The sequence below is a fragment of the Miniopterus natalensis genome, chromosome 4 (assembly GCF_054644295.1).
Source record: "Miniopterus natalensis isolate mMinNat1 chromosome 4, mMinNat1.hap1, whole genome shotgun sequence".
NCBI lineage: Eukaryota > Metazoa > Chordata > Mammalia > Chiroptera > Miniopteridae > Miniopterus > Miniopterus natalensis.
In genome coordinates, this window is record NC_142084.1 from 32,301,095 (window position 1) to 32,373,183 (window position 72,089).

The window sequence follows — 72,089 nt, forward strand, 5'->3', positions numbered from 1 at the left end:
TTACTGCACACTCTTAAAAGTCACAAATAATTTAGAATTAGTTTCCAATAATACAAAGATAAATGTTTGATTGGAAATACCAAATTCTTAACATTCATAGCTATAAAAGTGAAAAAAAAAAATCATTCAATCGTATCAAGAATCTTTATATGTAGTTTAAGTTTTAGAAAATCCAGCTATAATAAATGAAAATATGATTAATTTAAACATTTTATAGACAAATATAAAAGTGGTTGAGTAAATATAGCTAGGACATTGATGGAAAGCAATACATAAGATATATAATAAATACAAGTATATATTACATATTATATATAAAAACATGATATATATTTGTGATACACATATTATGAAATATTTTCATACATGATATGTATTTATATCATACATAATAATAAAAATCTACATTACATAGAGCTTGCTTTATATAACCAAAAAAGTAAGAAGTTATGATATCTCATTCACTTAAAGTGTAACACTGCATAAATAAATTCATATAGCATTTTCGAAGATACCTCACTTAGCTGAGGGACATTAAAATTTGAAACTCAATGGAAACACTTTTTAAGTTATTTCCTGGTTCTTAGGCAGTGGTCGCAGGTGCTTGCTGGACATATGAAAGGTATTTCCAAACACTAATATTGTGCAGGAGTGACAGAAGCTGGGCCAGTTGTGTTAGTTGATGGAGGTTTTGTATAAGCCTTGAACAATACAGATTAAAAGGCTAAGAAGACTTTTTAATTGGCATTAAAACACCAATAAAATGAAGATAGTCATTTCTGTGCAGATGTTTCAGGCCATGAACAGCATGTTAGAAGTAAACAGTATCAAAGTGTTCAAAAGAAAAGGAGATAGAAGTGGAAAATGGACATAGACTTTTCCTTACACAAAGCTGGCTAAAATTTCAATAGTTTACTTTTGCTCCTTAATAGCAGATATATATACTCTTGATCTAATTTATCACATATACATTTATATTAAGTCAACTCTTAACTTTGAGTTATTTTAAAGTTGTAGAAATATCAGTTATATGATCTATCCAAATGCTGAGATATTTTCTATAAAAGTGGAAACTATTAATATGCAAATACCATATTTACCTTCTTTGACATTGCAGTACATTTTAAGAAACCGATTTTAAGAAAATAAACAAACACTTTAGTTCAAAATTGACATTTTTAGTGGAACATTACTTTTTAGAAAAGAAATTAAGTATGTTCCCAAGACAAAGATTTTTTAAAATCACAAGCGAAGAGACAATCTTACATGAAAGCATAAAGAAATATTTACATTACACATAAATATTGAGAGGAGCGGGAATTAATGAAATCTGGAGGATAAGTGTTTTTAGCAAAAAAAACCCAAAAGAACCCAAAAAGCCAAAATGTTGAAGGAACAGAAAATGATACCAAGAGTGAGATGGAAGAAGCCAGAATCCAATTAAAGCAAGGTATTTGAGGGAATGTTTGGAGGAAAAATGGAAGATAGAGGGAAATAGCTCATCAACAACTGGGAATTGTAGAGAACAGATTTGTTTGGAAAGGGGTTGAAAAATGGCCAAGTGTAAGTTCAGATTTGAAAGTGTGCACGGCATCTAAAGAAAATAATGAAGAAACTAATAAAGGAAAACTCTTTATGGGGAGAACCAAACAATCTGGCCACCAGCTCAGCCTGCCAGACCCATTCAAGGGACAGTTGGAAAACAAATGTTCTCTAATTTATTGTGAATTAGATGACAAAGTAATTGCTTGCGCTGCAGATGCAGAGACATTTTTGTAAATGATAATGCAGCTGTGCTTCCAACTTCCCTTTATTTCAAAATTTGAGAAAGAGTAAGCTGTACTTCCATTCTCCATTTATTCTGATTTTCAGCTTATTTATTTGTTAATCTTTTTCTATTTATTTTTTTAAAGTGACAGATGTTCACTTTGCAACAGTTTCCCAGAGTAATGTCTCTAGTTGCCATGATGTACGTATGTAGAGTTATCCAAAGAGCAAAGACTCTCCTGGGGCACACCTGCAGGTCAGTGGCATGTGCTGTCTCGTGGGGACATGTGCCTGCATGAGACATTGCATTTGTGACTCCAAATAAACAGTATGGCAAACACTTATTTTAGAGGGGGAAAAATTAGTTTCTATGAGGAAAACAAAAGAACATTTAAGGAAGAAAATGAAAACGTTTCAGTGGTGTTTCCTTCCCTTTTTAGGAAAAAGGAATTTTGAGGAACAAGTATTTTCTTTCTCATATATTTCCTACTACTGAGTAAAATAATAAGGGTAGGCAGTGCTACTGGTGTGCATCTCCATCTGGGTCTGATTTTTCATTTCAGTTGTCAAGACACACTCGTAATTACTTTCACCATTCAAAGAAATGGATGATCTGCCATAGTGCTTTCTGCAGTTCCATCTCTTGTTTGCGAGTATCACTTCAATTCTGCATCTATCTAATTTTGATCTCTGCTCTATTCATTTTCTTTATTCATAACTTTTCTTTGAACTGAGCTTCTAGTTGTCTCTCTGTCATTCTGAAAGTGTTAACTCCATGTTAGCAAAGGTGCCCCAAACAAGGTAGCATATTCTACTATATTAATGGATCAGCAAAAACAACTTACTCAAATGTGAATCCATTTAGATATGAAATAGTACTTTTTATTCAATGTCATGTAACGACATCCTGATTTTTATAACTGAAGAAATCTAAAATGTATAATATTTTTGCAGGAAAATGTTATTTTCACAAACTCCCAATGACCTTAAATTTTATCACTGAAAACATATGTTTAATGAGGTATAAAATGTTATTCATAAATATCTCTATAAAATTAGGTTGATAAATTTAATCTATATACTATTGAATCTTTGATTTTAGATGTGTACCACTTAATAAGTCCTAATGCTCTAAACAATATAAATGAACTATAATTCGATTCTACTTGTGCTTTATTTTATTTTTGTTTAGAGAGAGAAGAAGAGAGACTAATAGAGAGAAACATCAAAGATGAGAGAGAAACACTCATCAGCTGCCTCCTGCATGCCCTGCACAGGGGATCAAGCACAGCCCGAGCATGTGCCCTGATTGGTAATTGAGCAGGTGACCTCTTGGTTGGGCCAATGTTCAACAACTGAGTCACACTGGTTGGGCTTGTGCTTTTAATTACAAAATTAGAAAACACTGCAGATAGTTTCATAACTTAGAGTAAGAAAGGTAGGTAGGATTTCAGCAATGGCTAAAAATATATTTAACAATAAGACAAAATACACTATTTATATTATCAGGACAAATAAAACCTTAGAAAATATTAGGCAAAACTTTTCATTTTAATAAAATAATGTTGATAACAACTCATCTACTGATGGACACTTGGGCTGTTTCCAGATCTTAGCTGTTGTGAATTGCACTGCTATGAACATAGGGGTGCGTAAGTTCTTTGTGATTGGTGTTTTGGGTTTCTTAGTGTATATTCCTAGAAGTGGGATGACTGGGCCAAAAGGCAGTTCCATTTTTTAATTTTTGAGGAAACTCCATATTGCTTTCCATAGTGGCTGCCCCAGTCTGCATTCCCACCAGCAGTGCACTAGGGTGCCCTTTTCTCCACACTCTCGCCAGCACTTGTCTTTCGTAGATTTGTCGATGGCAGCCATTCTGACAGGTGTGAAGTGATACCTCATTGTGGCTTTAATTTGCATCTCTCTGATGTTTAGTGACTTTGAGCATTTTTTTCATATGTCTCTTGGCCACCTGTATGTACTCTTTGGAGAAGTGTCTATTTAGGTCCTTTGCCCATTTTTAAATTACATTATTTGTCTTCCTTTTGTTCATTTCATTAATTTATGTTTTAGTTATCACACAAAAGCATTACAAAACTACATTGTCTTATTTAATTATTTGTCAATAAAGTTATATTGAATATCATCTTACCAAGGTAACATTATTTTAATATGTACTCTTTCCATACATTTCACCTTACTTATATGGTCTAATATAAAATATATTTAGCTGTCTCCAATAACAAATACTAATACCCCAAAATTCAATTAAAAAAAACAATTCAAAAGTAGAAGGTAGAATTATTTTTATTTCAAAACGAATGACTTAAACTATCTTGATGCTGAACTACTGTGGATATATTTCATCAGTTATTAACATATCCTTTTTAGGTTAATATCATGTCATCAAAAATTTGGAATATTCTTGACCCTTTCCCAATGTGTAAATTAGTAATGTAGTGGCAATATTCAGACAGGCAAATATAGACTAAGTTCCCTTTGATGAAAACAACATGTGGTAAAGCTACCCTACTGAGAATCATCTTAGTTTGTGAAATAGTAATTTGGGATGGCTATATCTGCAAAGTATATTGACAGAAAAAAATCGTGGAACACAATCAGTAACACCTGTGTGTATATCTAGTCATTTTATTTCTTTTTTATTATACAATTTAAAATATACACAAAGGATAGAGTTTCGACAAATTGTCAGAATAATTTATTTTATCCAAAGTATTCTGAGTTTGGTTTGCTTGTCAAATTTAATTTGAAAAGAAAATAGAAAGTATTTTGCATGAAAAAAATGATGATTTCAGAAACAACTAAATGATTTAAACAATGGTACAATATAGAACAAATATTCATAAACATTAAAAATTAATCTAAAATGTGCAGGTTTATTTATTTTCTGTTATTCTTTTTAATTAAATTTATCAGGGTGATGTTGGTTAATATGATTAAATAGGTTTCAAGTGTACATTCTGTGATACATAATCTGTATACTACTTTGTGTGCCCACCACCCAAAGTCAAATCTTCTTTGTCACCGTATATTTGACCCCCTTTACCCTGGTTGTTATTTAATCCTACCCTGACTCTCTCATTTCCCTCTCTTTCATTTTTATCACAAATTGAACTGTTACCCAAACATCTATGAATATCTTTTTTAAAAAAAAATATGTCTTTATTGATTTCAGAGAGAGGAAGGGAGAAGGAGAGAGAGAGATAGAAACATCAATGAGAGAGTCATTGATCGGCTGCCTCCTGCACACCCCCTAGGGAGGATCAAGCCCAAAACCCGGGCATGTGCCTTGACCAAGAATCAAACCTGGATCTCTTGGATCCTAGGTTGATGCTCTGCTGCTGAGCCATGCAGGCTAGGCTTCTTCGTATATCTTTTATATAGCATTTTCCAATAATGTCAAATATACTTTAACTCATAAACCAGTACAAATATTCATTTCCAGGGAAGTCAATATTTTCTGTATGTTTGGAACCAATAGAAATCAAAACTTTAAATTCAAAATTATTTGAAAATAACTCCACAAAGCTTCCTTTTTAAAAAAAGCTTTAGTTTGTAAATTTGTTTAAGGAATTCTGTATCTGTTATATGGCCTATGTATCATCTACAGTATTGTAAGAAAATATTTTTGAAATATTGGATAAATTGTCTAAATATTGTATCTATGGCAAGAGTGCTTAGAATTATTAAAAATCTGAGAATAAGACAAGTATGTTTTAAACTATAGAACTCATATGTCAGCATCCCTACATTAACTTTTATTACAGAATAAGTTATTAAACCTTCATTAACTCTCATCAAATTTTTATAAAAAGCAGCTTGAAAAAACTAATCCCTTGCAGAACACATAAATAATTTCATGGTTTAGCTGGCAGCAGGTTCCTAACAATAGATTTATAAATTGAAATAATCTGTTACACTGAAAAACATTTCAGATAGCTATTAGAATAAATGCAGATTAAATAGCAAATGATAGAGATTATTAATTAAACAATTTTGAGGCTACTACTTTAATTAGGTCATCTGTCTAAAATGTGTCTATATGGACATTTTTCTGTAAATATTTTCTTTATTGATATTGCGTATCAATCATTTTACAGGTCCAGGTAAAAGTTAACTCGAAATGGATTAACTAAAGATGAAAACAAATGGTTTTAAAATTTGCAAGCAGACATTTCTGAAATTATGTATTGCATATACAGGCATGTGCCACTTAACAAGGGGGATACATCCTGAGAAATGCACTGTGAGGCTGTTTGATCATGTAAACATCACAGGGTGCACTTACACACACCTAGCTAGTACAGCTCACTACACACCTAGGCTCCATGGCAGAGCCTTTGTCCCGAGGCTACAAATCTGTACAGAATGTGAAGGTGCTGAGTATTGTAGGCAATGGTAACACAGTGGTATTTGTGTACCCAAACATATCTAATCATCGACAAGGTACAGTAAAATGTGGTATAAGATTAAAAGATGGGATGCCTTACAGGGCACTTGCTTCAGAGAAAGTTTTTAAACTGAAATAAGCAAATTAAAGGGAATTCTTTTTCATGAAAAAGGAAGGCGTGAGAGTCAGCCTGGGGAGATGATGAGGTTTCAGTGAAGTGAACTGTGCAGACGCAACAAATAATGATGAACATGCTAGGCCCCCGCCCTGGGAATGGGCTGTGCCCCGGCCCGCAAGGGCCTCTTGAGGATCAGCGCTGACGGGGCTAAGTAACTGCGAGGCGGTGGCCTCCAGCCTGCACGCCGAGGGGGTACTTGCTGGAATCTTGCCGACTTCTGAACTTAGAACTCCAGGGCGCTCCTGATTGACCTCGATGCACTAACGCTGCCAGTGCTCCAGGAACTGGTCAGAGTTTAATATCCTGTAACATCCGTAGCAGGGAGAGAAGCTCTCCTGACTACCCTGTGTTCTCTCTGCAGGAGGGCGGTGGGCCTGCTGTGTAGCGGCACAGAGGGGAAACCGGGGTCAGTGGGAGCCTGGGAACTGAGAGCCCCCGCTAACTTGGAACCCAGAAATAGTCATATCAGAGTGAATTTTAAGGACATCTATTTATAATAAAATATGAGATAAACTTCTAGTTAGATTCAAAGGCCAACAGAAGCAATTTTGTTTACCACGTTTTAGGAAAAGGAGTTCACCCTCATGTGAAGAATATAGTTCTATGCAGTCCCTACTTACCTGGGGTTTCCTACTACACTTCCAGGTTGGCTGGCCCTTCAGCTTTGTCTCTGGTCTCCTGCCCTTTGGAATATGAAGGAATCTGGCCTCATGCTTATCAGGACCAGAACATGCTCTCAAGGTCAATGTTCGCTTTCTATGTAATTTTTAAAAATTCTTGTCTGCTCATTTAAGCATTAAAGGAATGTTTCTTTTAATGTTTTTCCAGCTTTTAAAAATTGTTTGAGTGGTAGGCCTGGATAGGGTTTCTAGTGTGCAGGAGTGAAAGGCAAATATGACTTTCAAAAATCGGAGTCCATCTTTTGTGTTAAGGATCTGTGAGGCATTATAAATAAAATGGAGATAAAAAGTTAGCATTTGAATTTTATGGTTATTAGCATAAGGAATACTGAAACTTAAATTTCCCCTGGGAGTTGAGTCCATTTCTTTCTGGGTTTTAAATAAATGTGGTAATATATTTTCAATTTTAATATGAAATATTATTAAATCTAATAATCCATTATCAAGCTCAATTATTTAAGACGTTTTGCCTTATGCAACATACAGATCTATTGTAGTTCAATATACATCCCAAACTAAGCACATTTTGTTCAAACATTACATTTTCCAGTATTGCAAATCTGTATTATCTTACTTATCCCATTAAGATTCAAAATTATAGCTAAAGAATTCTCATTAATCTTATGAATACAATAGATCAATATATTACTCCAACATTAATATTGATTTTATAATAAGAAATGTGGGACTTTTATGAAACTGTTTAGGAAAATTTACAGTTTTCTTTAGCTTTTGTATTGTAATATATTCAGAATATATGCCAAAATATAGTTGTAATAAGTGCTCTCATTTAATATTTTTTACATAAAAGGTGTTTTGGATTGTAATAAATCCAAAGACACTTAGTAAATTTCTAAAAGCATGGTTAAGAGTAAACCACATTCAATTATTTCTACACATCACCGGGATAACTCAAAGTTATTGTATATGGTAAAAAAAAAATTACAATGCATACACATATATGATTTGGCTAAGAGTTTATTTATTATCTCAAACTGGTCAAATTAAATGATTTAATACTAAAATATGTAAAAATAAAGTTTGGTCAGTGATATGTTGTCAAATACAGAATATTCTTACTGAAGAAATGTGATTTCCTGTGATAATTTCAGTCTCTTTTATTTGCTCCCTATTATTAACAAGGAACATTTTCTTTATTCCTCACTAATCATTTTTGACAAATAGTTGGCAAGCTTAACAGTGAAGAGCTGTCCCTAGGGTTCTAGGTCAATCTCACCCTCAGGAAGAGGTACACAGGATATCTATGAATAAATGCCCTCCAACAGAGGAAAAGGGCGATGTCTTACACAGTGTTTGTATAACTTCTTTTCAAGTAGAATTAGCTAATCTCTTTGTGGTACAATTTGACTGTTATTTCAGGGCTTTGGCGTGACTCACATTTTTCCTCCAACCAAGGAATACGAGAATTTTGTATTATACTGCTTCCTTACATTATCACTTTTCATTGGAGTTAGCTTTGGTTAAAAAACAAAACCAAAATAATCTTCTAAATTCTATTCCAAATACTAATGAAAATATCTTACTGAAGATAGCAGCAATGGCTTCATTGCGTGTATAAGTGTGTGTGTGATTATTTTCCATCTAAGGAGAGAACTTTTCTCTTTTGGAAGAAAAGAATCTAAATAATTCTAACAAAAGTGATATACATTTTAAATTCCCTAAATGGTTGCAACAGAGTGAACACTTTAAATCTGATTACCTATGTGTAAGTTAAGCCCATTCATTGTTCTGAAACTTTCAACAAATAATAATTGCAGTGAAAATAACTATGATGACAACTCTAAAAGTATATATTTTTCAAATCCAAGTGCAAGTGTTTTCTGGTCATTCATTAAAAATTTTATGCAATATTTATATTATAGGTATGGAGATTATTTTAATCTCAAAATAAATTAAAACAGATACATTTTGTGACCTTCTGGTCTAATAATACCTGTTACAGTGATGAAGTGAACCTTTATTTTGCTTGCTTTTTTTTTTCTCATCGCTAGAGGAAAACATAAGAATTTACTATCAGTCTTTCCACTGATGTAATTATTAAGAAAGTATGTACATCATTATATTTTTATTATTACTTTATTACAATATGAAGTTGAAAGACTTTATGCTGACAGTGTTCTTTTCAAATGTATAATATGTCTTGTACAAATATAAATGAACATGAAATATTAAAGGTACTTTCACTCAAAATATACTGGGAGTAAAATACTCCCTATTTGTACCATCAGCATAGAGTTTATAGTGAGGATAAGTTTTAGTCATTCATTTAAATGAGACAAAACCAAAACAAGTATTAATTAATTAAAAAAAGAGAAAATTAAGGGGAAAGATGAAGTAGTAAGAGCCTAGAGAAAATTGCTTGGTTTGCATATAAATTAGGTAATTAGCCTCTCACCTGCCCAGGTAAAAGTTTATAACCCTAATTAAAATAATTACATAAACTTCCAAGGCTCATTAGGAAAATGTGAAAAAGTAAGTAAAATGAATTATTGCCCTTTATGTAATTTTACTTGAACTTAGTTAATAAATTTCCATAGATTAAGTTGATTTAAACATTTTCATGCAAATATCCTTTTCATAGTTGAAGATTCTGAGAGCTTTACTTAAAAAGAAAATACAAGATAAGAATTTTAATCTACAGAAAATGGGAATAAATAGGGTGATAAAAATTTGAAAGACTTTAGGTATTAATTTCATTGTTTCCTCTAAAATGTATGTGGCTATCCTACAATGTTTCTAGAATCCATAACTTTATAAATAGAAATATTGATTTTTAATGTATCCCCCAAAATGTAATTTTTGTGTGATTAATGTTATGGGACCTTGAGATTGAGAGATGATCCTGGGTTATCAGAGTGGGCTCACATTAATCGCATGAGTCCTGAAAAGCTGAGAACCCTTCTTGGATGCAGTGAGCGTGAGAGAAATGGAAGGGCCGAAGAGGCAGGAGAAATATGAAGTACGAAATGGACCCAACCAGCCACTGCTAACCTTGAAGATGGAGAAAAGGGCCATGAGCAAGGAACGCAGGTGGCCACTAGAAACTGAGAATGGCGAGGAAAACAGTCTTTCTCAGAGCCTCCAGTAGGAACACAGTCCTATCAATACTTTGATTTTAGCCCAGGGAGACCAGTGTCAGATTTCTGAACTACTGAACTGTAAGATAATAAATCTGTGTTTTTAGATGTTAAATTTGTAGTAATTTGTTACAACATCAATAGAAAACTAAGAGGCCTCTCGAGGGAGAGATCAGTGTTGTGAATGCAGTTCTAAGCAAAAAATGTTGCTCAGCTAGTTTTGCCCACACTGAGCATTTTACCTAATCAAAAATGTATTGCATGCATAAAGTTTTTAAAAATATATGCTTAAAGTCATTTTATATAGTCTGTAGTGTAATTAGTGATATTTTTCTTATTAGTGGTGTTAGTAATTTGTATTATATTCTCTCATATTTTATTGATGAGTATGCCTAGAATTTTTTTTTTTCATTTTTTAATAATCTTTGTTTTGATTTCATTGATATTTCATATTGGTCTTGTGTTAACTTTTTATTGTTTTAAAAATCTTATTTTTATTATAACATCCCTCTGTTTACTTTGGTTTTAATTTGCATAGGTTATTAATTTGATTTTTTGTCTGTTTTCTAACTGTTATGGACTTAGTTGTGTCTCCCAAAAATTGATATGGTGATGTCCTAACCTCCAATGTAATTGTGTTTGGAGCTAGGGCCTTTAAGGAGGTCATCAGGTTGAATGAGTTATAAAGATGAGGCCCTAATCCAATAAAGCTTGTGTCCTCACAAGAAGAGAAAGACACACCGGACAGCTCTCCCTCTCTGCACATCTGCACAGAAGAAGGCATATGAGGGTACAGCTGCTGTCTCCAAGCTAGGAAGAGAGTCCTCCCTAGAAACTTAATCATGTGGCACCTCAATATGGGACTCCTTACCTCCAGAACTGAGAAAACACATTTTTGTAATTTAAGACATCCAGTTTGTGGTATTTTTTCTTTTATGGCAGGCAAAGAAGACGGGTATACTAATATAAGTAAATACTGCCATCAAATTTAATCAAACACCCATGAATTTTTAATATGGTGTACATTCATTTTAACTCATCTCAAAATATTCCCTGATATTAGTAATTTTAACTTGAACCTTAGGTTATTTTAAAGTAAACAGGGCAATTTCCAAAACTTTGAATATTTTCCAACTAGCATTTCATTCTTGATTATATTTTTGGTGGAAAGCAAATATTTTTTGCTTATCAAAGATTGGTAACAATTATTTGACTTGTTTTAGGGGCCAAAATGTGGCCCATCATGGTAAAGGTTTTCTGTACTTTTGAAAAAATGCATATTCTATTCTTATTTCTTTAATTACTTTATAAATATCAATTGGTAAAATTGTTCAGTAGTGTTTTTCAAGACTTATTTTCTTTAGTAATTTTCTGGATTTTTTTATTATTGAGAAAGAAATGTTGAATCTCATACTGTATGTTTATATAAAACTTTGGGTTTTAATTCAATAATTTTTGCTTTATGCATTTTGTATGCCTGTATGGGGTAATCACACATTTATGATTGTTTTGTATATTACTTAATTATACAATTATGTATTATATAAATAGCAGTTTCTTGCCCTTTTTTCCCCTTATTTATTTACATATTTAAGAAGAAGAAGGAAGAGCTATTTTTTCCCATGGAATGTCAATCAATAAATGGAGAATGGATGATGATGTACTTAAAAAGTTACTCGTTGACAACAATCATAATAGTATTTAATTGAATCAAGAAACATGTGTGAATGCTAAACCGAGGGAGTGACTGTTGGGTGAGCAATGGGATTTTTTTCATTGTCTCATATTTCCCTACTAAATAATTATAGATTACATAATTATATGTTATGTCACATTATATTATACTTTTTTTTTTAATCCTCACCCAAGGATATTTTTTCCATTGCTTTTCAGAGAGAGTGGAAGGGGGGGAGAGAGAGGAACATCTATGTGAGAGAAACACATCGATTGGTGCCTTTCGCATGCACCCCAACTAGTGCTGGGGATCAAACCTGCAGCCAAGGTATGTGCCCTTGGATGAAATTGAGCCCGGGACCCTTCAGTCCGCAGGCCGACGCTCTAACCACTGAGCCAAACCCGCTAAGGCCCCAATAAATTTAATTTTAAAAATGAAATAAAATAAAAGAATTGATGGGAAAAATGAAGATCCTGAAACCTAATTATGAGAAAACACTAAACAATGAAACGGAAAAAAATTCTGAAGGAAACATTAACCCACCCTTTAATTTTCAAAAATTCTTGGGTAGTGCTGTGAAAGCCTGGGGAGGGGGTGGGAAGGGGTCAGTGGGGGAAAAACAGGGACATCTGTAATATTTTCAATAATGAAGATAAATTTAAAAAAATTAAAATAAAATGTTTGGGATGTTGTGAAGGTCAAAATGTATGGAATTCATCTATATTAAAGGTGCTAAAAATACATGGAACCTGGAACAAAACATTCTCCTGGTGTGAACTGTTTTTCCATAAAAAGTTTTAGGGTAGTTTGTGAACTTGAAAAGATTCTTTGGGTGACATGAAAGTTTTTGTATTGCTTTACCATTTTTTAAGTTGGAAGTGTTTCATGCCAATATTATAACAGAAAAAAAAAGGAATATCAAATAGGCACAAGGTGCCAATCTGATTTCTATTCCAGAGATCATCAGGGAAACTGTTTTCTTACCTCTTTAATATATATATATATATATATATATATATATATATATAAATAAATATATATATATTTTTATATATATATACACACACACATATATATATAATTATTTTTACTGTTGAAAGTATTACAAAAACTACTTAGTTTTTCTAATATAAGGTGTCCCCTTATATTTTCTTTTTTAATGGAATTTATTGGGATGACATTGGTTAACAAAATTATACACGTTATAATTTCCAGTGCACAATTCTACTACACATCATCTGTGCACCTCCACCAGCCAAGTCTCCGTCCATCACCATTTATCCACCCATACCTTCTTCACCTCCCTTCATAAAAAAATGTGCATTTTAATATTTAATATATTACTTTCATCCATGCCATAATTAGTGGAAGTTAGCTCTTGGTTCTATAAACTACTACTTAGTCATTTTCTATTCTTCTTTTGCCCTTTTATTTTTATTTTCTTCCTTTTTTCTGTTTTTAGTAAATTGGAGATTAAGTTAGGGCTGACCAACTAAAGCAAATAGTTTTATATCAAGTTATCAAATATATTTATATGGCTTTGTCTTAGATTTCAGGACAAATGCCTTTTAAAAAAGAATTCTAAGTAGTTTTTCTAAAATAAAATCCACTTGAGTAAAAAAAAAACAAACTTGTTTGATGTGGTTTTTCCTTCCAAAAATGACTACTCCTTGAGTTCTTGGAAATAAGCAATTCCTCTCCATAAAACTGCATTTCAGCAAATCTGCACATTGAGCATCTCAAGTATGGCAAGTTCCTGAAAACAGGCTCAATTTGTGGCTTGTGGTGATGCCTTCATAAGCAGTTTTCAATTAACCTTCTGGAAACTATCTCTGACTATCTAATTTTGCATTATTTTTTAAAATCAGCGATTTAATTTTAAAGTGCAATGAACATAATATGAATCAATTAAGCAAGTACAGAGCTCCTTCAAAAAATTTCTATTCTTTTAATAAAAATGCAGAAATAGCCACTAGTCCTTTCTTTTTTCATGGTTGATTCATCTGAGCTTCATGAGGCTAAAGAAAATGTATTACATGTTATAAAATATCAGTTTTTGATCAATTGAACATATATACACAATTGAAATATTTTTTCCATATTAAATTTTAGGATTTATTAAAATTCATTTTTTTTACACCTGAATACATTCACTAAGTTCATGTCTGTGGGAAACACCATGGTAGTGAGAGTTCAAGTACTTATGACCCTGAAATTACATATATATTCTTAGGGGGTCTCAAAATATCTTTTTAATTTCACTGATAATTCAGATGTCAAAAATGATGAGTAAATACAATTGCCTTTTATATCTATATTTCTATATATTCAGTTGCTTACTATATATTTTTCCTTTGGTATTCTATAGCCAATTCAAACAAAACCATTTCACATGTACAATATATGTTTAAAAATTTTTATTTTATTGTTGAAAGTATTATAGATATCCCCTATTTCCTCCTCTTTATCACCCCCCATCCCCTGCCCCTCCACTTCCTCCCCTGTCTGTGTCTATGGGCTGTGCATATATGCTTATAAGTTCTTTGGTCAATCTCTTCCAATACTTTTATTTCTGACTTTGTCATTAAATAGGAAACCATTCACACCTTGGTCTAAATATGAAATATATCCCCACCAATTCTAATTCATATCTGTCATTTCCTTAGATATTGAAACAAATTTGTATACTTTTCTGAAATAGCTCTGTATGGAATATTCTGAAGGGAATATTCAATTTTATGAGTTATAAATAGGGGTTGAGAGTTATCCAAGAGAGAAAGTCTTGACTCTTGCAGATAAGCATTTGATTCCTTCTCAAAATAATCTATTTAAGGATTACCTTTTCAATACTGTGCTAGGTTTTGGCAATGCAGTGGTAAAACAAAGCACAAGGCCCTTATTGTCATGAAACATATATAGTCGTCATTGGCAAATTTCACAGTCCTTAGCTTTTGAGATGCAAAGACATTGACCTTTGTTGCATTTTACCTCTTTGAATTTAAGTATTAGCACTTTCACCATTCATTTGTATTTCACTGAGACAAGAATTCTTATAGATCTTCACATTGTTCATACTCTCTTGGCTCTGAGTTTTGGACAAAGTTGACAGCACAGAAATAACAGCAACAGAGTCATCAAGAACAACAAAGGAACAATGAAAAAACTTACCAGGCATTTGCTTGCTTGCGTCATTATGGTATTTTATGAACTTATTTTATAAACTCTCCATTTTATATTAATCTTTAAATTTATATTTGCTACTTAGTGTTTACTTTAAAATTCCCTAACCTCTTAACTCCTACTTGTAAAAACAATAGTACTTTTTCCATATAACATTGCCATTTAGAAGAGTCCTATGTTGGGAAAGCCCTAGTAAACCTGCCTTGCTCAGCCATTGACAGTGCATATCCTGGAAGAGCATGTCATCTCCATTAACAGTGTGGTAGCTCTCAAGTAGGGTACCTGGAGGTAGCCCACCAACTACTCTCCTCAGAGGAATTTCTCTTGAATTAATATCTGAGAGGAGTACCTTCTTGCCTGCCAAATACTATTCCAAATTCTGGAGAATAAAAAGTATTTGTTATCTAGCATAATAGTAAGTCAAGAGGTAAAAGAGGCCAAAGACTTTGTGTATTCACTTAATAAATTATATCATCGATTTTCTGATTGCTTCTAACTATTCTCTGCCGTTGTCTGTTTCACCTTCATCCTCAATACTGTGGCAAAAATATCTGCAGAATTTTGGAGGTATCATTTCCAAATACAATAATATCCAGAAGACTAAGAGCATATTTTTTCACATCTCTGAGATTTCCCCTCATTTGTCTTTATACTGAATTGAGTCATATACCTATTTTTGTTTTAATCACTGGCAAAGAGAATCAGGCTACACTTAGGTTAATCACATCAAACCTGAATCTGGGGCTGGGACAGCCAACCTTGAGGAGTAACAATGCATTGGGAGGCTTGGATTCACTGAATCTGTTTTGCATTAGCGAGAAAAAGGAAGAAAATGGATGCTGGCAGCCAACCAATAGCATATACTACTAATGACAAATGGAGAGTTATTTAAGGTCATTTTAAGAACTTTATTACAACCTGCTAGCTGAACACAAAATCATTTCTCTTTTCCTACATAATAAATGTGGACTATATTTGCTAGACTCTTTTACACTTTGCTGTAGAAATTTAGGTTATACACTATGCAATATGTATTGAAGTGATGTAGCCCCTTTCCAGGCCTAATTCATACAAACCTCTAATTCATAATTTTTCATACCTTTTTTTTACCCTTCTGCTTGGCTAGAATCAAAACAATCCCCAGAGTAATCAACATGTTTATGTGTTAAGGATGAAAGGAGAATGGGTACTTAAATTACCTCGCAGAAAACCACAGCTAACATTTATATAATCAAAAAATCGCTATTCTTGCTTTAAGATTTGGGGAATTAGTTACTTCAGCACTACTGTTGCCTTAATTATTACATGGTGAAATGTTTAGATGAAGCAATGGTTATTGATAACTATGCATTTTCTTTCTCCCAATATCACATCTCAAAAACTTTATTTCTTTACCATGAACTTCCTCCACATTTATCATAAAGCACTATGCCTTGTCCTTCTTTATATTCTCTATAGACTCAACCTATGATTTAAATATTCTACATTTAATAAATCCTTGTTCCAGATCTTAGAGGAAAAGTTTTCATCATTGACTATGATGTTGGTGGCACGCTTTTTCTAAATGGCCTTTATTATGTTGGAAAAATTATTTATTATAGTTATTTTGTTGAGAATTTTTACCATGTATGGGTGTTGAACTTAGCCAGATGCCTTTTCTGCATCTATTGAGATGCCAATGTTGTTTTTATCTTTTATTCTATAAGACAAGAGTATTGGCTCTCAGCACTTTTATTTAACAAAGTGCTGGAAGTCCTAGCCAGAGCAGTTAAGCAAGAAAAATAAATAAATAAAAGACATCAAAATTCAGAAATAAAGAAGCAAAATTGTTTCTATTTGCAGATAACATTGTATTATATGTATTAAAATTCTAAATATTTCACACACACAAAACTTATTAGAACTATAAACAAATTCAGTTAAGCTCCAGGATACAAAATAAGCATACAAGAATCAGTTGTATATTTCTTTCACCAAGAATCTGAAGGGGAAATCAAGAAAACAAACAAATTTATAATTTCATCAAAAATAATAAAATTTAGGAATAAGTTTAACCAAGGATTTGAAAAATCTGCGCAATGAAAAGTATAAAACATTGATGAAAAAATTGAAGAAGCAAATAAAGAGAAATAAGTGCCATGATAACAGATTAGAATTCATATTGTTAAAATGCCCATGCTACTAAAAGCAATGTATAGATTCAATGCAATCCTTATCAAAAGTTCAATGGCATTTTTTCACACAAATAGCAAAAATAATTCCAAAAATTCACATGGACCCACTAAATAGGCAAAGCAAGCTTGAGATAAAAGAACAGAGTTAGAGGCATCATACATTCTGATTTCAAATTATCTTACAAAGCTATAGTAACCAAATGATATGGTACCGACATGAAAACACATATAACAGTGGAACAGAACTGAAAACCCAGAAATAAATTTAAGCATCTGTGGATAACTCATTTCAACAAAAGCAACAAGAATACACAATGGCAAAGAATAAAAAATGGATATCCACATGCAAAAGAATGAAACTGTACCATTATCTTATATTATATACAAAAATCAATTCAAAATTGGTTAAACTTACACATAAGACCTGAAACCCTAAAACTACTACTGCAAAAAAAAAAAAAAAAGAGGGAAAAAGCTCTTTGACACCGGCTTTGGCAATGATTTTTTTAAAAAAATCACAGCAAATGCACAGGCAACAAAAATGAGAATGCACAAGTGACCCTACATCAAACTAAAATGTTTCTGACATCAAAGCAAACAATCAACAAAATAAGAAGGCAAATCTAAAAACAGGAGAAAATATTAGCTAACTATACGTCTGATAAGGTGATAACCTCTTATATATATATATATTTGTAAGATCTCATAATCTTATACAATTTAATAGCATAAAAACAAATAGCCCAATTTGAAAAATGGTCAAAAAACCTAAACAGACATTTTTCCAAAGAAAACATACAAATGGCCAACAGGTATATGAAAAGGTGCTCAATATCATTAATCATTAGGAAAGTCCAAATTCAAACCATAATATAACACCTCTCACCTTTTAGTATGGCTATTATAAAAAACAAACAAAACAAAACAAAAAAGATATAAATATTGGCGAGGATGTGGGGGAAAATGAATCCTAGTTGATGAGATGTAAAATGCTGTAGCAATTACAGAAAAAAAATATGGGCATGGAGATTCCTCAGAACATTAAAAATAGTACTACCATATGATCCAACAATCCCACTTCTGGGTACGTACCCAAAGGAAACAAAATTAACTTCAAAGAGATACTGGTGTTTCCGTGTTAAAAGCAGAATTATTTATAATAGCCAAGATATGGAGACAATCTAAGTGTTGGGTTTGTTGATGAATGAATAGAAAAAGAAATTGTGACATATATATCACATTACATATATATGTATAGGTATGTATATATAATGTGATATTATACAGCCTTAAAAATAGAAGAATAGCTGGTATTGTTACTATATGGCTGAGGCGGACGATACCATGCTAAATTAAATAAGTCAGGCACGGAAGGAAATACTGCATGATCTCATATGTGGAATCTAAAAAAGACTATAGAGTGAAATGGTTGTTATTAGTGGGGAGGTGGAGGGCATTGGGAGATGTTGGTGAAAGGGTACAAAGAAGTTATATAGGATGAATAAGTCTAGATATCTAATACATAGCATGGTGACTATAATTAATACTGTATTAATTACTGGAAATTTGCTAAGAGTAGATTTCAGGTGGTCTCACCACCAAAAAAAAAGGACTTGTAATATTTTCAGTATGTGTGTACACATGTGTGTTTTACAACTTAAATATATTTTAAAATAGTGAATATATAAATTTCAGATTTATCTTTGGATTTCAGTCTTCTTATGTATCTATTATATTTATCATTAAATTCTAATGCATTCTTCAAAATTTTCTCCATATTTTTTTAAAAATATATTTTTACTGATTTTTAGAGAGAGAGAAAGGGAGAGGGAAAGAGAGAGAGAAACATCGAGGAGAGAGAAACAACATTCATCAGATGCCTCCTGCACTCCCCCTACTGGGGATCAAGCCCTCAACCAAGGCATATCCCCTGACCTGGGGTTGAACCAGTGACCTCTTGGTTCATGGGTAGATGCTCAACCACTGAGCAACACTGGCTAGACAGTTCTCCATATGTTTGTTTCAAATTTTTCTACTTGCTTTGCATTATCCTAATAGAGAACTATTTCAATTCTTTTATAGATGATTTCATATAGATTTTATCTGTCATTTACAAAGTTAAAACTTATCTGTATCATTTCCTCACTGTTCCTTATTGATAGTCTTTTAGGCAGTGTCATAAATACTGCTTAAGCATTTTTGCAGTACCTTGCATAACTTTATCATGCACAATTTGAGGAACGTAGCAGGAAATCAATAAAACATATTTAATTGAATTAAAAATTGAAAGACATTAGTAAGTTGTAGTACGAATATTGATATTTATATTTTTATAAACCCAACTCTGAAATGATGATCCATAATAAGTTGATGTCTTTTTTTATCAGACACTATTAATAGTCATTGTTCAACATAAAGTGTAATATATTTAAGATTGATAAATATTTCAGAACTCAAGGCAAGGAAGCCATTAAGGAAATCCCACAATTTTTATTGCTTCTAAAACTAACATAATTTAAGTTTATGAACAGTCTTTTTTCCTTAGCAGAAAGACAAATCACCAAGCCATTAAAAAATCCTACATTATTACAGTTGCTCTTGTTAATATACAATAGAATAATCATATTTTTTAAACTTCGAGATTTTTTAAAAAATTACTAGTTATAATGAATCAATTAAAATTACATTTTATTTCCTTTGAAGTTTTAAAATGCAATACCTAAAAATAGGATATGGTAAGAAAAAGGTATCCGGGGATCATTTAGGTATTAAAAAAAACAAAATTGAAGGCTCTTATTATTCATTAATTTTAATATAACAAAAATTTTACTCATCTGACCAGTAGGCAATTTTTTGTACAATTCCAAATCATTACTCTTTATTTGTTATGTATGCTACCTCTCCTTATTCTAATATACATTCCCTGCTTTTTTAAGATCTAGAAATGATATCACAATTGTCATTTGATGAAATTATTTCTCATTGATTTACTTCAAAACAAGCTATTTATATATTCAAGGTGATACTTGGGCTCAAAATACCTTAAAGACATATAAAATAGAATTGTGTTATTGTTCACATAGTTGGTAAATGCTTCCTTTTTTATTCATTTCTAGCAGTTCATAAATCAGAATTACATTTGAATGAAGACTAAAAATTATAGAAAAAATAATATTTTCACTTTACAATGCACTGCATCAGAGAACTAGTGGGAAAAATTCCAGCAAGGGTACATAAAACAGGAAAATTATAATATAAGGTATATATTCTGAGTACTCCCAAGCAATTCGTCCATGGAGTATGAGACCATACAGAGTCCATGAGAGAAGCACTGCCATTCAGGAGAGATCATGGAAAGGGAGCTAAAGAAGTAGTCAGTCAGGAATTAGGGACATTCTCCCTTTCCGAATGTACACTGATACGTGGGAGTTAAAGTGACAGACACTTCTAATTCCCATTCTCCTCTATCATCTTAATAGATATTCCTATATTTTGCAGGGACACTTGGCAGACCAAAACCTATGTGAATCAGCTTCCTTGCAGTCTGATGAATGCATCTAGAAACAATCCAACTGATTTCTGGACAACGGTATGTGAGCAGAAGCAATAAGCAACATCCATTGGTGTCCTTAAAAGAAATAAATGCCCTTTATCCCTGTTGCTACTGTAAAGATTCATGGCCTGTTTTGAGTTACCTTAAACATGAAGAGGAGGAAATGAGGCTGGGGTTATAAAAGCAACAAAATAAACCAGCACATGGAGTTATTATAATATTGCTAGACTTTAAATTATCTTACACCCTCTTCACGTTTTTCGTGAAATATAAAATTTTATTAACCGCTGCTTTATGTATGACTTAAAAACATTTTAGCCTGGCTGCCGTGGCTCAGTGGTTGAGTGGTGACCCATGAACCAGGAGGTCACAGTTTGATTCCCGGTCAGGGCACATGCCCGGGTTGCAGGCTCAATCCCAAGTAGGGGGCGTGCAGGAGGCAGCTGATCAATGACTCTCATCATTGATGTTTCTGTCTCTCTCCCCCTCTCCCTTCTTCTCTCTGAAATCAGTAAAAACATATTAAAAAAAAAAATTTAAGTGTTTCCAATTAAACTATTTCACACGGCTAAATTTTTTTTTGCTGCATAAAATGGGAATAAAATTCAACAGTTTTATACATATGCATAATTACTGATTTCAAATTTCCTGTAAATTCATATAAAAATGTCTAATTTAAATTCCTGCCTAAATTTAATGTTCTTTATATTTAGATTTGCATATTATTTTAACAAAATATTTATTATAATAATTCAAGAACCTTTAGGATTAGAATATTTCTAATCACTGTCCAATATTGTATGTTGAATTGGAACTTCTGTTACTAATATTTTAAATAAAATATGTTGTATAATATGCATATATAAGGAACATGGATCTTAAATATATACTTTTACAATGTAAAATGCCTTTGTTATCACAAGCTAGACAAATATATATTGAGTATTAACAGAATCCAGAAGTTCCTTTGTGAACCCTCCCAGTCCTTACTACAGGCAACCGCTATTCCAACATTTACCTTCTTGAGTCAGGTTTGCCTGATGCTGAATTTCATATGAATGGAATCATACAACAATAAGAGTTTCTGTCTGGTTTTAAAGACATAATCAGCAGTGTTGGTGGCATTGTGGGCACCTGGACTTATCCTGGTCTCCACTAATGGCAGCAGCAGCGGTGGTAACATCGGTCTTCAGAAGCTTCAGTGAGTCCCAGGCTACTGCTGCACTCCAGTTGGGTGAGTGGTCAGTGTGGAGCTGTGGGGGCCAGAATACACCACTTTCCCCTCCTTGTCCTTCCAGTTTAGGGGTGATTGTGGCTTCCATGAGTTACTCATTGCCTGGAGTCATTCCACAAGCCCCTTTTACTGTTTTAGCCTTCCTAGAAATTTATCATCCCCACATTATACTGACTATCCTTTAAAAACTTCAAGTAGTCTTTGTTTTCTGGACTGGCATAAAATCTATTTTTTAACCTCTGGTTTAAAACTACTAGGTCATCCTTCATTCATATATCAATTCAAATCCCTCTTCTAAGACTCAACAGCCTTCTGCTCAATAATGTTTACTCATTACCATCATTACCTGCATTATTACATAGATATGCATATATATGTATATATGTGTGTACATATGCATGTATTATATATACTATAGTACATATTATGTATTATATAAAAATGTATTGTTTCTCTTATCCTTCTACCATATATATATATGTATATATACATACTACATACACATAAACATGTCATATATGTAAGAAAGATTTTAACATCTTCATTCTCCATTATTAATCCCATGTTTTCTGAGTCTGTCCATGTGACACTGGTCAGTTATAGGACTGATCAGTGAGGATCTGCTTAATCAGTGTCATAGACAGGTCCCAACATGCAGCATCAGCATTAAGGATTAATCTCCTATTCTGATTCCTTCTCATTACCATTTCTCTCTCTGTAATAACTCCATTCCTCTAGAGCAAATTTGTTTACCTGCTATAGCAGTTATTTTCTCTCTCTCTCTCTTCCTCTTTTTTTATTTTTAATAATACCTGCCAAAAAGGAATTCTTTTCAGTACATTTATCAGAGAGCCACTTCCTCCTGTGATCTGGCTCAATTTACATAATGGACTTAGATTCATGTCCTATCCCTACATTGCTGCTCCATCTTGTGACAGCTAATTGGGACCCACCCAGTTATGTTCTGAAAGCTTCAGATTGAATCAAGCAGATCTTATTGATTTGTTCTTAATTTATCATTTTTTAATATTTGTCACCTTTGCAAACTTTCTATTTTTCCAACCATCTTCTCATATCTATGCCCTCCTTAAAATTCTCTCAGTGTTGCCTCATAAAAGCAAAATATTCTAGTCAAATTATAAATATTTTTAATTGATGCACAAAATTTTATATATCAGTGGAGTGCTGTGGACCATGTTGCAAATAACATTGCTTTAAGTAGGAGCATTCCTGTAAGGAGAAGTTAGCTGCTGTCATTTATTTAAAATGTTTGATTAAAACAATTTACATATATAGTAAAATTATTTTTAATCATGGAAAGTAAAGAAGTAATCTTGGAAATGAACCATCCAGTCCCAGCTGTCCCAGCCCCTAGCTATTTGAGTCACCTCCAGGCATGTATATATACCCAGCTAAAAGCGCATCATTGAGGAGCAAAGCCATTCCCACTATGCCTTTTCTGAATTCCTGCCTCACAGGGTTTGTGACCATAGGTTTACTGCTTTATGCCAATAAATTTGAGGAGGTTTTACTATATAGCAATACTACTGGAATACATAGACAATCTTTATTTTCTATAAACCTCCATAATCTTGTATCTGCTCATCTTTTCAATATTTGTTCTAATCTCCTTGCTCCTTACACTCTACCAAATCAAGTTTTCTTTCCTGACTCCAAAAAATCAGTGCATTTTTACACATTGAATAAATTGCACTGTTAATTTTAAAAAGGAATGCTATCTCTGAGAAATTTTACAAAGCTAGAGGCTCCAAATTCGTTTAGTTTTGAAAATCCCTGACTTCAAGTATCACCCATTAGATTACATTTCATTGACCACCTTTTCAAAATCACCTCCTCTCCTTCTACTCCTACACGTACAGTCCTTTTTGCCACAATTATCTTATTTTCAGAACCAGTCAAAATCTGCTTTCAGTTGTCTCCACTTATTTTCATGGAAGTCCCAAGACATACCAGTCACTCAAAACCATTTCTTATTAAATGAAGGGAAATCTGCACTGAATCTAATATAACCCCAGACTAAATCTATGACATAAGTATTCATATTGGTTTCAGTTAGGGTATGGTTTGGAAATAAATAACATAAAATACTTATAAAAGTAGCCTTAATATACAAGGGGGTTATTTTCTCCTACAAGAGAAGCAGGAGAGGGCAGTCTAGCACTGGGAGAAACAGCGTCACTGTGACATTGAAGATTTGAGTCCCAGCCACGCAATGGCATGATTAGCATGTCTTTAGTGGGAGGTGTCATATTTGGTTAGTTGCTTGATGCCTGTAGCACCTCTGAGGCACCGTGTCCACATTGCAGGCAGGAAAAGAGGGAAGGCTGCAAAGGTCAGAGGGTCAGGGACATACACGCCAGTCTGTGCTGTTTTAAAGGTTTCCCTAGAAACCTTATCCTGTGATAGACACTTACATGTCACCTGCATTACAATCAATACATGCATATTTTAGCTTACTAGATAAAAAAATAAGCAAGAGGAAAAGTTTATAAATGCGTATTTTGAATAGCCTATCGCATAGTCTATCAACAATGTCTGCCAAAATTTCCATTGTTTTATATGATAGACATTGAGCCCACAAAGTGGCTAACTTACTCTGAAAACATGTTTTTTTTTTTCTCCCAGGTATATCCCTCTGAAGGTCACCTTCACATCTAGAAAATAATGATAATCATGTCCATTATTTATTGAGCTTTCCCCTATGTAGCATTTACTATATAAGCTCATTTCCATTTAATGTAATTTAATCTATCCATCTATAGAGTGAATATTAATAATTAATTAATAAATACACGCATTTATGAATGCATCGTATGTATTCTGGGAAAGTATGCACCAAATCACTGAAGAGGAGACTGGATTTGGGTAATATTCAAATGAAACTTTAAGTGAAACTTCAAATGTTTTAATTTTCTATAATGAAATGTATTACTTACGTAGTTAAGAGAATTTACACATTAAATATTGAGTGGGCAATTAAAAGCTGTTAAAATTGACAAAGATGGGCAACACAGAGGTAGTCATATATTCATGCAATGAGAGATCATGGTCTCCTTCATAAGTCTAGGAGTAGTAACCTTTCAGGTAGTACAGCTGTGGTTGAGGTGATAATTCCTAACTAATTACTAGGAGGCTATTTCTCACCACAGAAAGCATATTAGTTTTTCAAAGCTTTCATTGTAAGTTATCTGCAAAATCATGTAACCTGTTTCCATTTTGTTTCAGTATTCCGGTTACAAGCAAGAATTCTTTCTCTTTTTATTTACTCTTCAGTGATCTAATGGCAATATACCAGTCTATAGAAACAACAGTTTAATATAACAAAAAGCACATTACAGAGTCAAACATCACCATGTAATAGACATAAAAACACCTTATTAACATTTTTATAACACTTTCAACTAAAATAAACAGACCACTCTCAATTTTAACATCTGGTTCCCAACAGTTCTTATTTGGGTGATAACTTTTTAAAAAAAACAAATGCTGGGCATCTTCCATCGACTTTTCATCAAGTAACAGCTGCTCCTTTAGAACAAAATGTACACAGGCTGGAAGTGTTACTGATGCTCACTTCTGTTTAGTTCTGCGGGAAAAGCTTTACATTGGGTGCAATTCAGAAACACAAATGGCTTCAGATGTTTTGAATGGATGCCATATCGCTAGTCTGAAAGTAGTTTCCTGTGATTTTTAGAATATTTTCAGCCACAATTTTTACATTCCAATTTTATATTCAAATTTTGGAAGAATACTTCTTCAGGACAAAGGCATTTCTGTTTTCATGTGCTCTTGGGCATCTTTAGGTCATCCATTATGTCAATCATTTGTCTTCATGAAGTGTTTGGCTATGAACGATTACTTACTACATCAAAGCATAGCCAATATTCATGAAGAAAATGGATATGGTTCTTCTGTTCTTGAATGCATTTCCACCAGATTCCCTTAGGATAATTTCTGTTTCAACTCAGGCTATTAAAATTTTTTCTGCATTTAAATCACCTCATCTTGCTGGAACATGTGGAGACAAATACCCACAGATGTTTGCCTCAAGGTTGAGGCATATTTAAAAGCAACTTAATTATAAGACACCATGAAGCTCTCCCAATTAATTTGGGCCTAAATAATCTACATCTGCTTAGTCTTTTAAAAAACTTTAAGATATTTTTTCACATAATTATGGATTTAGTCATAGGCCAAAAAAAAATGATGTGTGTTATCATTTATTAATTAAATTTTAAACAATGTTTTAATAGTGTTTATTATAACTTAAAAAAATACAATTCTCTGCTAATAGACTCTATGTTTTCATCTATTTATTTCATGTTACATTTGTATACACTTCTGAACTTCTTAGAAATGAGCGTCTAGAAACTTCTTGGAGCTTCTAGAAATAACACTGAGTTTGAGCAATGAAATTCAAATGGTGATTTTTAACCCCAAAGATACATAGTTTACTCCCTTGGTTAGATGATTTTTGTGAATGACACAAACTCTGTGTCTGTATCACTTTTCCATATTATTACTTTAAATTATTTGACTCTCTGCTAAATTGTTTTCTCTTTTTTTGCACATTTAATAGTCTAAACATTCACCAACTTTTCAAATAATCCAGACTACACTTGATTTTCCTATTGTTAGTGGAAGGATTTTGTCTTTTATTTCACAGAACGTTAGTTTCCTCATTTATAGTTTCCAAGTCTAATTTGCATCAGTTCTTAGCTTTTCCCTTTCCGTATCATAGAAAGAAAGAGATGACACAAGAAAATCTTTTCTCCCATGTTCATAAACACATCTCCTTATACGACCAGCAGGGTTTGGTTCTACTACTTATGTTTTCTTCCCCTATATCTTTCAATTTCACTTCTCTTCCTTGAGAATATGGGCAAATTTAAAAGCAAAGCAAAATCCTTGTCATGACCAGAGGCAGGCTTATTAAGCCAGGGGAAGGCACTCTACAGACAAAGTTGCCACCTGTTTTTGTAAATAAAATTTTGTTGGAATACAATCCCACTCATTTGTTTGCATATTGCCTATGGCTGCTTAAGCACTACAAATGCAGGGTTGAGTAGTTAAAACATAGACATTGACATTATGGCCTATAAACCTAAAATATCTATCTTGTTCTTTACAAAAAATGTTTATCAGCCCTGTCCCTTCATCCTAAACTAATAAAATTTAAGTTTCATGCCATATAATTCTCTCTTGCTATTATTCTTTGCCATCACACTTATTTCTTGAACAGCTAGGCTTCTTCAAAGAATCTTAAATATTTACTCTCTTTTATGAAGAACTGTTCATTCCTCTAGCCACTTAGAACTCCCTTCTGGGTCCCGCGCTCATTCACAATTACTTAAGTGTTAATTAATTTATATTTTTTACCTGATTTGCTAAGGCTCACTGCATAAAATTCAGTCCTTCTTTTAATTTTACAGCACTTTTATTTCCTACTTCTCCCATACATTTGTAAGTCATATGGGGACTCAATTTCCATTCTACTCTGACACCTAAATGTTGAAACCTTTTGAGGTTTCTGGATTCATTTCTTTCCATGAACATGATTCCTTGAGATAATACCAAATGATTGAATTGTGAAGTTAGACTTGCACGAATCTGAGACCTTTCAGAATATCAAGCTTTACTGGTAATTTTTAAAATTTAGGTAAATATTAGTCTCCAGCAAAGCAGTGTTTCAGACATCTATTTTAATCCGATTCTGCAAGTCCTTGGTTATTTCATGAGATACTCTTGCTCAAGCAGATAGATGAGATTTCTAGGGAGGTTTGCATACTTCACTTACACAGAGGGACCTTTTCAGAAATAAAATATCCTCATTCTTTTACCCATCGAGTTTCACAGCATATGTGACATTTTCCAGGGAATCATGTCCCATAAATACATGAATCCCTGCTGTGCTAACCACGAGCAATCCTAAACAAGCAAGAGCATTCTGCTAAAAACATTTCATAGATAATCACTCTCTTGCTAGTAAAAAAAATAAATAAATTAGATTGCTTGCTGGGAACTTTGTTCTTAGTATATTTAGACACTCATACTGGGTCACATGCCTTCTATATATACCAGGAGGGGTCTTTTCTCAGTAATAGAAGTAAATCATAGACTGGCTGTTAGACCCTTTACTTCCTAATCCACCCTCTGACCTTGGTCAACATTTCAATGTCAAATATTTCTGGTATATTTTCACTATTTGTCTCACAACATTTTCTGCAATATTTCACATAAGTTGCATAACTCTGACTTTGGTTTGAATCATCCAGTAGAGAGTATAAATTCCTTCTACAAAATATGTTATTTGTTAACATCTCCTTTTATCTGTCTTTTGATGTTCAATTACCTCTCTAACAACCTCAGCTATTTGCGTCATTTTTGATGTGTCTATGAGAGTATTTAATTGAATATATATTTTTTCTCATATTATTTTTTATGAAAAGTTAGATTCTATTGATCTCATGGTAATTGAGGGTCTTCATATAAGCTTCCATAACATTTCCTCATTCAGGGATAATCTTTTCCATAAACCTAGTATGTATTTAATTCCCTCAATGAAATTATAAGCCCTTATATATCTGTGACAAAATATTATGGTAATGTCTGACACACCTTACATAAATGAAAATTATATCCCTGCCCTGCAAAAATACCTTTTTCTTATAAATCATATATTTCCAGCGACTAGAGTGGTCATTAAAAGTCCATATTCAGTAAACCTTGGATTTTATATGATTCATGGACATAACCATATACTAGATATATTCCAGGTTTTTATAGACTCTGGTCTTCATAGGCAATATCTAAAAAAGCCTATCTATTCCCCATCCACAACCCATGGATGTCAGAGAATTATTCGTTACCCAATTTCAACCAATTCCATAACATGGAAGACAAGTTCCTTCTTTATCCATCTGACCTGGGCTGGTAGAGAGCAATGTAAAAGGTCACAATATTTAGGGACATGCAACGGTAACTTATACTAAACATGGTTGACCCATGATTTTACTTTAGCTTGGCTCTCTGAATTCCTCTGACTAAAATTTAAAAACATACTATTTCATAGTGATTAGAATATCCAATAGTTCTTCCTGGGTGAAGGTGCACGCTTACTCTCAGCATTGTTAATGAATATGATAGAGCCATTATTCACTTGGTACATTCAGTTAGAGCTTGACTTTCACCCACTGTGATTTCTAGTAGCATCTTGTCTTCTGAAAATAAGCTCCCTCTAGTGTCCTTATTTAAACTACTGAGTGTTTTGCATCATAACGAAGGGGCACCTGGAATAATATTTCAAGTAGATTCAATACCCCCATGACCAACTCTTATAATTTCTGCAAAATGCCTGGCACAGGGCGACTAGTTCTGATTAATATGCCACATGTTGTTGGTATTATACATTAATTAAATGTGTATAGTTTTGCCTGCACCAAAAAATATTGTGCTTCATGAGACTCCCAATCAGGTATATTTTGTAAAAATTACAAAAGGGTTGTACCATAAGGCTTCCCATAAATGTCCTCTGTGTACCTCTGGAGAGGAGTTATTTGTAATTTCAGATCAATTAATCAAACCCAAAGCCACATTCCCTAAGCTTTCTGGGTTCCATTTTTTCTGAATACTTTAAATTAATGTCATCCACATTCACATGATATGATTAAAGGAACAGATGACATCAAGCTGTGACATGCCAAGCAGGCCACCACTATCTGCTTTCCATCATTCCAAGGAAGCAGCCTTAGCAATGTATCATCTTGATTTATGGCCACATGGGGCACAGAAATGGTTGCAGAACATCCTCTGTTCCATACAATTTATTGGTAGTATTTTTATGGGAAAAAATCCTAGAATGGTAAACAAAGCCTAGGAATTGAATAATAACTGTAGTCAACTGCCCATAAACTGAGTCATCAGGAGGAACTTTGTCATTTATTTTAACTAAATCATACAGGTAGAACATTCAAATCAGTAGGAGTCCAATTTTCCTCTTCTGTAGAAAATAAGCCAGGAGGCTTCTACAAACATCAGCCATTTATTTGAACAACAAGGGCAAATGATAGACAAATGTTGTACCCTTGCTTTGAGCTCCTTGTGTTGGAAATATTATAATGGCTTCTATCCATTATAATGTAATCTCCTTATAAACTTCTCTCCCATCTGCTGTGATGCTATGATTTTGCCCCATTTCCAAACACTCCCTCCCAGTATGAGGCTCTGTAACACATCTCACATAATGTTTACACACATGGACAGTAACATGAGCCTTGCTAGAACACACAAAAAATATTTTAGGGTTTGACACACCAAGGCCCTCAGGAGTGTCTTCTCAGCTTGGTAAATGGAATTGCATTCTCCTTATTTGGTTACATAGGAAGACCAACCATAAATTACCTTGCAGAATACGTAGTATCAAATTCAATGTCATTGGTATCGTGCCCTGGGTCCTACTATAGACTTCCTCTGGTTGACACAGATTTACATCTGGATTTGGGATCACCATGAAAGCTAAAACAAAAGACAATGTTTTCAAGGTGGGAAAGGAGAAAAGTGACATATTGCATTGTCCCCCACTCCCACATTACTACCTCAGGATCTTAGAAAAGCTTAACTATTCCCTTAATTAGAAGAGTAGTAATTTATTGACTCCTGGAATTCTGCATTGCTTAATATTTACTACTGAGGGGCGTTTGGGCAACTCCAAAGGATCCCATTTATCCTGGCTCATTGAACATGATGAAGAGTGGGCTTTGTCACTGTGCTCTGTGAAAAGGGCAAGAACAAGAGTGTCCAGTTCATACATAGTATCAATTCTAATTTTGTATTCACGTAAAAGTAGCACAACCACATCACTGTCTCTCCAATCACACCTATCAGCTTCCTACATCATCCTCATCGAGGTTTCCTCCCTCATGTTCTCTCCATGTACCTCAGAACATCTGTGAGCACCACCCCGACTTCCATAAGTGTTCCTGTAGGTTCAGCTCTCCATTCCAGCAATCCTAACACAGTTTTTATATCACCAAGGCCACCTCATCCAAATGATTACATATGGTCTTAGATCCCGACTAGGGGTTGAAAGAACATATCTCAGGGCTTTATTTAGTCTTTTTCAGATTCTATAGTTTTAACTAAGGAGATAAATCCAGTCATCTGTTCAAGTGGATTCCAAGGGATGGACATGGGACTTTAGTATTCCCCTCCTCCCATTCAAAAGATCATAATGCACTTTCATTCCTTATTGGAAAGTCTATCCAGGTCTACTTTCTTAACCCAATTTACCTTTTTTTTGAAAACAAATTCATCCAGGTGAGCTCGCTTTTATTTCCTCCTGTTATTTTTTATTTTCTTCCCATTGTGCTTAAGACAAGGAAGTTTTTCCACCATATAGTCCCATGTGTAGCAACTAAGCTTGTAGATCTGTCACTGCCTTTAAATTTTTTTGGGGGGGAGGTCGTGCTTCCAGGAAACATAATGCTCCTAAGATAGGAGAGTGTCATCTGGACCCCATTCACTGTATTATTTATGTCAATAGTATGAACTGAGGCATTATCTCTGGGTGCCATAAAGCCTGCCTAAGGTCACTTGCACTTGTAACATTCCTCTTACGTGAAAACGAGCATGCTGCTGGGGATGTGGGGAGGGGTTGTAGCAGTTACTCCTTTGCCATAGGACTGCCGAACCCCACCTTAATCACTGCTCAAATGGGCCATTGTAACATCAGGATGTGTGTTTTCAAAAGTTTGCAGGCACTTAAAGATTATTCGTTAAGCTGAACAATCCCTTCCATTCAATAATAATTATACATGAAACCTCTATTGGGAAAAAGTGCAATTCTTTAATAAAATACCCTCAATATTCAGTCATCACCTGACCTTGGCCTCCACTTGCATGAATAGTTTTTCAAGTAATCGATGACTTGAATCATTTCCAAAGGGACGTGAAATTTCTCCAAGAAGCCATGGAGGGATGAGGAGCCCACCCCAGAAAAAAGAATCCAGTCTTACAGACTTGCCCCCACTAACACCTGCTCCACTATTAAAGGCTGGACACTTACAGGTGTGCTAGCAAGAGCCAGTGATAGGATTTTCCAACTTCCCTTTGTCCTTGTACTCTATCCATGTGCTCCCAGACTTCAGTCCATTTCCTCCAAATTTCAATGGTAAGACTTATCACCCTTAATATGCCTCAAAGCTTTCACCGCTTCATAACAACTATGGATAGCCAACCATCTGAAACCAAAGCCTCACTGTATTTGTCCATTACCTCCTTTTACATAGAAAAAGAAAACGTTTACCTATATGATTTAGGGGTCTGAAAGATAATCCTGCCTACGGTACAAATTTGAACTCAGGCAAAATACTGAATTGGCAAATCAGGCTCACAAATCAGAGATCTTGTTAAGTATGAAGTTTCACCAATAATATTATAGTTACAATGATGAGACTTTGGTGAAGTAGAGAAAGATCCAGGACCTACTGTAGGGGACCAGGTCCTTTCTTGGTTATTGAACATGCTCTGCCCCAACCTTATAGATTGAGTTTCTAAGTAAAATGTTCAATTGTGTTACTTGCACAGATGTTTTCTTAATCACAAAACATCCATTTTATATTTTGATAATGACATAGCTAATATGTTTTTCTTGGGAATTATGACCCTAAATGTATTGATTTCTGGTTTATCATAAGCAATTCCAGATAACCCTGAAAATTCTGCTAAAAATATTTTATAGATAAGGACTCTTCTGCTACCAAAGAATATTTATTTTCCAGAATCCCCAAGTTAGTATGTTTACAAAAAGATTAGACCAGAACACCTGCCTTCTTTGTTTTTTAGGACCCTCTCCCTATAACTGTCCCCATCAAGGGAGAGAATTGACAAGAGGCACCATTCTTTTTCTGTCTACTGTCAAATCTATCTTCTTTACAGAACTCTTTTACATGGTCTACCAATATGTTTAAGGCTGAATATTTTAGTTCTACTCATTTTTCTTCTCAATTTTTATGTCAAAAATTGCATAATTATATAATGACAATAAATTACACATTCCTTATTAAACCTGAGATATAAGGAAGCTCAAAATCCAGTTGATTCCACCCAATCAATTTCCCTTTCATCCCTGTTTTCATCTATACTCCTGTTGTCACTGTTACACTAAAGGCTTTCATGAATTCACACCTAGACCAATGCATTAATTTATAAACTAGCTTCCTTACTTTTTAGACTTAAATTCTTCCACTTTTCTTCACTTTAGTAAAATTCTGATTATTCTAAAATGATAATGTGATCATTTGGGCCCAGGTTCAATATATTTATTCTCTGCCCATTTCATAAATACAAATTGAATTCACCGTTGCTATTGCTCTACAAAAAGATTATTTGCTGTTTAATGAGTATGTTTCATTATTTTATACATTCAGTGCTTTAAATATTTTGTTCCTTCCTTGGTCATCAGATACATTTTTATCCGCTAACCATGACTCATTTGGCAAAACTCCAGCCTTCTTATCATACATGTCTCCATTAATCCTAGAATTGCTTTAGTGCACCTGAATGCAGTTGGGGAAAAAAACACATACAACTAAATCATGCTGATTGCTATCTCTTTAAAACTGTGACCTTGGAAATTAAGTGTGCCTTTAATGCTGCACCAAAAAAAAACCCATTATTTTTCCATAAGCCATTATTGTGTTCTCTCATATAAGATGAATTTAGAGATTCTTTTCTCATTTGAAACCTCTCACATCTTCCTCACCAATCTCACTGCCAGCTAATGATATTGGATATTGTTTCTTATGTCACTGAAAAAATTAAAGCAATCAGGAGGAGAAGAGCTCAGAGTCCCATTGCTACATATACTTAATACCAGCATCTTAGCTTACATACTATTCATCTTGCATATTAAGATAGGGCAGTGTTTTCCAACCTTGTTTCTACAGACATATTGAGCCAAATAATGTTTTTTTGGGTGAATGGCAGTGGGGCAGTGGGAGTTGTCCTGTGTGTTGTAGGTTGGGCATCAGGACCCCTGGCCTCTCCTATGTTAAGTCAGTAGCACCCTCTTTGCCATCACCAGTTGTGACAACTGAAGATGTCTCTCAACATTGCCAATTTTTGAAAAATTGCCCTCTGTTGAGAACCAGTTGCAGAAAATATATATTTATGGTCTACCTGAGGCCAGCTCCTTTGTTCATTGACTCTCTCTGGCTACACACAGACTCCTTCCCCCTCTTTTACATAATCAATTTTTTCCTCTTTACTGGGTCATTTTGCAATCATACATATATGCTATTATTTCTCTCATCTTAGAAAAGAAAAGCAAATAAGCATATAAAACCTTTTCGTATCAAATTTTCCTTGCCAGATACCACCAGGGAATTTAATCTCGTTTTTATAAAATTCCTCAGAAGAATCATTTAGACCCACTGTCTCTCTATTTGCTTATTTCATTGTCTCTTAAATCTCCTTCATACAGTTTTGCTCCCAGCATCTAATAAAGCTTCTCCTTCACTCTTAATGGTTCTTTCTTTCTTTTTCTCACCTCACTTGATATATTAGCAGCATCTAATAGAGCTTATCACTACCTTCTCCTTCATTTGCCTTCTTGGTTTTCCTATAATATTTCTAGTGCTTCCCCCCCTCTCTTTCTCTTATTTTACTCATTTCTACCTCTTTTCCTGGAACTCTTCATGTTGGAATGCTTTGGGTCTTGATTCCCCGCCCCCCTCCTCATCTTACTTTATACTTGTTTCCTCAGTGATTTCATTCAATCTCATGGCTTTAGATGCAATCTAAATGCTAATGACTCCCAAATTTATATTTCCATGCCATACCTCTGTCCTGAATTCCACACCCATAAATGCAATTGCATTTTTTATACTTCCACTCGAATGTTGTGATTATAATGGGTCTATTTTTCCTCAGTTCTATCCCTCACTCTCTTCCTCTCTATTTATAACACAGAGGACCTGACTATTGTAGGTTATGAATCTCAGGATTTCCTAAAACCTGGCTTCCAATGGAATTGAGCCACAGGAGACGTTAGGAAAAGGCCAGCAAACAACAAACAAACTCTGAAGGAGTTGGGTAGCAAGCTTCCCCAGAATCGCAGAAATCCCCTTGAAAACGAGGGAGACATTTCTGCCAGGAACTGAAAACAGATCCTTATCGATCTGAGAAGCTTGCCCCCAGGAGAGTTATGGCCTTAAGGACAAATGTGAAGCATTAGCATAGAACAAAGCCATTTGTTCTTGTGCACTTTATAGTTTTACTGATCACTATCTTTCACACCTGCCTTTCTGTAGCTCACAATAAAAATCGCTGGATGGTGAGGAGGGTTGTTGCAGCGCCTCCAGAGCCTCAACCCTCTGCATCTCCACCTAAATTCTACATTCTCTCCCGCGAGCACAACAGGAGACACATGTAGAAGGATGCAAAACAGGAGAAAGGGGGACCTAAGTATTCTCTCAATCCCTCTCTGTCTTGCTGTCATCCCTGGTAATAGTTGTACTTTTTCCATGGCTCCAGATCCTTACACACAGACCACTGTGGCTCTGGTTTCCACTGGCAACCCCTCTCCTCAGCTCCAGTAATGCAGCCTGCCCCCTTGTCCCCAGTCTAAAGGTAGTAGCAGCTTCCTGTTGTTGCTAAATTCGGAGTTGCCTCTCTATCTCCTGATTGGCTTTTTGTAAAGTTATTTTTGACCATCAATTACCTGCACTCAAGAAATTAAAAATGAAACTGCCTTATGAGCCAGCAATTCCATATCTGGTAATATATCCAAAGAAACCCAAAAGACTAATTTAAAAGAATCTATCCACCACTACGTTCATTGCAGTGTTATTTACAATAGCCAAGTTTTGAAAGCAGCCCAAGTGCCCATCAGTAGATGAGTGGATAAAAAAGCTGTGGTATATTTACACAGTGGAATATTATGCTGCTATAAAAAAGGGAAACCTTACTCTTTGTGATAATATGGATGGACCTGGAGAGCATTATGCTAACTAAAATAAACCAGTAAGAGAAAGACAAGTACCATATGATTTCACTCATATGTGGAATTTAATGAGCAAAATAAGTTAACAGACAAAATAGAAACAGACTCATAGATAGAGAACAGACTGACAGCTGTCAGAGGGGTGTGGTGTTGCCAGGCTGAGAGAAAAAGGTAAAGAGATTAAGCAAAACAACAACCACCACCCAACTAATAACAGTATGGTGATTATCAGAGGGAAAAGTGGTGGGGGTAGGTAGAACAGGGTATAGGGGAGATAAATGGTGATGGACTTGAGGTGGTGAACACAAATACAATATATAGTTGATGTATTACAGAATTGTATACTTAAAACCTATATAATTTTATTAAATAATGTCACCCCTATAAATTCGATAAAAAAGTTTTTAAAAATTAAGCAAGGGTGTTAAATAGGATTTATAAAGATCTGTATAAAAGGAACAAAATAAATATATCAACCACAAAAAATATATCTGCTCTAATTCCTTTTGTTTTAAATTCTAAATTATTTCCATTTTCTTGGCTGAGCTGCCACTACTTCAGATATCTAGCAGAAAAGTCATAATAAAGATGCCACAAAATAAATTGTTATTCTCCATTCCATTTGATGGAAATTCCATTTTTCCAGTTGTTCAAACCCACAGGCTGGAACCTAACTACCTCTCACCATCTCCAATGGGGCCCGAATCACCATTATCTCTCTACCTCCTGAATAACTTCAATACCCAATTGAGGTCCCTCTTCTAAAACTGGCTCCTTGCAATCAGTTATGAACACAATATCCACAGCGATCCTTTCAATATAAAAGCTAGAACATGCCATTTGTCTTCTTAGGACCTACTTGGCTCTGCACACCATTCACAGACAAAATCAAGGCCAATGCAATGCTTAAAATACCCACTCATCTCTATCCTCACTGGATGCCTTGTTTACACCAACCAGTCACAGAGCTGTTTTAGGCCTTTTGCATTGGCTGCTCCCTCTGGCTGGACTCTCTTCCCTCAGGAATCTACACTCATGCACCACATAACAGTGTTTCAGTCAATGCCCGACCCCATATACCTCAGTGGTCCCATAAGACCATATTGGAGCTGAAAAATTCCTATCACCTAGCCAGTGTCTAGGGCAGCCATCCTAACATCATAGCCCAAGGCATTGCTGTGTGTGCCCTCTCATTCTATCCACAGTAACGCCATAGGTTAGAATGCCTGGGGCCTGGGCCTTCATCCAGGGCCTGGTGAGCTTCCCACAGAGGTCTCCCCTTTGTAAACCAGTGTTACAACTGGTTCTTACGATTGTCAGCCACCCTTCAACCATTAGGAAACTTCTAAGGAAAAAAACCGAAACAATAAAAACGGGTTTATTACTTACAGACCCAGGAGCATTCAGCGGCACCAGGAGCAGCAGTGTGAGGTGGTGAGTAGAGCTGAGCAAACCACCCCCACGTGGGCCTGGGCTTTCTCAGCTTTAATTGAGGTGGGGTGGGGGTGGGGCCTAGCATTTCAGGGCTCACTCTTCATTGGTGAATTGAGAACCTCAAAGAGGGGAATTTAAAGAGAGGGAAGAGAAAAGAACAAGCAGCCCAAATGGTCAGTTATCTGAAATAAATGAGGTCTCTGAAATTAGGAAGCTTCGGCGCGGGAGGCAGCGGCCGGGTACCCCGCCTGAGCTGGATGCAGTGTTCCAGACAGCCAGCTTGGACCTGGACGGCTGGCAGTCAAGGGTAAGTCAGGCACCTGCACAAAGAAAAGCCAGTTGTCAGGACTCACGCTGCAGTTCCTTTCGTGTCTGTGGTGACGCTGGTGTAAACAAACCTGGGGTTCTGCCAGTCCTGTGGCACATACATTTACGGTAGTGGGCTGGGCCACCAGGGTTTGTGTAAGTGCACTTAGTCTACGACGTTCCCAAATCGAAAGCGCCAAGGCACACATTTCTCAGAACATATCCTTGTCTTTAAGTGGCACCTGCCTGTGTATGCTTAGTGTCTCACCACTTTAAAGGTTTTGCCTAATGCTACCTTTTTAAGGATGCTTACCATGCCTTCCAGTTTTAATGCTGCAACCTGCCCTATGGGTCAGTATTAAAAACTAAATGTGGATAAATGAATATGATAGATAGAGTCCTGCCCTCATAGTAGTAAAAATCTACAGGGGTATCAAATAATAAACTAATAAATCATTGCAATATTTTCCATCTTTCTGAAGAAATAATACAAACACTTTAAAGTTTATTTTGGAAGTGCTCAATATGAGTTGATAGGTGATGTCACTCTCTAAAAGAAATGCGACCTTAGGCTGCTTCTGTTTCATTTCTGGAATGAGACTTTTTATGGTTTGAAGGCACGTACTCAAGGTTAAAACAGAATTGAATTCAAATCATAGTTCTACCAAACACTGGCTACTCTGCATCTCTACACCTCAGTGTTATCACTAGCAAAACTGAACTAATAATAATACTAGCTTCTTAAGGTTATTAATAGAATAAACGAGATAAGATATGGAAAGTTTATAGTGCATTGACCACTACAAACTAAATATTCAACAGTTGCCATTTTTATAACACCTATCATTACCACTACTGTTAATCATTTTCAATGACTCCTATTACTAGAAGTTATCTCATTCTGTTTATTAAATTTATAATTGACTGACACAAACTAGACCTCATTAAAAAAAAAAAAAAAACTAGCAAATTTGACATATACATATGACAACTGGATGAAGAAAAATTTATTTTTTTAGAAAGAAAAATAATTAGGATAAATTTAAGGAAAATGACACTTAAAAGTAACACCTACCAGGTGGTAATGCTTAACAGTATCACATTTCATCTGTATGACAACCCTTAAAAGTATATATAAATTATCGTTACCATTTTACTGGTAATAAAACTGAGATTTAAAGTAGTTAAACATTTTGCCAAAGTTGCAAAAACCAGAGCATTAGAACCAGATCTGTATAATATGTTTTTCAAATTTTCTAAGAAATAAATTCCAAAACTTTAGAAGGTTCTTACGTGTCTAGGGGCACAGGAATCAAATCAGTGGAATGATAAGATATTAAGAAAAACACTAATTCTGGCACCAATGTAAAACATATAACATTTTTAAAAGAAAATATTTGTAAATAACATCAAAACAATTAGAAGCGTATGTGAACTATTTCAAGTAATAGTGCACTTGATTATAGAGGAGATTGAAGAGTTAAGAAATATGTACTTGAAACCGATAATAAGCACACTTTGAAGGGTTTCAAAATCTAAAACTAGCATGAGATAACAGTGAAAGAAACATAGATGTTGGTGTCATTTTAGTAGAATAGTTGAGTAGGTAAAATTATTCATTGATCTCAGACTTTGTGCCAGATTTTTTTCAAAATCATCTTCTCAAATATATAATAAAAAATATATGCTAAGTATGGCTTAAAAAAAATAAACACTGTTTGAATGAAGGTCCTGAAAAAATGAAGTTAATATTCCCTTTTAAAAGTGTATTAACAAATATTTGTATTTTCTAGAAATGCATGTTCAGTTATGTAGGCATGGAATGATATGCTGGGATATGATTTTAAAATAACTGATGAAAGAGAAAAAGAATACATAAAGCAAGTGTGGCAAAACCAGTGGTATTTGTTGAATTTTGGTGATGGTTATATGTGGATTTATTGAATTATGAAAATATGATAAAAATAAAACAAAGCAGAATCATATATCTTATTTTGAGGAAATACTACGGTGTTTATAGTACTATATTTGATCAGAACCAAAGACTTTATGATATTTGATGAAATAAGATTAAGTCTACAATCTGTTAATTCAAGGCATCAAAGACCCACATCACATAGATTATATGTTTAAAGAGTAATTACATTGAGTGATATGCTTATTTATATTTTTAATTACACACTATATTTCCTTTGTTATCTTTAACATATAGCATTAAGCTTATGCAAATATGATATACACCATATCTCGGGATCTATAATCTAAATTGTGTACAATTATAATAACATGATTTTTAAAAAGGATCAATGTATATTGCCCTAATACACAATGATTATTCATTTAAAATTTTATTTTTGTTTTATATCTCCCTCAATTATAACCAATTTTTGTAAACAAATAAAAGTTTAAAATAATATTTGTAAAATTAAATTTTAATGTGCTTACTGATAAATCCTGATAAATCAGAGAATAATAATAATAAGGTTGCTCTAAACTTTATCTATGCATAGTGAACATTATGATTTTCAACTTAAACACTTTGTATTTAACCTTTTTTTAAATTAAAAAAAAATTTTTTTTTTAGATTTTATTTTTGTTTAAAATATTACAGGTGTCCCTTTTTCCCCCCAATGACCCATTCCACCCCATCCCATCCCTCTCCCCAGCCCCTCTCCCCACCATTGTCCATGTCCTTGGGTTGTGCATCTAATGCATATAAATTCTTTGGTTACTCTCTCCCCCTCCACCCACCCACCCTCCTCCATCCCTCTGATATTCATCAGTCTCATCTATGCTTCCATGTCATTGAATCTATTCTGTTCATCAGTTTATTAAGTTCTTTAGATTCCACGCATAAGTGAGATCATGTGATGTTTGTCTTTCTCTGCCTGGCTTATTTCACTTAGCATAATTTTCTCTAGGTCCATCCAAACTGTCCCAAAGGGTACGAGATTCTTCTTCTTTACAGCTGCATAGTATTCCACAGTGTAAATGTCCCACAGCTTTTTTATCCACTCATCTACTGACAGACACTTGGGCCATTTCCAGATCTTAGCTATTATAAATTGTTCTGCTATGAACATCAGGGTACATATATTCTTTCTGATTAATGCTTCAGGATTCTTAGGATACATTCCTAGGAGTGGAATCACTAGGTCAAAAGGCAGCTCCATTTCTAATTTTTTGAGGAACCTCCATACTGTTTTCCATAGTGGCTGCACCAGTCTGCATTCCCACCAGCAGTGTACTAGGGCTCCCCTTTCCCCACATCCTTGCCAGCACATGTTGTTTGTTGATTTGTTGATGGAGCCATTCTGACAGGTGTGTAGTGATGCCTCATTGTGGTTTTAATTTGCATCTCTCTGATGATTAGTGACATTGAGCATTTTCTCATGTGTCTCTTGGCCATCCGTATGTCCTCTTTGGAGAAATGTCTATTCAAGTCCTTTGCCCATTTCTTAATTGGGTTGTCTGTCTTCCTCTTACTGAGTAACATGAGTTCTTTGTATACTTTGGAAATTAGCCCCTTATCAGATACATCCTTGGCAAATATGTTTTCCCAGACCGTGGGTTTCCTTTGTATTTTGAGGCTGTTTTCTTTTGCTGTGCAGAAGCTTTTTATTTTGATGTAGTCCCATACGTTTATTTTTTCTTTTGTTTCTCTTGCCCTAGGAGATGTATCAGAGAAAAGTCCACTACATGGGAAGTCTGTGACTTTACTGCCTATGTTTTCTTCCAGGATTTTTATGGTTTCGTGACTTACATTTAAGTCTTTTATCCATTTTGAGTTTATTTTCGTGTATGGTGAAAGTTGTTGGTCTAGTTTCATTTTTTTGCATGTATCTGTCCAATTTTCCCAGCACCACTTATTGAAGAGACTGTCCTTACTCCATTGGATGCTCTTGCCTCCTTTGTCAAATATTAACTGACCATAATGGCGTGGGTCTATTTCTGGGGTCTCTGTCCTGTTCCATTGATCTATATGCCTGTTGTTATACCAATACCAGGCTGTTTTGATTACAATGGCTTTGTAGTACAGTTTGAAGTCCAGTAATGTGATCCCTCTCACTCTGTTCTTTTTTTTCAAGATGGCTGCAGCTATTCAGGGTCTTTTTCGGTTCCATATAAATTTTCGAAATGTTTGTTCTAGGTCTGTGAAAGATGCTGGTGGTATTTTAATAGGAATTGCATTGAATTTATAAATTGCTTTGGGTAGTATGGACATTTTAATGATATTAATTCTTCCAATCCATGAGCATGGTATATTCTTCCACTTGTTTAAATCTTCCTCTATTTCTTTTTTCAGTGTCACGTAGTTTTCCAAGTATAGGTCTTTGGTTTATTCCTAGGTATCTCATTTTTTTAGTTGCGATGGTAAATGGTATTGCTTTTTAGTTTCTCTCTCTGAAAGTTCATTGTTGCTGTGTAAGAATGCCATTGATTTCTGGATGTTGATTTTGTATCCAGCTACCCTGCCAAATTCGTTTATCAAATCTAGTAGTATTTTGATGGAGTCTTTAGGGTTTTTATGTACAATATCGTGTCATCTGCAAATAATGACAGCTTTACTTCCTCCTTTCCAATTTGGATACCTTTTGTTTTCTTCCTGTCTGATGGCTGTGGCAAGGACTTCCAGTACTATGTTGAATAAGAGTGGTGAAAGTGGACATCCCTGTCTTATTCCTGTTTTTAAGGGAAATGGTTTTAGTTTTTGCCCATTGAGTATGATGGCTGTAGGTCTGTCATATATGGCCTTTATTATGTTGAGGTATGATCCCTCTATTCCCACTGCTGAGAGTTTTTATCAGAAATGGGTGCTGGATTTTGTTGAATGCTTTTTCTGCATCTATTGATATGATCATATAATTTTTGTCCTTCATTTTGTTTATGTGATGTATCACATTTATTGATTTGCGGGTGTTGTACCAGCCTTGCATCTCTGGAATAAATCCCACTTGGTCATGATGTATAATCTTTTTAATGTATCGCTGGATCTGGTTTGCTAGTATTTTAGTGAGGATTTTAGCATCTATGTTCATCAGGGATATTGGCCTGTAATTTTCTTTCTTTGTAGCATCTTTATCTGGTTTTGGGATTAAGATGATGCTTGCCTCATAAAAAGAGTTTGGGACTTTTCCTTCCTCTTGAATTTTCTGGAATAGTTTGAATAGAATAGGTGTTAATTCTTCTTTGAATGTTTGGTAAAACTCGCCTGTAAATCCATCTGGTCCAGGACTTTTGTTTGCTGGGAGTTTTTTGATTACTGCTTCAATTTCATTAGTTGTTATCAGCCTATTCAGGTTTTCTGCCTCTTCTTGATTCAGCTTTGGAAGGTTGTATGCTTCTAGGAATTTGTCCATTTCCCCCATGTTGTCCAATTTGTTGGCATATAGTTGCTCCTAATATTTTCTTACAACCCTTTGTATTTCTGTTCTGTCAGTTGTTATATTGCCTCTTTCATTTCTGATTTTACTTATTTGGGTCCTCTCTCTTTGTTTCTTATTGAGTCTGACTAAAGGTGCATCAATCTTACTTACCTTTTCAAAGAATCAGCTCTTGGTTTCATTGATTTTTTGTATTGTTTTTTTAGTCTCTATGTCATTAATTTCTGCTCTGTTCTTTATTATTTCCTTCCTTCTACTTCCTCGGGGCTTTTCTTGCTGTTCTCTTTCTAGTTCTTTTAGTTGTTGTGTTAGATGTTCATTAGATCTTTTTCTTGTTTTTTGAGATAGGCCTATAATGCTATGAATTTACCTCTCAGGACTGCTTTTGCTGTGTCCCATAGGTTTTGGGTTGTTGTCTGTTCATTTTCATTATTTTCCATGAAGTTTTTGATTTCTTCCTTGATCTCATTGGTAGCCCATTCATTGTTTAATAACATGCTATTTAGCCTCCATGTGTTTGAATATTTTTGAGTTTTTTTATAGTGGTTGATTTCTAGTTTCATGGCTTGTGATCTGAGAAGATGTTTGATATGATTTCAGTCTTCTTATATTTGTAGAGACTTGCCTTGTGCCCTAGCATGTGGTCTATTTTTGAGAATGTTCCATGTGAACTTGAGAAGAATGTATATTCTGCTGCTTTGGGGTGAAATGCTCTGTAAATGTCAATTAAATCCATTAGGTCTAGTGATTCATTTAAGGTCTGCATTTCCCTGTTGATTTTTTGTCTTGATGATCTATCCAATGCCGACAATGGGGTGTTAAATTCCCCCACTATGATTGTGTTGCTGTCAATCTCCCCTTTAAAGTCCCCCAAGAAATTTTTTATATATTTAGGTGCTCCTATATTGGGTGCATAAATGTTTATTAGGGTTATTTCCTCCTGTTGGATTGATCCGTTTAGTAATATGTAGTGACCATCTTTGTCTCTTGCTATGGTCTTTATTTTGAAGTCTGTTTTGTCAGAAATAAGAATTGCTACTCCAGCTTTCTTTTCCTTTCCATTTGCATGGAATATTTTACTCCATCCCTTCACTTTTAGCCTGTGTGAGTCTTTTGCTCTGAGATGGGCCTCTTGTAGACAGTGTATATTTGGGTCTTCTTTTCTTATCCATTGAGCTACCCTTTGTTTTTTTCTTGGACCATTTATTCCATTTACATTTAAGGTTACTATTGATATCAACTTATTTAATGCCATTTTCCCCCTTTATGCTGGTGTACCTTTCTCTCACTATTCCTTCTTTTCCTTAAAGCAGTCCTTTTAGCATTTCTTGCAATGCTGGTTTAGTGGTACTGAACTCCTTTAGCCTTATTTTGTCTGGGAAGCTTTTTATTTCACCTTCAATTTTAAATGATAGCCTTGCTGGATAAAGCAATCTTGGTTGCACGTTCTTGCTTTTCATTGCTTGGAGAACTTCATGCCACTCTCTTCTAGCCTGAAGAGTCTCTGTTGAGAAATCAGCTCTCAGCCTTATGGGGGTTCCCTTGTAGGTCACTGCTTGTCTCTCTCTTGCAGCCCTTAATATTCCTCTTTGTCGTTGCCATTTGCCATTTTAATTATGCTGTTTCTTGGAGTGGGTCTCTTTGGGTCCCTCTTGTTTGGAACCCTCTGTGCTTCCTGAACTTGTGTGGCTTTCTCTTTCACCAGCCTAGGGAAGTTTTCTATCATTATTTCCTCCACCAAGTTCTCTATCCTTTGTTCTCTTTCCTCCCACTCTGGCACTCCTATAATGCAAATGTTTTGCTTCATGTTGTCCCAAAGCTTCCTTAGACTGTCTTCGTGCTTTTTAAGTGTTTTTTCTTTTTGCTGCTCTGATTGTGTGATCTTTTTCTACCTTGTCTTCTAAGTCACTTATTCTATCCTCTGCTTCATTGAGCCTGCTTTCAATTCCTTTCAGTGCATTCTTGATATCAGATGCAGCATTCTTTATCTCTGTCTGAGTTTTGTTTATGGTATGTATCTCTTTTTTCATGTTTTCACTAAGGTCCTCAATCTTATCATCTAGTGTCTTCTTAAGTTCCTTGAACATCTTCATTATCCATACTCTGAAGTCGGTTTCTGACAACTTGCTTAACTCCATCTCATCAAAGTCTTTTTCTGGCAATTTTTTTTCTTTTTTAATTTGAGGGTTGTTTTTTGTCTCCCCATTTTGGTAGGTCTTAGTGTTTGTATCTATATATTAGATATATTTGCTGTCTCCCACTCTTGTGGGATGCGATTTTGTCTTCTGGGTCCAGTGGAGCCCAGAGGTGTGTTTTCCTTATACTTATGAGCTCTTTGGTCTAGGTGTGTCCCTCTTGTGGGTGTCCCTTTTGTGTGTTTTTTATGTTCTCCTGTTGTGGTTGGGTCTAGATTGTTGTTGATCAGTCCTTGGGAGGACCCTCCTTTCAGGTGGGCTAACTGTGTCTCAGCCCCAACCTCGTCGTGTAAGCTGTTGTACGGGTGTTGGAAAGGCAGGACACTACACAACTAAACTTCCAGGAAACAAGAGGTATCTTACAAAATATCTTGACAGTCACAATGAAAATAACCCACATAAAAATAGAACTGGGAGAGTGAAGAGAGAACACACACACACACACACACACACACACACACACACACACAAAAAGCTTAAAAAAAAGAAAGAGAGAAAGAAAAGTAATGCTTAGAGAGAGAGAGATGTATATTGTTGTTAATACTGGTGAAAATTTAGAAAATAATAATAAACTAAAATGTAAAAAATAGAGAAGCTACTGGGAGATAATAGAAGCAGAAAAAAGATTCTGAAAGAAGGACCAGCAAAAAATTAAGGGAGAGAATAGGAATAGGATAATAGTTGAAAATGAGAAAAGAAAAATACAATAAAGAGAATAAGAGAAACTAACAATTGAACAAAAAGACAGGAAGACAGAGGGAGGATAACGAAAGAATGAAAGAAAAGTAGAAAAAGAAAAAAGAAAAAGAAAAAAAAGTTATGGCAATGGATTGAGAGGAGAGAGAGAGAGATAAAGCCCAGGCAGGGAGGGAGTCCAGTAAGAGACTTGGGGGAAACTATAGAGGAAAGCTGTAAACTTGGTTATAATGATAAAGTCCCAGTCTTTAAGCAGGGATATCAAGAAAGTCTTGATAGTAGAAGCAAGGATAAAACAAAACAAAACAAATAACCAAAACAAAACTAAAAACAAACTAAGCAAGACCAAATTCTTTTATAAAAAAGAGGGGGGAAAATTTAGTTAAAAAAAATGTTTAAAAAAAAATTATTATAAAATTTAAAAAAGAAGAAAAAACAAATTTTCTCCCCTTTCTCTTCTTCCTAAGGAAAAAAGAGGAAAAATAAACAAACCCACAAACAAAAAACAAAAAACAAAAACCCAAAAAACCAAAACCAAAACCAAACAAAACAAAAAAACAGAAGAAAAAAAGGTACTAATCAGGTGAGTTTCTTCTTGGCAGCTTATGTTGTCTGAGGATCACTGTTTTGTGTGCTGATATCAGTTCTCCTGGGAGATGCTTGTGTATCACCCAATGTGAGGAGCCATCTAGGTTTGGCTCTGGTGTCCTTAGGTAGATGGTTGATCTGAGGCTCTCTGTGGACCACCTCCTCTTGTCAACTATTTTGCAACCTTGTAGTTGCCTGGTCTTACTCCAGAGTCTTCTGTAGAGTCTTTAGGGTGCAGGGTGGCTAGTGTAGCCCAGGGTATCACTCCCCTTAGAGGTGTCGCTGTCAGGCGCTCACTGTGCGGGCATTAGTCTCTGCTCCACCGCCAGCTCCTCAGTCCCTACCCTGTCCTCTGATTCTAGTTCCCCAGGCTCTGTCCTGCTGCAGCTTCAGATTGATTTCAGCCTGTTGCCTTTTCTATACGGGCCGTTTCAGCAACCTGGGCTCAGTGGGTTCAAATAAAAACACATTCTGTTGAGCCCTTTGCCTGCCCAACCCCCAGCAGGGGTTTTCAGTGTTTCCTCCAGTTCCCAAACAACAGTCCCTGAGAGTCTTATTCTTGTAAAAAGTCCTCCTGTGAGCTGCTCTCCCTTCCCAGTCAGGACTGTGCCCTGCGCGATTGTCTGGAGCCTCAGTGAGCTGGACCCACCCCTTTCCTGTTGGGGGCGGTGCTCCTGCTGCAGGAGAGGCCGGCAGGCTCCGCCCCTCCCTGCTCAGCTCTGGTTGGCTGGTCGCACCAGGCCCGCCCCTCAGACCGCCTACTGTGCAGACCCCAATCCCAGCCTCCACTGGTCTGTCCTCGCAGTGCATGCTGGGAAGGTGGGAACCAGTTCCGCAATCAAACTTGCACATGCACAAAGCAACACACAGGCAGAGAGTCCGCCCTGCAAGATCCCACTGCCTGCGCACCAGGGCCCCCAGCGGGGACCCAAAGTCAGCTCCACACAGCTCCCCGCACCTCTGGTCTCAGTAAAGCTGGAGCAGCTTCAGGTGCCACCACAGCACCTTCGGGGCTGGGCACAGATCCCAGCCTCCCGGCACCAGGAGCTCAGGGCGGGAGGACACCCTCAGGGCTGGTCCCAGATACCAGCTTCTGGGCACCGGGAGCTCAGGGTGGGAGGGCCCCCCCCCACTCCCCACCCCCGCACCATGCAGATTCAGCGCTTTCTGGGGCTCAACACAATGCCTTTCAGCACAGTCCTCTGGTCCCTTACCACTTGGGTGCCACAGACCTTGGGACAGCCTTCCCTATGGTCGGCACCTCGAGCACTAGACTCCGGTCGCAGCCACCATCAGCAGCTTTGTTCCCGAGGAAGGCGCCGTCCGCCATTAGAGGCACCGTTTCCTAGGAAGGCGCCGTTCCCTCCGGGACTCACTGCTCCCCTGGTTTCTCTGCCCTGTGCGCGGGGCGCTCCTTCCCCCTCGTGGCTCCGGGTGTGAGGTCCCCGCCTTTGGGTGCCGCCCACACTCCCGAGGGGAGGGAGCTTTGCGGCCTCCAAGCCTCGGGGCTCAGAGCCCAGCACAGGCTTCAGGGGGGCTCCCCCTTCCTCCGGCCCCCTTACCGGGCTCCGTGATGCTTCTTCGGTGCTCCCCCCTCGCACTCCGTCCACTCAGGTATGTGTCTCTGGTTTTTCCGAGCTGGCTGTGTAGGATTTTAGGAGGAAATCGAGTCTGTGGCTGGGGGCGGGGGCGCTGCTGCTTCTCACAGCGCCGCCATCTTCCCTCTCTTAACTATTTTTAATTTTTACAGATTTAGCACTTCTAATCCTATATTTATTTATTTATGTGATATTATGAATTATCCTCAGTTGACACTTATTTATAAGACATAAAATTAATTTATTCTAGTGCACACTTTTGTGCCCAAAAATGTGTGTGTTTTTTTGATTTCCTGGACTAAACAATATCTATTTACATAGTGAAATGCCAGGCCAAATAAAATCTTCCCTGTATTCAGTTGCATTTTGGGGTTTTGTTTCAATGAGATCCTGGACATCTTATTTCATTGTATTGTATTTCTATCATTTAAATGTTTGATTAAAATACCTAACTTACAGGACATATTAATACAAGGAACATGTAAACATGTGATCCAATTTTAGAATAAGAACAATATCAATAATTTTGCAGCTATTTTTCAATCATTTTGTGTCACACAAGTGGAAATACACTCCTATATTTTGTGTTTAGAATTCTGGTCTCCTTAGTAGATAACATGTGGTTAACAGTCTAATTTTTGATCCAGACAGTGTATATTTGGATGTTATTTTTTCCAATTTCCACCTCTTTTGAATCTATTCCTAATCTTTACCGCTGGGTTCTTTATGAAAATTTAAGTAATTTCAGAATAAGTAGAAAGAAGTGAAATGATGAAACATAGTGTTTTAGATGCAGAAATGAGGAGCTGAGCTTTAATTAAATAAGGTTGCCTTTCTGACTGAAAGCCCAAGTCACAGATCACAAAAGATCAAAATAATCATATCTCTTTCTGTAATTAGAACATTTTCATTGATGACCATTTCATCTTGGTAATGTTTGAATGTTAATATACTGATAGAAATACCTTAAAATACTAAATGGACAAAACATAGCCTAAAGGGAGGCAATAATTTTGAACTGCAAATTCCTCCCATGAATTCTTTCAGAAAAATGAGAAGAATTTTGTTGTAAAGGACATTTAACTGAAAAATAACTATGTGGGACCAACATTTCATATTGTGTTATATGAAGAAAAATACCAAATGAGCTACTTCATTATGTCAATGATTCCAGGAAAAGATGATCAGTCTTAATCAATGGTATGTGTACAACAGCATGGACTATGGGAAAGAAAAGAACTTCTTGTGCACGGCCCCTCATTCAAGAGGGTTTAGACGTGAGTCTTAATATGCTCTTGTTTGTTAAGGGATCTGTTTGCCTAGGTGAGTAGGATGTGGCTTCAGAAAAATGAATCTGCAGGAATTTCCTGAAGCAAATTGTGAAGTTGTTTATTGATTTGCAGTTTTCCCTTTTCTAAGCAAACATTTTCTGAAACAATCAATTCATTTGGACCCAGGGTGTCTTATTTCTTAGTTTTAAGAACTGTATCATGTTAACACAGAATATCAGCTTTCAGTACCTGATCATCATTATATATGTTGTCTTAATTTTGTGAAGTGAAAACTTTCAAGTAGGTGAGAGATGCATAGGCTTCTTTTTGTGAAGTGTAAAATAAAAAAATGTTGTAGGCTTTGTGGGTCATATGATCTCTTGAAACTGCTTAAATTTGCAATTTTAGCACCAAAGCAGGCATAGATGAAATGTAAATAAATGTGCATGACTGTATTAAAAAAAAAAAAAGCGTTATTTATTTTTAAAAAACACTAGGTAGAAGGTAGCATTGCCCTGTGGGGTAAAATTCGCTGAGCTATATAAATTAATGAAAAAAGATGGTGCTATCATATAATTTCCACACCTTTTCATTATCCAAGACATAAAGATTCCATAGGTTATTTTCATGACATATATATATACATATGCATATATGTGTGTGTGTGTGTATACATATATATAATCTCTACCAAGTAAAGTGCCCCAGGTAAGTGTAAGTGTGTACTAGGACTCAAGGAAATAATGCTTCATCTGGCAATCACTTAAACCTCTAGATTTTTATCTGTAATAACTGATAATAACCTAACAAGATTTTTATTATGATTAAGATAATGCTAAAATGTATAAATTAAAGTTTTTGATACATTTTTACATAAATCATTGGAAGTGATTGAGATCAGTGAGTTTTGAGTGTCTTAATGTAACTTACATTCAGTTTTGACATGTAAATTGTGGAGAGAAGGTTATTTTTACCTTAAATATAATTTCTAGAAAATAGGAGTATAAAAATTACCTAATGTGAATATGGTGCTAAGATTTCTCTGAATTGCTATTACCCATTTTTGGACATTTGGAATTTTCTATAATATTCCATTTCTTTTGAAAAAACCCTCAAACTAATCCAAATAGGAAAACATTCTTAGTTGTTTTAAGGTATCTTTGTTCATATATTAAAAAATAAGTGCTCTAATAATGCCAAATAAATTCATGTATATATGTGTTTCACATCATATAGTTCATTGGGTTGGATTTTCTGAGAAGCCGACACCAAGAAGTTATTATTAGTTGCACAAAAGATTTTTGGGGGATCTTCCTGTTAAACGTTAAGGAGAGGAAGCTGGTGTAATTGTAGGGAGTCTTCAGGCAGCAAGGAGGGTCTGGTCCTTGGAAAAGCAGAGGGAGGAAGGAGGACTGGGAGAAGAAATGTTCAGCCTGAAGCATAGTTTTAGAAAGCATTGTCCAGACCAACAGGAAGCGCTCAGCTCAAAGTCTTCTGCAAGGAGAGTCCCACAGTTCCTAAGTTTCTGCTCCACCAGTATCCTCGCCATTGAGCAGCAACAGCCCAAGGACACGTGGTCTCATGCAACCAGAAGTGCCACAGCAGTAGCTGCGTTTCTCTGTGTCCCCTAAGCAGGGCTTCCAAGTAGCCACGACGGGAACTAAATATGGATGTGAAAAAAAGCAAAAACAAACAAAAGTGAAAAACAATTACCTTTAGCTCCCATTACATGATGTGTTATGTTTGATATTTTCTTAAATACTTAATCATATATATGCACATACTGTATATATGTGCACATATGCATTTAATTAAGAATGCTTCGATAATATTAATATTGATTTTTACTTAATCCTAATTTAATTTTTAAAAATCAGCTTAAAAGAAGTTAAAATATTCTGCTTTAATTTCACTAGTAGATCTTTTTAATATTTTGTAATCATAATGCTTAATTTGTGCTGTTCTCAGAACTTTAATTATGAAACTAAATTGTACTAATACCCATTAGGTACTTCTTAATTGAAAGCACATCATATGTCTGATGTGGCAGTACTAATTGGTGCAATTAAATTCTAATATGCATCAGTAGCCTAATTTTAAAAAGTGAATAAAAAGCAGATAGAAATAAGTCAGTTCTTGAAACTGCATAGCTGTAAAATATATAAACGTATTTGCATTTGTAACATACAAATTTGTTCAGGACAACCCATCAATTATATTTCAAATTAACTTCACCAGATAACATGAAATAGATAGTAACAAGGATTGGTCAGGTAAAATGCATGTGACTTCAAAAGGAACAGTCACAAAGTTGTAGAAGAACGCTTTTCTTTATTGCAAATTCTTATGTAGGTCAAACCCTGTGAGAGTAAATACATTTTTTATTGTAATAAGTTTGAAGGGAAATTACAACCCACATGCAAATCATATTGGTGTTCAAGCAGGAAGAGAATCAGTGGTGAGCTGCTGCGCTGCTAAAAGAGTCTCTAAAGAACAGCAAAAAAACCCTATTTTTTTACATATTAAAAAATGCTCATACATTTTGCTCTCAGATCTTATTTCTCCCATGTCATATATGTAATTAAAACAGAGTAATTTTGATTATACATTTTATCTTGATCTTTCTATTGAAATAAATAATGGAATATATATATTTTTTATATTATATGGATGTAAATTTGAAAGTAAATTATAAATTATTTTAATTTCATTATTTCAGCAATCCTTGAAGTCTTTTTTATTTAAAAAATTAATTCAAATAGACATTTTTACTGAGATAGATGTAAACTGAGATTACCAGCACAAATCTCAATATCCTAGCCAAGTTAATTCATAATCATTCAGATCACTGAGTCCACACATGAAATGTCTTTTCTCTGTTACTCAGTTTTCAGAATATTAAAATTTACCTATCTGGATATAGGCTCAGGGCTGGCTTCATGCTTGTGTGACCTGGGCAGCCACACAGGACTTCATGTGTATAATGACCTCTGTTAGGTTTAACGCTCTGCTGTCATATCTTGCAATTCTTAATAGTTTTTGAACAAGACACAACCCTCATTTTCATTTTGTGCTGGGCCCTACAAATTATATAGCTAGTCCTGTATAGGCCCAGCATTGTCTTTCTTTCTTTTTTTGAAATTTTCATTGAATTTATTCAGGTGACATTGGTTAATAAAATCATATAAGTTTCAAGTGTGCAATTCTATAAAACATCATCTGTATATTGTATTGTGTTTTCACTACTGCATGTCACGTCTCCCTCCATCATCAGTGTTTTCTTACAACCAGAGGTTTTAATGTGCTTAAGACATGGGATACTGTTTGAAAACTCAAAAGGAGAATTTTAAAGGGTATTTTACTTAGCAAAGGTAGTAAAAAAAAATTAAAAATTAAAAGATGATACAATCCTTAAAGCCATTTAATGTTGTTAATTTTGGAAGTACATCATTTCATTTTCATAGTGTTTGCAGAGAGAAGCACTGTTCATTTACTTCACTACTGCACTTTGGATCATTGACAATAGTACACTTCAAAAGATCTTTAACAATTTTGGACATTGCTAAAAGTTATTAATTCTCTCACAGCTATTTGGAAGAAATACATATTTTTATTTGATTTGTAAAAATATCAAAGTGGTTCTAAAATCTTTAGCATTTTGATGTTGGTCTGAAAAACTTATGGGAATCCAGAAATCACTGAAGCACCACACAAAATAACCCTGTCACAACTTAGTATCACCAATGACTTGTGAAATTCTGGAAAAAGTAAAATGAATCCTTATTATGACCAAAATAGAAAAGTAAAAGATAGCATGCTTATGCATAGATATGACAGAATTTAAAAAATAAATATATATCATGAACAATCAGTACAATTACTGGGTAGAGCTATCTCAGTAGTTGTTTGTTTCACTACTGTTAATTACTTATAATCCACTCATTTCATAAATATATGAAGATGACATTCACAAAGATAGCTTCAGATGAATAAATAAATCCACATTAATGAGCTAAAGTCAGAACAATGACAAAATGTTGATAGAAAAATAACTTGAGGCCAGGAAAAAATGAATATTGGTAATATGTTTTTATTTTTTGGTTTGTTTTTTACTTTAAAAATTGGTTCAGAGTTTTATAGAAAAAGCATATCAGAGTTCTCTAATACATTCTAAACTTTAAAAAATATTAAATTCAATAAGAGAAGTAAAATGTTTCATGGGCATATTTTAGTGATGGGAAATCCAGGATATAGATTGGAATTAAACAAATATCTAAAGTAGACTGGACACAGGATTTCATTTTTTAATAGAATGCTCTTTTCAATAAGCCAGTGATTTTCACAATTTTCAATTTTTCTAACAATTTTGCAAACCACATTTCACCCAGAAGCAGAAACAAAAAAAGAGACAAAATTACAGCTAATTTGGTTGGCTCCACAGAGCACAGTTAGGAAATAATTACATTAAGCTGAACATATGCAGAATTCCTGTAAATGCCAATGCAGTAGACAAAATCAATAAATAATGTTAAACAATACACAATTATCTATTTAACAGAATAGTTCTCTATTGATTCTTTTAATGTAATAAAATTTCACTTTAAAAATTACTTTTAAAAAGCAATCTATTTCACTAAGAAAAAATTATAAATACAGAAAGAAGTTGACAAAAGTACCTGTAATCATGACTTCCAAGTACACCAATATGGATTTATATAATACTGGACATTTTCCACATGTCCGAGCATTGAGACTTTTCATTAAACAAGATCCTCATAAGCTCTTTACCTTGATAATGTTCCAGAAAGTAGTACTAAAAATATTAGGTGAAGAATTTTAAAAGTCACAATGTTTTTTCCTCCTTAGAGTGCAACTCGATGCCTCATGTTCCTGTGTATCTCTCACTTTCTAGTCTTCTATTACCATACTTGCATCACCATATGTCTCTGCATCTCCACCAGAATAAATCTTCTACCTTCCATCCCACATCTTGATAGGTCTTCTTAAATGCTTGTGCTCTGACTAACAAAAGTCCCTGTTTTCATACAAAACTGGAACCCAATGTGCCTAGAAAGTATTACCTTAATAGCCCTTTCAACAAGATGCCACCTTTTGCTCACTCTGGCTTCACAAACCTAATAATGACCAAGAGGTTGGATATATATATGTTTTTGGTTTTAATTTGGTTATTATTGTTCTTCTGCAAACAGACAAGAAAATAAATATTGCCAATAAACTTTGCCCACACATTGCTTATCACATTTATCGATATGAAACTTTCCACTTCTGAGTGCTCTTGCAAACCACTTGGTCTCTTTCCACGATGACAACTTTGGCTTTGGCTTTCAACGCGTTCTCCCAGCTGATTGCTTTTTTCTCAAATTGATAACTCTTCAAAATGTTACTCCTCAGTTTTTTGACCACCCCATCTGTAATAATTTTCTTTCTGCCTTATTTTGAGAACAATTGTTTCTTGGTATTTAAAATATCTTTGATCACCTTTAATGCCCATTTCACTCATCACAACTCATTTAAGCCCTAAACTAGTACAGGTTCTGGACTCTTAAAGATTGTCAATCTGTAGACTCCACTAGCTTTTCTCTCTTCCTTAGTCTTCTCATTACTTTGCTTTCCTACTTACCCAGGAAAAATTACACAGTCCACCATTATAGTTACTTGAATGATAAGATTTTTTAAAAGTGAATTTTTGTTGAATTTAAGTGTCTAATGAGAAAATGTTGCTAAACCTAATGGCTTAGTTTAGTCATTTTAATGTTTATTTCTCCAAAGCAACTCTGAAAGTAGCCGTTGCTCTGCACTCTGTGAATCTATGCCAGGGTACCTAATTTAATTCCTAGATATACATTTCTTTAAATGTAGTGAAACAAGTGTGAATTGCTTAGTCGTTCCAGTTCAATGAAATCCTAATATTATCTGCCTTATTTTACTGAAACTTTTTTCATATTTCTAGATTTTAGCTCTCATGTTCTATAATATTGATTCTTGACATGTTTTTTACATCCGTGGGAATATACCAGCTGTTCATCTTCTCAGAACAATATCTAGACTTGCTAAAAGTGTGTAACCTTTTAGCTGCTTTTTTTAGTAGAACTTTTTCAATGTATTTTAAGTCCATTTGCAATATAATCCAAGTACATGGCCAAAATCTTTAGGAAGGATGAAGCCTTATTTCTATTACTTGTGGCATTGCCACAATAAAATCAGATAGATAAGTTTGCACTGTTTTCTTTTCAATTTCAAGTATGAAATTGCAAAAAATGTTATTTGCATTCAACTCTCTACTTATCATTAACTCAGAGTTTCCCTATTTTTAACATTGACATTATTTCATAAATCTTTACAAGGCTGATTTAACCAGAAAATATTTTTAACCAAATTGAGAGGATCTAAAATCTACATATCACTTCAATTCAATATGTTCAAGTAAACTGAATTGTAATCATTTGTTTGAAAATATATTCAAGGGCATTTCAGAGCATGTACAGCTGTAGAAACAAAAGATATGTCTGAATATGCCTTGCTTTTTAATGTTTTAAGTGGCTTGAGAATGGTAATTAAAATCTCATTTTAGCTCAGTTTGAAAAATCCTGTAAGGTGACATTAATTATGTTCTTACCATGGTGACTGTTTATTTCTATTGGAAGTTTTCAAGATCATTTTCAGAAGGCCATGACAAAATATAATATTTGAGAGAGAGAAAATAATCTCAAAGTTTAAGACAGTGTGCTACTCCTTAAATCCAGAATTCCTTATTTTATGTCTTTTCAAGTCTCTTACATGTTTCTACTGGACTTTTCCTTAAATTGACTTTTTTTAATTTCAAGGCCGTCAACATAGCTTTTTTAAAAATTTATCTTTGTTGTTGAAAGTAATCCAGATGTCCCCTTTTTCCCCCCATTGATCCCCTTCATCCTTCATCCACCCCTTCCCCAGGCCTTCCCCATACCAAGGTCTGTGTCCATAGGTTATGCTTATAAGCATATAAGTTCTTTGATTAATCTCTCCCCACCTACTCCCCGGTCAACGTAGCTTCTTATTTCTATTCTCTAAGCTACAATTTGATTTTTAGATCAACAATTAGCATGGATTTGATTTTATGATGCTGTGTGTTAGAAACCATGATTGTTTACTATGATTTTCTGCTGGAATTCATGGTTTGCTATTATAAAATTATACTGAGCTGCCCAAATAAAAATCTTAACTTCTCTAAATCTTAATATATAAAATAAAATATAAAGTCTCCCTTAACAAGTTAATATCCCAGATCAGTTATAGAATATTTCCAAAGAATTGCAATTTTACTTTTACAATAGAACATGTTAACTGGTATAATTTTTTCAATTTTACTTTTGTGTTTTATTTTTTGTTTGTTTTTATGTCTTCCTCAGATGTCCTCTTTTATAAGCAAATATGAGGAAAGTAGGCACCTCCTAGAATTAAGGTATAAAAATAAACATTCTGTGATTTGGCCAAATATGTTTATGCTGAGTTAATAGAAGACAGAAAGTGGAAAAAACTGCAAAATGAATTAGAAAAACTCTGAGGAAAAGTGTTCTAAGTGTCTAATTATGTCAATGTTTTAATGTTAACTTAACCTTTCATAGTAAAATTCCAAACAAGGCTGAACAGCTGGAAGAAGCCAGGGAATTGATAGTAACTTCAGGTCTTGTGATGTTTAGGCTGTTGACTCAAGGATCAGAATACATGCAGGTTGTGAGTTAGACAATAATGATTAATCATATGAATATTATTTTCCACATGGAGGCACCTGCAGCAAGAAGGTCTTGGGAAAATATGTGTGGGTCTGAATATCGGCCTGCTGCAGCAAAAAGGAGCAATAACAGGTGTGCACTGATTCTCCCTGCTTATTATTCAGAACACTAAAGTCCCTTTGAAAGAAGGGAACTCTAGAGATATTAAAACTATTAAATTGGTGTATGCACCTCAAAAGGGAGTTAATGAGGAAGTGACTAGGGATAGGTCATAAGAGGAAGCAGACCCAAAGGTCTAATTAGGTTTTTTAAATGATAGTATCCATTTGCAGGTTTAAAGCAAAGTTCATACTGCTAAAATTTGCTTAGTTTCTTATCCAGTTTATCTATACCTGTTTTATTTTACTTCTAAATCTGATTTGATTTTTAATATATCTTTATTGATTTCAGAGAGAGGAAAGGAGAGGGAGAGACAGAGACAGAAACATCAATGATGAGAGAGTCATTGATCAAGCCCTCAACCCGGGCATGTGCCCTGACCGGGAATCGAACCCTGATCGCCTGGATCCCAGGTTGATGCTCAACCGCTGAGCCACACCCGGCCGGGCTCTGATTTGATTTTTAAATAATTTGAAGTTATCTCAGTCAAATTATCCTTTGTCATTTTAGAATTTTTTTCTCTGCCAGTCAAACTATATATAGGGTCCAGTTACTATCCAAATTTCACCTATAATATTTTGGCAATTTTGATACAATTTGAAAATTAATCAATAAGTTTATGTTATAGCAAACACAAAATGAAACTACAAGAAAAAAATGACAGAACATAAGAAAGAAAAATTAAGCACAGTCATGATCAATATGATGTCATTAAATGTTTTTAACTTTTTGTACTATACAACTCTTCAAATATATATATATATATATATATCTCAATGCTGAATACATAAAATAATGCTGAATAGATTACAGATAAAATTTTACCTCCAAGTAATCAAAAGCAATTTAAGTCTAGCTTCTATTTAGTCCTAACCATAAAAACCTTGAAAATGTTCACAAAACATGTTGATTTTTTAAATTTAAAATGAACACATACTGCATTATTATATTACGATTTTGAAAACTTAGGGCATTGTAAATTGAGCTTTATTAATATATAATTTACTTATCAAATATTTGAAAAATTTTATATACAAATATGATAAAATATTCAGAAAATATTTTAATATATCATCCTTTTTCCTTAGCTCTCAATACATATGTGTGTGTGTGTGTATGTGTGTGTGTGTGTGTGTGTGTGTATCCTTGAAGTTCTAGGGCAAGTACACATATTCTATTCTAATTATACACCTCTAAGTGTTGATAAATAATTCATGATGCAACCACTAGACTTTATTCTTCTTACTTTGCATTTATAATAATAAATTTGCGTCAGTGCCTGCTCCAAATTAAATGATAAATTATTTCATTTTTACTTTTACCCTTAACTTTAAACTTTACTAAATATTGTGTTTATGCGGTAACTTCTGGGAAAATACACATCTATTTTCTATCACTTACTGCTCCACAATTGAGAGAAACAAGAATCAAGCAGCATTTAATTACAATACATAAAGGTGAGTATTTAAATATAGGTTATGGAAATGTGTTCTTTGTTTTTAAAAATCTCAATGTAAGCCATATTACTTGGGTTATTTCTCTTCTTTCAAGTTTTTAAATACAAGCTATTGCAATAACCTATTTGGAATATATTTAATTAGTAATTCCCCTTAATACACTGTCTCCTACATAAAAGGCTCCACCAATTAAAGGGGAACAAAATAAGAATTTCAGTTTATGAAATTTTCATTATATACTTTTTCAGGTACACTTTCTGAAGGAAAATTGTAGAAATTTTTTGAAAAACTTATCACAGATTTCCAGTGGGGAGAAAGTTAAGTATGAAGTAAACTGTAAGAAAACAATGTGTATTTCAGTAACTGAAACTCCTTGGAACAGGATCAAGTTCTCACTTATTCGTTCATGTGAACACTGTCTAAATATAGAACTACCTATAGATATAAAAGTGAAAGGATGCTACAAAATATTCTAAATAAATATATAATATATTAACATCTAGATACAGTTTTGAAAGTTAATTTTTCAATGAATCAAGGTAGAGAGGATTTTAATTTAATTTACAAAAATTCATCATATCTCATCAGATAGGTTGTCCTTTAAAAAATGAAGTGTTTCTTTTCTCCTTGTTGTTTTTAATCATATGAGAAAGCAAATGTTTGTGCATTCAAAAATCCCCTTTTTATCAAAATATGTATTTTGAATATTTATTGTTGAAATAATATGCAATTTTAGAGGTTATCCTAAGAAGGAAATGTATTGCTTCCAGGCTATGGCATGCTTATCTTGCATACAATATAACCAAATAAATATGGTTGCTGATGATGAGTTTTTACCTAATTATTCAATATAATTTTTGCTCTCAAAAGAAGAATGATTAAATGAATTAAACAACAGATAAGCAATTTGATTCAGTATGAACGTTATGTGCCCTTTGTGCATACTTTTGAATTTTTAAGGTCAATCATTGCATAGAAAAAATTAATTATTTCTTTAGAAGATATAAATATAGTACTTAATTTTGAATAAATTTGTTAATAAATAGAATACATTCAAAAATATATTTTTAAAAAGTAGTTCAATCACATTTGAGCATGCATATTAATAGGTTTTCTTTAGGGTAGCACAAAAAAAAAATTAATTAAAATTTAAAACATTCCAAAACCAAAACCAAAAACCTCAAAACAATAACAACAAAACTATGCCAAAATAGTTCTGCTCCTATTTTAATTGAAAAGAATAAAAGTAAAGACAGAGTTGATGTTCTTTTTCATGGATTTAGCATTGTTGATTTTGCTGGATTATATAATTAGAATTTTTAGCTTTTTTTTCTTTCTTCAATATTACTCTAATTTTCTAACCTCAATCTTAGAACCCAACTACACACACTGGACACATCACTCCATTTGTAATCCTCTGAATGCTTCATTATTTTTCAGGTACCCATGTGTGTTTAAGTGCTTTATCATTTTCTCGAATTTATTTTCCCAGTTTTTCACCCATAATAAACATTTTTTAAAACTAGTATACTAATAGAAAATCTAAGATACTGTAAGACAAACAAATAAGGAGACAAGTGCCAGTGAGAAGATGGTTTATTTCTCACAGTTCCCAAGAGGAAAGGAGTATTCCATTCCACAGGGGGCCACAAGGGGAAACACCTGGGTCAGTCATAGGCTGAGGGAGAGGGAGGAACTTAGAGCAAAAGCCATTATTGTGATTTCTATGGGAAGGAACAACCAAAGCAAGGTAAACAGGGTTAGAATTGATTAGTCTGAATAATTTCAGTGGGTTCTGGAGCATATGAGCATATGGAGTTGTCTGGTATCTGGCTCTCAGGTAATTAGGGTGAAGAGTACAGTGGATCACAATGTGAGAGCTTGATAAGAGAGGTGATTGGGGATTGGTTAGTTTTTATTCAAAAAGTGAACTACTCTAAGGAGGCAGATGGGTGAGGGCTGGTGACAAGGGAGGCAGGAGACTGAGGCAAGGAGTCTCAGGCATATTATTGGGTTGTCCATAATAAGGTGTGCCTTGCATATGCATGTGGGCAGAAGTTAAAACAACAAGTCTACAGAAGCTAGAAACATGGTTAATGCAATTATCCCACTGTATATTACTTAAACTTCTCCGTAGCCAGTATATCATGATTGATTGATTCTAAAACTTAAAACTTTTAAAGCCTTTGATCCCCTTCCCTCTCTCTATAATTTCAGTAGATGCTCATAACACCTCCTTGCAGATGAGAAATAATATGGACATGCCTGCATTTGTACAGTATATAACACATAACATTCCAAAACACTTAGATAGCTTCATGTCCTTACCTTTTATGATTCAATAAAAAAAGTCTGTTAAATTTCTTATCTAATGACTATCCCTCATCTTGAACTGTTCCTATACTAACTTCTTATGATTTATTTCTGTCTAATTTAAATTTACTATTTCAACCTCAAATGCATTGACACCTCTCTTTTTAACCGTATTTTAAAATTGAAGTATAGAATATATAAGAAAAGTGCACAAAGCATAAATGTACAGTTTGATTATACAAGTGAACCAAATATCAAATGAACCAAACTTTCACTATAGAGTCAAGAAATATGATATTACCAGAATCTGAGAATTCCCTCTTACACCCAAATGTACACTAGATTGTGCCCCTACAAGCAATGTATGAGTATCCCCATTTAACTACATCCTTTCCAACACTTGGTATTTTCAAGAATTCTTGGTCTGTTCTGATTTGAATTTTCAGTCCTTTAATTCCTAAAGCATGCTTTCATGTTTAGCAGGCTTTTGAACTGTTTATCTTATGTGCCTTTTCAAGTCTCTTACACATTTTATTGGACTTTTTAAAAAATTTATTTTCTTTGTTCCAAGGCCATGTATATCATCTCTTATATCCTATAAGCTATTGTTTTGGTTTTTAGATCCACACTTTAGCACGGATTTGATTTTGTGAAGCTGTGTTTTAGAAACCAAGATTTTTGTTTCTTTGCTTTGTTTTTAATGTAAGCATACAATCAGTACTCCATTCATTATTGAATGGATTGTCATTTCTATCAGTTACCCGTTGAAGTGTATTTTGACAAAAATGGAATTTTGACAAAAGCTAAATTCCCCATATATATGGATCTGCCTGTGGCCCCTCTAATCAATCTTGATTTGTCTATACTTGCATAAACATAACACTGTTGGAAATATTCTACCTTATAAAGTTTTAATATTGAACAGGGCAAACCCTTCTAGTTAGTTGTTCTTCCTTGAGATTTACTTTGCAATTTTTTTCTACTTAATTTCTTGAAATAATCCAATTTGATGTATGTGTTAGTATTCCAGTGAATGAGTAGATCACCAATAGATTAAAGTCCTACTCCCACATCTCCTTGAGTAGCCTTTTTATTATCTCTGTACAGAAGATTTTGTCTATTGCAAGAGACATCAGAGAAAATCCACCTTTGAACCTCATGACTTCATTGGAAGGGACCTTGTCAAGTACTGTTAACAGCAAGCAGAGCGGTGAGACTCCAAACAGTTGGAAGGCAACTCTAATAGGGGATCTCAAACTGTAGGTTCTCAGAGATCCTTTAAAAGCATCTGATCTTTGGAAGTAAATAGCTGACCCAAGGCCTTTGGAACAAGTTAATGATCTCTAACAGTGAATAGCTTATACTCAAGGTGGATCAGCACTTCTTTGTAATCCCCCCCTTTATTTTATCTGACCACTTAAAGTTGTTCTCATTTTCTATAGACCTCTGCTGTTCACTTGCCCACACTTGCCTTTTTCCCTTCTCTTACCTCCTTATTGTCATCATTAGATATAAACATTCTCATTTGAATCCCATTTTTAGATTATCACAGTTAATAGTCACTACCCTCCATCTTGCTGACTGCTGGATATGCAGACTCCCATGATTAAAAAATAGCTGAATAATTTGTGTGTCATCAAACAGGGGCATAGGGAATTAGAACTGATAGCATTTCCACATGCACCAACATGGACGACCTTAAATAATTAAAACTGACATTGCTCATGTCCCTTCCTCTTCAGAAAAACAATTACTGCAACCTCTTCATTAGTGCCCAGGTAGTCCTCAATTTAAATTCAGCAAACCTCATAGGGCAATAGACCAAATACTTGCCAACTGGAAGAGATCAATAGAGATCCAAATCTGTAAGCCAGCTAATCTAAGTTCTTGGTTCCTACCTCATCTTGAATAGTCTTTTCTCCCAGGATTTTCATGTACTTTTTCTGTTTATTTCTTCCTTTAGGGCCAAGGTGATTATTCCTACTAGCTTCAAACTAATACCTCATGACTTTTAGGAATACTGTTCCAAGACTTGTTTGTACAGAGTATCCTAATTCTACAATCCATCAAGGCTAAAAATTTTGCCTCAGAATGAGGCAACCTCTAAAATGAGGCTACCCTTGGTTACTCCATCATCTTTCCTCAGAATCATTGTTTATGCGAATTATCAGAGTGGTGTTCCCAATCACGGGAATAAAATAAAATCAGGAACACCCCCCCCCCCCAAAAAAAAAAAACCTGTAATATATTTATCACAAACTCTGGCAGACATTATTAATGATGTCATTTCTGTGCTAGAAAGAACTCAGATTATTGAATGATTTTGGTGAGCTTTCACATATATAGGTGGTCCACAGTTGTCCAATGCTCCAGATTACTTGGTTTGCATATACAAGACACAGTCATAGGCTAGTTGTTTTCTATCTCTAAGAATTAGCTAACTCCAGCAGTCCACAAAACCCCAAGATGACAAAGCATGATAAAATATAGAAACTTTAAAAAAAATAATAGAGCAAGATAGAACAAGTTACACATTGCCTTAAGGAATAAGGGGCATGGCTCCCTAAGAGTGATCCTTGTGACTCCTGACTCTGAAGCATTTTACAGGAACTACTATTGTTCTTGTTTTTCTCATAGTGATCATAATACTGCTCAATTGCATGCTATCTAGAGCCTTAGCTGTCTTTTTACAACTGCTTTCTCATCAGAAGATTGACATTACTATAAAACTGCAAAAGGTTCAACATCTCATGATGGATTAAAAATGAAGATAATTGAACAATGCCTAAGTGTCCAAACTTGTTAGATTGTAAACTTTAGAATAATGCATTTCACAAATTAAAAAAAAATGTCCTCAGTTAAAATAATGCATTGCTTTTTTAAAATTTTAATATTCTTGGCCCATGCTGCAGATGTTGAGCGTATTTAATGGAAGTGGGAAGAGTCTCCCTATATAGCCCTCTCTTCTACATTGAAGTTTATGATCCACTTAAAAATTAATACAGAGAATATAGCAGACTGTTAATTAAGTAACACATCTATTATGATTACAAAGAAGTGGTAAATTTTATCTACATTGACAACAATTGAACTTTCTAATACTAAAGGTCAGAATTAGGCAGGACACTTATTGCAGAAGCAGAGAAAAGCGTGTATTTCCCGTGGAAGGTTCATGATTGGAAGACCAGAAGCACACCTTTATAACAGATATTTTAATGTTAGGCAAGCTTTATAAAAATAATTTTTATAACCTTCTCTCCTCTGCTAATAAATGTGTTTCCTGTTTGACCCAGAACCAATCACGTGCAGAGAGCTGGAGACGTTTGTCTATCTCACATGGTGTCTAGACGTTAAATGGTTACTTCTACCACAGGGACTGAGGGAAGACAGGGCATTTGATTGCCTTTGGTTCTTTCTGACCCTAAATTCTTCTTTGTGTGAAGACCCTGGAGATTCGCCTAGGTACACCAAGGTCTAAAAACTACTTTTTCACTCATTGTTGTTACCTCTTCTCTGTTATTATCCTTTTCGACAGTTTTCCATCAGGGTTGTTTGTGATCATGAGCAAGTCACCTGTGCCTTTGCTCCCCTTTTTTCCCTTCCAAATTCGAAAATGCAAAGGAGAGCCAGGAATTGCCAACAGCTGGTTTCACAAAGACCCCAGGCATTCTGTCAAAACCTGGTTCAAGTGATCATCTCATTACTTAACACTTCATTCCTATCAACCTGTGCACTCATTTGGTTATAGGATTCTGACTTGATTTCTAAACCACTGTCCCAAGTGAGGAATTTCAAAAGGGAGGCCTTCAGACATTGTTGTATAGGGCATGTTTTGCTTTAAACAATCTTTCAAAGTTATTCTTAATGTTTAATCCATCACACTCTGACCTTCTCCATAGGAAAAGAAAATGTAAATCTCCTAGACAGCAGAGAACAAACTGTCAGAAAAATGAAACTGTGTTTTCTAATCGCTGCAGTTCTGTAACGCGGCTCTAAACCCAACTGTCACTTCAGTTGCTTCACAGTCATAGTAAAAACATATTAACCTTCTAGCTTTGAACATGAGAAAAAAATACTCTACTTTTACCATTTTCTGTAACTAGGAAATCCATCTATTAGACAGAATCATAAAAAGAAAAAAAGATCCTAATGGAAGTGCAATGCAGGGAGGGTTTGTAGACACTTTACAAAATTGTTGAAGGGGTGAGGAAGAGCACGACAGAGTCCAGTGACCTTTGGTTAGTGAGAAGAAAGACGTTTATCACCCTTGGGCTTCAAGGGCCACTGGCGGACCAAGCTGATCCAGCTACAGGAGGGATTAGTGCTATCTTGAAAGGAACAGTAATCCATACTTTAGGGACAAAGCCTGGGACCGGTTAGAAGCCAGAGTCAAAAATACCCTGATATATCATAGATTTGTAAACTTGAAACCTATACCATTAAAAAATTTATAATAAAAAAATTTTTTTAAATACCCTGATCTCGCTCTCTGGCTTCCCTGAAATCAGAATTGTTTGTTTTACTCCATGAATTTGCCCAGCAACCTGAGGAAAAGGGAGCCCTTGCTGATGGTGACCTTACCAAGCAGCTTCCAAGCAGGAAGTAGAGGGAGGAGCAGAGAGACAAAGGGGCGAGGGGGCATCCAAAACCAAGGAGATACGTGTTGTTCATTTGACCTCATTTATTTTAGTGTGTGAGTTTATGTGTAAGGACATTTTGGGCTTTTTTGTTGCTATAAATTCAATTAGTCATTATTTTACTGTAAGATGATCATGGATATGTTATTTATTTCAATGACCTCATTTTTAGCTTTCCTCTTTTATTTTTCTATGGATGCAATAATTTCTTGCATCCCTCTGAGGATATTAATTAGACTTATTTGGAAGTTCTCCTTTTATTGCTCTTAACTGCCTTTTTCTTCTATTGATCACTTTATTTTATTTTAATTTTTGCCCTCCCTACTTATGACGTTGAGACTTCTCTAAATGACTATTGATTTTTTTGACTTTGCATTCATCTTTTGAAAGGAGAATTTCCTCTAGACTCCTTGATTTTACTGAGCATCCTGCTTGGTGTGTCATGCTGGTGAGAGTTTCATGCTACTGTAGCCCACATTTTGCCTCATTTGCAATCAGAGCTCTTTTTTAGGGGGGTCAGACAGGGAAAAGTGCCCACTAGGCAATGTGTATCTAGATACTTCTGACTGATCACTGCCTGTTCTTTCTGACCCAAGTTCCCACACTCTGTACACACACCTAACATACAATTCTCCCTTGATTTCTTAAGCAAGAGTAAAACATCAGTACCATGAGAGAGAAAAAATTAATTTGATTATGTGGAATTTAATGTCTTCTCTACTAATAAAGAGACTATAAACAGATTTTAAAGATAGTTAACAAACTACAAGGAAATATTTAAAACATATGTAAGAAAAGAGTATAGTAGGACAACTACAAATCTTTTAGGAAAATAATATCTGAATAGAAAAATGGTAGAAGTATGTAACTGGACATCCACTGGAAGAGTCAAAGCAGTAATCCAGAGACCTTTAAATTCATTAATAATCAGAAAAAGCAAATTAAACTGACGAAAGAGAATATTTTATTTTCAGATGTGAAATAATGAAGTAGACACATTTGTGAAGCTTAAATAATTTTAAAACCAATCTGTGTAAAACAAACTAGATTGAAATTAGAATATTGTAGGCACCCCAGAATCCTCTATGAGCCCCTTTCAGAGAGAAGCACCTATTACCTTATCTTTTTGGATAATTTTATTGCTGTACTTTGAAAAGGTATACCATAAATGCACTTCTAAACAATATACTTTAGTTTTTCCAGCTTTGATAATTTTATATATATTTTTTGTGTTCTTTTGTGACACACTTCTTTTGCTCAGCATATATTTATGATAGCTGTCATTGCAATATCTGTAGTTTATTTTCACTGCTTCATATTTCTCTGTAATTTATATAAATGACAATTTTTCTATTCTATTTTTATACACATTTGGGTTGTTTGCAATTTGGGACTTAGAAGCAAAGTCGATATGAAAATACTAGGACATATGATTCTGAGGTACCTGTTGATAAGTTTATCTGGGGTGTATGACTATCCAAGGAATTTTAGAGGTAAAGACATGTGGACATTTATTTAGAGATTAACAAATCAATTTTTTTTTCAAATAAGTTGCATCAATTTATACTTCTTTTTGCAGTATATGACATTTCATAAAGTCATGTCTTCCATCCATAAGTTTTGCAAAAATATTGAAAGTTTAATATCAACTTGCCATTTATAATGGAACACTACTTTAGATGGCAATTTCTGACATCTATTAAATTTTATAACATGTATATCTTAAAAATGCAACTCCCATTAAGCCTTCTGTCTTAGAGAAGTACTCACACATGTACCCATAAAAATCTTTGACAAGGATATCTATTGCAGTTTTATTTTATAATGCTCAAGTCCTTATAAATATAGTAAATGTCCATCAACAGAGAAATGGCTAGATAATCTATGGCATATTGAGGGGTTAACAGAATGATATAGATTAGCATGTCCTGAAACAACAGATTCTAGAGAACATATTACATTGAAAAATAAAAACACATTTGTAGTAAACACACACAAAGTATGTGTGTGTTTATGAAATCAGGCTGACATGCATCACAGATATTACACAAACCTAATTTCAAGGATAAAAATCATTGGCAGGCACAGGTTAAGCGGGATGAGCTTGGGTCAGACTGTGAGGCTCGCTAGGCCACTTCCCACATCAGATGTGCTTTGGCTCAGGATAACAGATGATATTTCTAGGTGAGGTGTGCCATCACCTCGCTTATACAGTGGAGACATTTAGATCATGAGATATCCTTCAGTCTTCAGATGGCCCATGAAACTATGCCCCACAAGTCAAGGATTTTAAGTTTGTTTACCATAAACAATCCTGGAGACAAATGTACATTCTGCTAAGAGTTTTTCATGCTTAAGAAATTTCCTCCCGGAAAATCATCAGTTTGTTTGCCAGGAGATCTGTTATTTACACATTTGTAGAAACCTGTCTTCTTTATCTCCAGTATGTTCCCTTTTAGAGGGGGTGAATGAATTCAGAACTATTGTTTATTCATTTACTTTCTAGATGGTTAACAAGCAAAGCATGAGATAGAGCATTTTCCCATAAATGTATGTGGTAGCTTTGGGACATGTCTGGAAGTGTGCAAATCACACTGATAATAGGGATCGGGATGATTTAACACACAATAGCTTTATTTGCAATTCTTTGATTTTTTTACAAGGATAATGCACCCCTCTATGACATTTATAATTAAAATGTATTTATTATAATATCCACACGTGCTGATGATATTCTATATATGTAGGACATCACCCTGGCTTTTAGGAGACAGAAGACATAGTATTTATAGGTAAAGCACATGGGTCAGCAAACTGGCCCACTCTCTAACTCTGTCCTGTTGCCTCTTCTGGAACAGCCTGCAAATAAGAATGATTTCTACATTATTTAAAAATTGATTTTTATTGTTGAAAATATTACAGATATTCCCCTGTTTTTCCTCCATTGATCCTTCCTCCGCCCAGGCCTTCCCCACACTATTGTCTGGTCCATGGGTCATGCACATATGCATATAAGCTCTTTGATTAATCTCTCCCCACCCACTCCCCCACCACTGTCTTCCCACTGAAATTCATCAGTCTGTTCAATGTTTCTAGGTCCCTGGATCTATTTTGTTCCTCAGTCTATTTTGTTTATTAGATTCCACATATGAGTGAGATCATATAAAACTAAATCAGGAAGAATCAGAAAACCTGAATAGGCTAATAACAACTGATGAAATCAAAGCAGTAATAAAAAAAACTACCAGCAAACAAAAGCCCTGGTCAGGATGGCTTCACAGAGGAGCATTCTAATGCTTTAAGTTGTAGGCTTAGATAGTTTATTAAAAATTGTTCTTGCTTTTTGAAGTAGGCCTGTAGTGCTGTGTACTTCCATTTTAGGACTGCTTTCACTGTGTCCCATAGATTTGGGGTTGTTGTGTGTTCATTTTCATTTGTTTCCAGGAAGTTTTTGATTTCTTTTTTGATTTTATAGGTAACCCACTCATTGTTTAATAACATGCTATTTAGCCTCCATATGTGTGAATCTTTTTGAGTGTTTTTACTGTAGTTGATGTCTAATTTCATATCCTTGTAATCTGAGATGCTTGATATGATTTCAATCTTCTTGAACATGGAGAGACTAGTTTTGTGTCCTAACATGTGGTCTATCTTTGAGAATGACCCATGTGCACTTGAGAGGAATTTATATTCAGCAGCTTTGGGGTGAAATGTTCTGTAAATATCAATTAAATCCATCTGATCTAGTGTGCTACTTAGAGTCACTGTTTCTGTGTTGACTTTTTGTCCGGAAGATCTATCCAGTGAAGTCAGTAGGGTGTTAAAATCCACGACAATGACTGTATTGTTGTTGATCTCTCCCTTAAAGTCCTTAAGGTTATTATTGATAGGTCCTTATTTATTGCCATTTTAATTCTTTATGCCTATGTTTCTCTCTATATTTATTCTTATTGTTACAGCAGTCCCTTTAACATTTCCTGTAATGCTGGTTTGGTGGTGATAAACTCCTTTAGCCTTTTTTTTTGTCTGAGAAGCTCTTTATTTCACCACCTATTTTGAATTATAGCCTTGCTGGATAGAGTGGTCTTGGTTTCAGATCCTTATTTTCCATTACCTTGAATACTTCATGCCATTCCCTGCTGGCCTGTAGAATTTCTGATGAGAAGTCACCTGACAGCCTTATGGGAGCTCCTTTGTAGATAATAGATTGCTTTTCCCTTGCTGCTTTCAATATTCTTTCTTTGTCTTGAATTTAGGCATTTTAATTATGGTGTGTCTGGGCATGGGTTTCTTTGGATTCTTCTTGCTTGGAACTCTCTGTGCCTCTTGAACTTGTGTGACTTTTTTCTTGACCAGGTTAGGGAAGTTTTCTGTCATTATTTCTTCAATCAGTTTCTCTAACCCTTGCTTACTTTCAATCTCCTCTGGCTCTCCTATATTGTGAATATTGTTAGGCTTCATGTTGTCCCACAGCTCCTTTAGATTGTCTTCCTGTTTTTCAATTGTTTTTTCTTTTTGGATCTCAGAATGAGTGATTTTTTTTTCTATCTTTTAATTCACTGATCCTGTCCTCTGTTTCCTCTAATCTGCTGTTTATTCCTTCAAATATATTTTTATTTCTGCTATGTCATTCTTCACTCCTGACTGGTCATTTTTCATAGTTTCTATCTCTTTTCTCATGCTGTTGAGAATCCTTACAGTCAGTAGTCTGACCTCTATATCTGATAAATTGCTTATCTCCATTTCATTTAGCTCTTTTTCTAGAGAGTTCTCTTGTTCTTTCATTTGGGGGTTGTTTTTTTGTCTCCCCATTTTGTCTGCCTATTTGGGTTTGTTTCTATGTATTAGGTAGTCCTGTAAGGACTCTCAGTCTTTTTGGAAGGTCTCTGTTGCAGGCCAATGTCAGACAGTGTTTGTAACTGGCCTTGAGTACCCTGTTTGGAGCTATCAATAACCTACAGCTTGAGGTCCCCTTCTTTGGGGCTGGGTGCATTTGGACAGAACAAAGGTGCACACCAAAGTCTGCTTTTCCAAGCCCTAGGTCCAGAAGCAGATTAGACAAAGACTCAAAGCACTCTGAGGTCCACCTCTGCCTGCAGGTTGATTAACCTGATTCTTTTAATGAGCCTCAGGCTGTAGAAACTCCATAGGGTGGGGCAGCTGATTGTTATCAGTCTTTTAAAGAGCCTCAGGCTAAAGGAACTCCACCCGGTAAGGTGAGAAGTTTTCCAGCAGGGTGGGGCAATTCCTTCCCCCTCAGGCAAAAGCTGCTTAGAAGGTAAATGTCTACCTGGAAAGATATCCTCTGTAGTATGGAGGAATGTCTCAGCACAGGAATCCAGAGGGGTGCCCTGTGAGCTCTATCTCCAGAGCCTGCAATCCTAGATTCTTCTCACATAGCTCCAGCCCACTCTGTCCTCTCTCTGCTGGAGCCCAAGGTGAGTGACTGCAAATGAAACTTTGTGTGTTGGCTCTTTAAGAGGATGCCTGCATTTCCAGCTGTCTTTCCCTGGCAGACAGAAACCTGGCTGCTTTTCACAATCATGTTATGCGGGCATCTATCTCAGTTCTGGTGCTCTTGGCTGGGAACCCAGCTTGGGGTTTAGATCCCAGAGTCCTCAGTGGGAACCCCACAGAGCTGAGATCTCCCTCTGGACCTTCAGCTGCTGCCTGTAGGAGCCCAGCCAGCCCTCTCATGCCTCTGCACTTCCTACCAGTCTCTATGAGGTCTCCACTTTTCCTCCTTGGTTATGAGGGTGCTCTCCAGCTAGTTTTCAGTTGCAGGTGATTATTCAGGATTGTTTTTCTATATTTTAGTTGTAATTCCAGGTTGGTCCCAGTGTAGCTTCCACTCAGTCCACTGCCATCTTTAATCCTGATTTCTACATTTTTTAAAGGCTAAAAATAAGTCAACAGAAGAATAATATTTCATCATATAAAAATTACATGAAACTAGTTTTATTTTATCAGCCAAATTCATTCATTAAAAATATTGACTAAGGCTGCTTTTGTGCTTCATTAGACTAGTTTATCAGTTGTGACAGAGACTATAGGAAGACTCACACAGCCTACAATATAATTGTATTGTCCTTGGTATAAGTAAGAAATAATTTGATGACACCTGGTGAATCATCATGTTGTTTACAAGTAATTTTTAAAGCAGTATAACAAAATTTACACACACACACATACACACACATGTGTACATAGGTTGAACCATAAGTATATAAATCTCTGTTATTCTTACCACTTTTCATATCATTTGACATATTTTCTAAGTTGTAGTTGGGGAAACTTTTTGTAACTCTTGAATTGCTAGATAACAGTTCCAGTCATATTATACAG